General features: G+C 33.6%; 2 protein-coding genes across 2 annotated transcripts; one reads left to right on the forward strand and one right to left on the reverse strand.

The window, feature by feature from the left end:
• The first annotated feature begins 1,242 nt into the window (after window positions 1-1,242).
• On the forward strand, window positions 1,243-14,201 carry LEO1 (Paf1 complex component). Its single transcript, XM_051209592.1, has 10 exons — window positions 1,243-1,337; window positions 1,377-1,472; window positions 1,513-1,562; window positions 1,602-5,612; window positions 7,363-7,495; window positions 8,284-8,513; window positions 9,616-9,691; window positions 10,834-11,098; window positions 11,498-11,541; window positions 12,399-14,201. The coding sequence occupies exons 4-10, from the start codon at window positions 5,485-5,487 to the stop codon at window positions 12,462-12,464; spliced, it is 942 nt and encodes a 313-aa protein (XP_051075051.1). The 5' UTR covers window positions 1,243-1,337; window positions 1,377-1,472; window positions 1,513-1,562; window positions 1,602-5,484; the 3' UTR covers window positions 12,465-14,201.
• YTHDC2 (3'-5' RNA helicase ythdc2) lies at window positions 14,199-57,785 on the reverse strand (the record flags this gene model as incomplete). Its single annotated transcript, XM_035732853.2, has 25 exons — window positions 14,199-14,594; window positions 15,970-16,467; window positions 17,669-18,306; window positions 19,305-19,490; window positions 21,809-21,854; window positions 22,410-22,605; window positions 23,829-23,923; window positions 23,977-24,083; window positions 25,047-25,212; window positions 26,016-26,132; window positions 28,341-28,502; window positions 32,417-32,507; window positions 33,305-33,398; window positions 34,251-34,555; window positions 34,804-35,080; window positions 36,704-36,812; window positions 37,555-37,749; window positions 39,781-39,941; window positions 42,344-42,451; window positions 43,691-43,928; window positions 45,848-46,271; window positions 47,588-47,745; window positions 48,478-48,710; window positions 50,017-50,210; window positions 57,502-57,785. The coding sequence occupies 25 exons, from the start codon at window positions 57,783-57,785 to the stop codon at window positions 14,199-14,201; spliced, it is 5,478 nt and encodes a 1,825-aa protein (XP_035585718.2).
• Between the last annotated feature and the right edge of the window lie 461 nt (window positions 57,786-58,246).

Consider the following 58,246-nt stretch of genomic DNA (forward strand, 5'->3'; position numbering starts at 1 on the left):
TGCGGTGGACAGATGGACAAGCATCCTCGATCACAAGGGGAAGGTTGGTATCATTTACCTACATTTCTCAAAAGCTTTTGATAGGGTTAACCATACAAGTCTTATCAACAAGCTCAAACGATTGGATATCAGACCACCTCTAAATGATTGTCTAATTTCATATCTGAAAAAATCGACATTTTAAGGTCAGGGTTAACTTCACTTTATCTCAGGTTATTGAATGTTCTAGTGGGGTCCCCCAGGGCTCAGTACTAGGACCTCTTCTCTTCTCGATTTACATAAATGGTCTTGCACAACAGGAATCGTCAGACTTATTGCTGTTTGCTGATGACGTGAAACTTTGGAGAGAGATAAGCAACCAAAGGTATACACAGGCACTTCAGGAGGATCTGACTCGACTTCATAGTTCGGCAGACGATTAGGGACTTACCTTTAACACTTCAAAGTGTAAAGTAGTCCATCTGCGACATGTCGCAGACTACAGTTACAACTTAAGAAACTCCTCTTTAGTGGTATTTCAAGTCGGAAAAGATTTAGGAGTCCTGGTGCCCCATGATTTTAAGTCTTATGCTAACTGTGACAAAAATGCCTTTCGAGCAAACTTTGCACTGGTAACATTGAAGTGCATTTTTGGTCAGTTTGACGGAAGAACTTTCCAGTTAATCTTCAACAGTTTTATCCGTCCCCATTTAGAGTATGGAAACAGTATTTTCTCCCTCACTCCAAAAGGATAAGAAAACCCTGGAGCGTATCCAACGGTGAGCCACGAAATCAGTCCATGGACTCAAATTCAAACCATATGAAGAGCGCCTCTAATCACTTAACTTTTACTCATTAGAGGTGACCTTATGGCTCACAGTATCCTCAAGACTTCTGGACATCCTCTTAAACACCTACCTAAGCTTAGTCCCAATACTAACCTAAGGGGTAATACCCAGAAATTGGAGACACAACATAGCAGAACGGACTGTAGACACAACTTCTACTCCTTAAAAGTTGTAAAATGCATGAATTCGCTGCCGGACGAGTTAGTCCAAGCGACTTCCCGGGAGTCCCTTAAGGGGCAACTTTATCTATTCTTAAGGTCTAAGGATAGTTTCATACTATGATTTACCAATTTCTTTTTCCTCTTTCATCGTTAACATACTTAGGTTCCGGCCTGGAGTTATTCGTGATCTTCTGCTACTAGACACGGAAGCCTGTTAAGCAGAAGCTCCTTCTATTCCGACCACAACCATTTGAACCGTTTGAAGGCGGCTGTTCCAGATTTAGGCGTTACGTTAGAAATATGGTGTTAGACTATGATTCAGATGTATCTGACGGCAGTGCTCCAATTGGTAAGCTGTATTTCTTTCGAAGAGTAAAATAACAAACAGGAGAAGAAAGGGATGAATCTTCAGACCTCAACTCGTCTAGTGATGGTGAGGAACGAAATCGTGTAACACAGAGGAATATTTTTGGAGATGATACTGGTTAGATAATCTTGTTATATATCTCCATTTAATTGTAAAGATAGTGATAAAGAAATACAACCAAGGCATAAACAACCACGTTTTAAAGAAGTGAGACTCATTATGTGTATATCAATCTATCCATTGTAGCTCATATTTTTTTTCCATATAGATGAATTAATGTTTAGGGAGACGTCAAGAGATTTGACTAAGCATTTATGACGGAATTTATAGCGATCGATCTATGCTTATTTCTTGGATCTGTCGAAGGATACACCACTGTCAACATCTTTCCACTCATTATTTTGTTTCTGCGAAACATTCGCACTAATTTCAACATCTTAAGACACATCTAGGACATTCTAATTCCTGTAAACGTACATTGAAGTCTTCCAGTATTAGTTCGTATTGATTGCATCAATCTTCCCACTGATGTTGGGGAGTACGATTGATCAGTATTTAATCAGTTAGGAAGATTAAAAAAAGAACGAAAATGAAGTTGTGGGATCAGTGATCAGAATGAATATGCTTAATATGGGTCGAGGAGGATAATGTGATTACGATCCCTGCACCCAGCGGAATACAAATGAATAATCCTTCTTAGTGTCGAAATGATTAGTATTCGGTGTTAATTAGAATCTGTTTATAGATCAATTAAAATTACGAGGCCAGTAATACAAATAAATACATATAACATTGAGTGAGAGTAGATTCAATGTTTACTTAAATATTGCGCAGTGAATCATTTAATATGGATTAAGTAAGAAATGGTAAAGTGGATCGAGTGTTAATTAAATTCCCCACTTGTTCACAAGATTAATAATAATAAAAATAAGGAAAGATGTGTGAATGGTAGTATTAATCATAAATGAATCAGGCAAACGCAAGTTATAAAACTATGAAGGGGGGAGTTCTTCATTAGTCCACTCGAGAATCATACCTCCTTCAGGAATTAGTTTTAAAAGGTGTGCAATTTTAAAAACCATCTCTTCACCATCTAAACTGTATTACCAATCATTCAAACTACAAGCAGGCTTACTACGTTTTGAAGACTACGCTTGTAACTAAAACATATTTAATTGACATTCACACTAACCTCAGCATCTTAAGGTACACTTAGGACATTATAATTCCTCTAAACGTGCATTTAAAGTCCTCCAGTTTTAAAATTGCTATATTTCAGTGATGCGCGTTTCATTACTGCTGTAAAAAATGCATGACTAGTATTGTTTAATTCCTATCCAAATAACCATTCGTGGACGTGTGGGATGTACTAGACAGCAAAATTAATAAACACTGTATCATTCCTTATGTAGCTAGCGCCCTGGTCCTGACAGGTTTACCCCTGAGATTTTTAAGAATGGCGGTCCAGTTTTAGCAGCGAGGTTGACTGAGGTCTTAGGTAGAATTTGGGAACTGGACGTAATCCCATCTGACTGGTCTCAATCACTGATTGTGCCAGTCTATAAGAAAGGACAAAAGTCCTCTTGTGACAGTCACGGAGTAATCAGTTTGACTAATATAGTGTCTAAAATATTAGCTTCAATAATACTTCGACGCTTAACTAAAGCTCGTAAAGAGCAGACTAGAGAAAACCAGGTCGGTTTTCGACCTGGACCTGGTTGTATAGACCAGATATTCACACTACGTCAAGTTCTAGAACACAGACACACATTCAGACGCCCCACAATGGTAGTATTTCTCGACCTCAAGGCGGCATTCGACTCTGTTGATCATGAGGTTCTATGGCAGTGTTTGTCACTGAAAGAGGAGTACCAAAGAAGTACATTAACCTTGTGAAGGCTCTCTACTCGAACACAACTGGTCGAGTGAGAGCTTATGGCGAACTGTCACCAGAATTGATTACCTCAAGTGGTGTTCGTCAGGGCTGCCCACTCTCTCCATTCTTGTTCAACTTTGTGGTCGACGTACTTTTAGAGATAACACTTTCCTCGTCTAGATTTCCAGGGGTTGAACTTCTACCGGGAGGTTCACTTGTTGACTTAGAAAATGCTGATGACATAGTTTTATTTGGTGAAGACTCTGACAAAGTGTAGAGTCTTCTGACCACTCTAAGCAACAATGCAAGCATGTTCGGGATGCGATTCTCTCCCTCGAAATGCAAAATGTTGCGTCAGGATTGGGTTGCATCGACACCCGAACTAATGATAGGGAGTGAAGTAATTGAGCGTGTCGATAGCTTCACTCATCTTGGAAGTCTCATCAGCCCTTGTGGTCTGGTGTGTGACGAAATCTTAGCCCGGATACAGAAGGCTGGACTAGCTTTTGCCAACTTCCGTCATTTATGGCGTAGACGAGATATCCGTCTATCACCCAAAGGACGGGTTTACTGCGCAGCAGTTCGTTCCGTCCTATTTTATGTCAGTGAAACATGGCTGGTAAGAGTAGAGGATATTCGTAGGTTACTAGTATTTGATCATAGGTGTCTTCGAAACATTGTTCGTATATCCTGGGACCATCGAGTAAGTAACACAGTCGTTAGGAAACGGGTACTAGGTAAGGATGGCAAATCGATCGATGAAGTAGTGAAACATCATCAGTTGAGATGGCTGGGACACGTGTTACGTATACCCAACGACCGACTGCCTCGACATGCGATGTTCAGTGGTATAGGAGTAGATTGGAAGAAAGCTAGAGGCGGCCAGACCAAAACATGGCACAAGTCCATGAAGTCACTGACAAGTGGACTGAACCATGTTGATAGGTGTAGACTACCTGGTTGGGGACCGCGAGATGATGGCATCCGGTGGTTAGAGACCCTGAATGACATGGCTCAAAATCGTTTGCGATGGCGCAGGTGCATACACTCTTTGTGTTCTCGCAAATTTTGATCTCTTTATTCTTCCTTGTCTCTTTTTCTTCTCTTCCCAAATTTATTTCACTGTATTATACTCTTTGAATAACATCTCCAAACACTAATTTTCCCGATTACTGCTTATACTCTTATTACCTCTACCACCACGGGATTTGAATCGACCACTGCATCTCTGTGCTAATGTGGTGTGGCAACTCGAACTGATGTACGTACGTACCAAGTTCTACGTTTTTACTGACTGAACTAGCGCCTTTACATTTACTAAATTATTAACGCTACATATAATTCCAACACTACTTGATAGGTCAGCTTCTTTTATACGTATCTGTATCATAAAATAACACCTATTTGTCACTGAGCTTATTTTATATTTGTTTGATACAGAGGGGCATTATCCCAGTTATTGAAGTATTCCTTAAGCTACATGTTCGAACGCCATTCCATCGACTTGGGTTTGAGCACTAATCTCTATGAAAGTTTATATTAATAATTGGTAATTGAATAATGGTAGTTACTGTCAGCCTTAATCCTTAAAACTAAACATGAATATACTACAGGGGTATAGCTACTGATCTCTTCAAAGTATAGCTTGGTTTCGATAAGACCAACCATAAGCGTAAAACCGTAAGTTAGTTTATAGGTATTCTAATGTACATGTAATTTTACAACCCATATATTACACATTTTTAGCTAAGGTTTCCGTTAGTAATATGCAAAACTTTAAGTGCAGTCAGCCTAAAACCAGCATTTACGTCTCTCTTAGTTTGAGCCTCATACGGTAGGGTAGAATTGCTAAACAGTCTTATAAACATCTGAACCGCACGTCATATACTACCCAAATACGTGGATATTTTCTGTCTACACTGACTTGGCAATATAAACATGTGTATGACTGGTAGGATATTTTTGTTTCCAATTCAAAAATCTATGTAGCCTGTATTGGACAGCTAAATGTTTAAGAATTTACATTTTTGATTGTTACAGGATAGTTCCGAAGAATCAGACCACGAAAATCAACTTAATGACAACGCTTCGGAACAACAGGAAACAGAAAACGATTCAGATAACTCACCTAGCCAAAATTCTTTGAAAAGAAGACTTCAAGATATCCGATCCTCTTCTAGTAGTCCTAATAATAATGGTTCTCGGCAAGATGATGGTAGTGAGACGGGTGACAATAGGTCACAATTAGATGATATGGCCAATTCTAATGATAATGAAGGCCATAGAAGTAATACTGACGATGTAGAGGATGATTTGGCGCATGAACCGGACGAAACAAGAATATCTGTTGATTTTCCACTGATTCGTGCGGATTTAGGCAGGTACAGACTTTTTGGCATTAAAAAGTAATTAAATATAATGTAGCTGTAGTAGAGTACTTCCTGAGAATAAACGGATTTGTCACTTCTGGGGTTTTCGTTGTATAGTGATGGACATTAATTATTTTTTCAGCTGATTTTAATCGTAATGACCTTAGCTGGATTTTCGAATAAACATATACATGAATTATCCAAAGCTACTAATTTTCAAAGCCATATAGTGTAAGCTTACACATGTCATTCAGTCTAAAACCATCTTAAAGATATTTCAATCGTCCATACGGTGTGTTCTTAACCACTCGCTCAACTGTGCTAATTATAACCACACGATAAAGATTTAAAACTAGGTAGCGTGACTCCAAATCGGTTGAAGTGGTGCAGATCCATCTTTAATTCTCAGCTTCAATATTATGTCGTGTTCTTTGTTCCTTAGATCCTTTTTAAGCAATTTTAGACCGCATTTTGTTTACTCCTTTTTGCAATTATAGTGAAGACAACTATTACTCCTTTGGCGTTTATCTTGCTAATTTAATCTCTGTACTAGCGTGATGTATCAACCAATACACATTTTCTTCAGGCCTTACTTTATGGCTAACTGACTATGTTTCATACTTCAAAATCATTCACAGTGACCCATTTGCATTCACTCTTCATCTTCCTCTAAATCCTAAGTTTATTATGGTTCCACTCATGGTTTTCCTTGATTTTATCGAATCCTTTTGGGTTGTACTTGTGTGTCCAACTAGTGACTCGACACTGCAAAATTGAAAGCTTAGAACGATCTGTATGTAATCGGTCTTAAATACCTGTAACTTGGGTTTTATAGTGAGGTTACCAGGTTGGTAAAACCACCATTATTAACGTAGTTTTTTCTTCTGGTCCATCAGGAAGTAGTATGCTTTTCACGCAATAGAAGTTGTGACCGGATATTAAAAGTAGTTGACTTAGAACCATTAATGTAAAAACTGAAACTTCATTGAGTCTAATTCGGTTTGGCTTTTCAGGTAGGATTACTAGTCTCCGCAAAATTAGACTGAAGCGAGTCTGTGTAATTTATGAATTCCAGACATAAAATAACAGGGAAATATAGGCTTTCTGGATGTCTTCTACAGAACTCAAATTCTTCCAGCTCATCGTCGGCCTTCTTCGTTTTGTAGATTTTCCGAAAAGAATCAGTCAGATTCAAGTCTAGTCATAGATGAATTGACCCATTTTATAAGAACGGATCGAAATTCTTTTGATAAATCAGCTCAGACGCAATAACTTTTAAGACCTTGATCTCTATAATCATTTTATGTTTAACTGGAGCTTGAGAACACCAGGCCAGAGAAAATCAGGTAGATATGAGATGGGACCGCAAATGAATCGATGGAGTAATAACTCTGTAACAAAAGCATATTTTCTGACGTGAAGCTGTAACTGAATCCTTTGACCTAAAGCCATCATCTATTTCGGTAAATAAATGTGACTTACCTTTAGATATGAGTTTTTAGTTAGCAGTTTGTAATTTTAGTCGTAATTTAGGGATTTATTATCTCAAAAAAAATCCTTGTCTTAATAGCAGAGAGACCAGTCACATGCAAAAATATTTCGGAAGAATGTTAAGTGAAAAATAATTATTTTTTACACATTCTGAATTTCTTTATATTATCTGACTTTATTTTTAATGATCCTTGTGAATAAAAAGTAAAAACCTCATCCAACGAGCAGATCTTGCTTACCTCAAAACTAATTGTATTTGTTTTTCGATTAGGGAGGTACATCTGGTAAAAATGCCTAATTTTTTGTCGGTTGAAACTCGTCCGTTCGACCCTAACTTTTACGAAGATGAACTGGATGAAGATGAAATTTTAGATGAAGAAGGACGAACACGTTTGAAACTAAAAGTATGATTCCTTTTGTTAACTCTATAAATCATTATTTTGATAAATTTCCTCCTCAACTTCGCATATGTAAATAAGACTCATTTAACAGTATCTCACTTATTTTTTCAGACAGCGGTGTACTAAAATCAGTATGATTTGTACCATCTAAGTAGAACAGCTCATAATGTGCGATATGTAAGGTCTAAGTTTGGAGTAGGGAAAATATGATATACTCAGTAATTAGGTCTTGGTGGTTTTTAGTAAATACGAATGTTAATAGCTATATCACAAAATTTCAGTGAATCGTCCTTTGGGAGAGTTACCAAATAGCATACTAAAAGACGCAACGGACCAATAGCATTTAAGATATTTCCCAGTGGGAAATACGACATGAAGGTGACAAAGAAATTCAAATTTTCTAAATAAAATTACAAAATTAGGTCCTTTCTCAAGTCAGTTCTGCGGATCTAACGTCTCCAACACTTCGAATCAACACCTAATCGTAAAACTGATAAATCCCTCCCTAGTGTTAAGTCTTGAAATTTTTATCTAACATTCTCGAATAAGTAAAGTATAATCTCTGCTTACAAAGTACAATTTGTTACTATGTTTTCATCTCATTATATAAAGTGTAAGTCAACAACAAAAGCTCTCATATTAGCTCATTTATGTGTTCCTTTTTATACTGAAACAAATCTTATTAATTTATTACTTTACTGCATTCGGAAATTTGATAGGACTTCTATCCAAGCATATTTATGTCTGCAACTACATGAGTGCGTTTTCATAGAGATCTTTTAATAATTTAGGTCGAAAATACTATACGTTGGAGGATTGGTAAGACACCTGATGGTGAAATGATTCACGAATCAAATGCTCGTATTGTTCGTTGGTCGGATGGTTCTCTGTCGCTACATCTTGGGGACGAAATTTTCGACATACACAAAGTAGATATTCAGTCAGACTATAATTATCTGTTCATACGAGAAGGTAGTGGTTTACAAGGACAGTCAAGTTTAAAAACCAAATTAACATTCAGGTTTGTGTGTAATCGTATAATTCGTTCTTTTACTTTGAATTAATCTTATTTTTGGACACCGACAAAAAGGATCCTTATTGGTTTGATCTTTTCAAAATTTGACTTAAGAATTTATGACGCGTTTAATATCGGTCAGTGCAAATGACTGTTGCCTTGATAAGAAGGCTGAAGTTGCTCATCTATGGTGGAAGCCCTTTTCTATCTAAATGATCTCAACTCACTGACTGCCAGATTGAATGCTACTACCGACTACGAATTCTGAACCAGCCTTTCTAAAACCACGTATGCCATTCAAACTGGCTTTCTTCGACGTCAACACACTAATTCAGGTCGGACAACAGATAGGGTTGGCCTTGTCCTTAGAAAGTCCCAATATAGATGTCTATTGTTGTATTGTATATTGTGTCGTGCATATATATTCTGGTGCCTCATTGTACTAATGCTTAGGTTTTCAAATAAATAAATAAATAAAAAGAATTTAATGCTTCAATATATTAAAGAACACTTTTGCTCAGATCAACGCATTTTAAAACTGTCGAGTTATATAAGCTGAATAGTTTTATTTCCAAAGCTTTCACTGTCGTTCTGCACAAATAGAAGTAACCACTGATGTTGTGCACTTAAGCTTCTGACTATTCTATAGATAAGCTGTTTTTTTGATAATTCATCCCATTGATAGTCTAACTTATCAGACACTAAACATATAGAATTTATTCGTTATAACAACAGTGTACCTTCTTACTCGTAGCTTGTTCTTTAACTTTCTAACCGTAATATAAAAAAATCCCAATTGGTTGAGTCTACATGAAGTGATCTCTTCCTTTATACAATAACAAGGTATACAAATATGTAATATTTTTTTGGTAAGCCAACTAATGTGTTGACCCAAAAATTTTTTTAGAACAATTACCTGATGTTTAGTTTATTTGTCTTATCCGGCTAATGACATTTAATAAAAATAGGCAATAATTTAATCATAACAGAGATGAATTTTAAATTAGATACATTATTGTACAACTTGAACTAAAATTTTCTTATTTATTAACTTTATTTTATGATTGAAATAAACTTGTTAATGTATTTATATTTTTACAACATATAGGCCACATTCAACAGATTCATTTACGCATCGTAAAATCACATTATCACTAGCAGATAAGACAAATAAACTACAAAAGGTTAGTTCACTTATAATTTATAAAATTATTGCCTATTTATGAAAATCTGTTAGTTTCGTATGGATATACCATTTATTATGGATCCTTTTTATCTTTGCTTGCATATTTTAAGTTTAAAATTCATGATTTATAATCCAATATTCTTAGTTGAAATTCTTTTTGATGTTATTCGAAGTTGGATGGCAATAACACACAAGAGCCAAGTTTTGTAACATTTAGGCTTCTCGAATTGTGTGGATTTGCATCTAGAATTTTCGTGTTCCCACTGAAGCCTATATGCAACACCCGTTGATTGAAACCCGATGGTTATCTTACAGGTTATTTAATTACTCTGGCCAACTGATATGCGAATTGTATTGGATTTCGATAACTTGATGCATCCTGTTATCAATCTACTAGACAAAATTGGTTAGCCACTATTTTCACAGAGCATTTTTTACGACCCTTAATTTCTTATGAGATTACATATTAGTACCAGGATTCAGGTTGCTTCGTCCTTAACAATTCTAAATAAAATAAGATTTGATATCTAGATTTTATTGTTAGCAATTACCAGACAGTATCTTAATTTTGTTCTCAACGATTTTCATATATCAATACAAAGAATGTTGTTGAGTTATGTGGTAACTTAACCTGATGCAAAATGTGCCTTTTTAACCAGTGAAACCTCGGGTTCGAAAACTATTGCACTTCGGTTTGGACAACCGAGTAGTATCACTAGCCTTGACAATAAAAGTTTGATTTAAAGCTGTGAATATGAATTTGTATTGGGTAAATCATTTATATTATTATACGTACTCGTACTTAACATATCTTAATATGTATCCCAACTTAGAACAAAAGTCTCAAGGCAGTATGGAGAAGCAATCGGTGGTTGGAAACAGATTGAAATCGACTCATGTTCACGAACTACTGAAATGTATAGACGAATCTGTGATATACACTTGTTAATTGAGTGTTGTTTCGGTCACTTATCCGTTTGAACTGTGATCGATGAAGCTATGACGAAAATTCGAAATCTACGGTTAAACTGACAGTGTTTCTTTTTCTCGAGTTTAATATCTTATCTACTACACACTTCGTTTTTTCTGTTACTTATTGTACTTCCAAAGTTTCTTACTCTATATATTATCTCAACTTAGGTCAAAATTCTTCCTGTTACGGGTGCTGATCCAGAATCAAATCGTAATGTGCTTGTGAGGAAAGAGGAGGAGAAATTGCGTGCTACACTCAGGCGCGAAAGTCAGTTACGGCGTATGCGTGAAAAGCAGGCCATGTCAAGAAGTAGTTTTGGTAGTGAACGTAGGCGAAGTTACGGAGAGGATGATGATGAGGATGATGGTAATACAACATCTCTAAATGCATTAAAAAGAAATGCGAAAAACTCATTGTTGGCTGCACGTAAAGGTAAATTAAATTTTAGGATTACTTTGTTGGCATTCCTCATAAAAATATGTCAGCCCATCTATTCGGAGATTTACTTTACTGAGAACACAGGTAAAAATTTCAGAGTGCCTATAAAATGGTGCGTAATCTACCTAATAGCTCATATATATGATAATGTTTATTAATGATCGATTACAAGACTAAGATCACGTTAGGTAAACACACGTCATTGCTGTTCCTGTGATCTCGTTCTATTAAATATTCCACTCGCGTAATCTGTATCCTCATTCTCATATCAACAAACAGGCTATATTTCTCATAATGACTGTTTAATATTCCATGCTCTTAATTTTTGGAAGTTTTTCTACTTTTTCTGTCGTATTAAGTAATACTTTTTGTATTGTTTTTCAATCACTTCAGATGTTGCTGCAATTTATTCATCTGATGAGGAATCTCTAAGTGATGTAAGTTGTAATAACTGAAGTAATACACTATGATAATATCTACATATCTTTCATCCGATTGGTTTAACTATGAAATATCACATGCAAATGTATGTAGAACTTGGTTGTTATTAGTGAAGGTAATTCAACATGTAAATAAAATATGATTTTAAACAGATCGAGAAATGGATAGGTGAATTAAAATATTCTCAGTATAGTAATATTAAACTGACTTGGAATAAATTTATAGGCTGGATATACTAGATTTAGTTACAGAAAAATTAATTGTTTTCTCGTTGGAATTTTCACTTCAAATTGTTACTACTTCTTAGAATTAATGTAACTTTAATCCCACGAGAATCTGTACATTAGTGCTTCAAACAATTTATCTCCACCTATTTGGTCATTGATTCGAATCTTAGTTCTGATTACCTCATTGTAAAACGTTTCATATTATCTCTAAGCTTCATGTAGTTCGCTTAGCATGTTTATTTATTTATTTGAACTCATAGATATTGGTATAAGAGTGCGCCAAATATATATGCGCCACACAAAACAATGAGAATTTAAAGAGAAGGAAAAAAAGGTATGGAGCGCAAAAACAGAACAATAACGAAGAGATTGGTGTAAGGTAGTGTAATAATAATAATAGTAATAACGGGGGAACGGAAAGGTACAATCAGAAGAAATCTTTCAGTTAAGGAAGATACAACCACTTTTTACGAAGAAACTACTTTTCTTGCTTCGCTAAGCATGTGTATAATTTCAAATCTTAGTTAAGAAGACGGAAGGAATATTTGGGAATAAAGTGTATGTATTTTTTGTTCTTAACAAACATTCTGCATTCCAACGAGGGTGTCTTATTTTTCTTTTTACAGATATCAGAACCTCGACCACGTAAGAAAGTAAGAGCGAAAATAAGTGATGAAGAGGAAAGCGACTAAAATAAAATACTTTTCCACTGTTTTCATACGATAAATTGTACATAATTTATTTATTAAAAAAATAAACAATTTTCCTTTATCATAAATTTTCTTTAGATTCCAAATGGAATATAGTAAAACATAACATATTATTTACCTTATTAGTTAGCTTCTCCAATTAGGTGTATCAACACGACTTAACCTTGTGCAATATACTTGAAAACATCACTGTTACATACAATAGTTATGGTTTAGAACAACTTTACCAGCATTATAGAAAAAATAATTTCATAAAGTTATAAAATAAGCAATGCATAAAGGTTGTTAGAATTTTTTAATGAGCCATGTTTTTGACTACTTCCAACTAAATGACGGAAGCAAATTATCCGATGAGGTTGGAATACAGCCTATCTCGCTGTTGTTTGTAGAGTGATGGGTGTAGTTATTTTAGACAATGCTCATCGTAAATTCAACTTTCACAGCTGTTTTTACTTCTCATTTCAAAAGGTGGAATTCCTCCTTTCATCATTTTATTATCCACTCATGTTTCCTTCCAACTTCTGTTTTTATCGATATGTTTAAAATCACTCAGATTCCAGCTAATACATCTTAAGCGTCCCTCTCCTATTATTTTCATTTTAGTCTTCGGTTTGCTTTCAGATAAGCTTAATAACTCGGACGAACAGATACTACAATGACTTTGTATTCACTAACCACGTTAATTACGAAATTGTATTTATAAACTTAAGTGTAATTCTTTGTCAGTTAGTAGTTTAGTCTTTTAATGAAGGAAATGAGATATTTTCACACTAGTTGTAAACAAGACAGAATTCTGATTTCGCTTAACGATCGTACGATAAGTTATAATGGATGATTAAAGTATACAATTACATGTTTGGAAATGCATTGAACAGTCAGGATTCCCGCTGGTAAACTCCGAAGTTAATAGTCAGTATATTCATAAAGAGAAGGTAAAAAGAAAAGGTATTTTCATTTTCTTTTTAATATCACTTTTTATTGACTGTCGAATGTTAACAGTTGATTCGTATAAAGCATAACTCAAATAGTCTTATCATGACGCTTTTCATATTTAGGTAGCCATGTTTTTTATTTTCACATTTTACAATGACGTCAAGAATAATATGTGACACTGCTACAAAGCTTGTCAGTCTACAAAGAAATACAATTATAGCCAGATGTCAGAAAGTATTCCTGTGTTCTAAAACCTGATGAAGTGAGTATTTGATCGATTCATTCATGATCAAGTCTGAAATGATACTGGTTTTCATAAGTTTACCATTCACAAGCTTCATATATGTGCATAAGTCAGTAGTTAAAAAAATGAGCTCATTAGCAATAATCGTTGATAATAATGGTGAACTTGTTTTTATCATCTTTCAGTTAAATTTTACGTGATGAACAGAATTTGTATTACTAGTGATGTGATAAGACAAATCAACTAACATATGTTGTCATTCTATATCAGAGCTGACTAGTGGTGTTAATGAAATACTTTAAAGTTGTACTTTTTATCAGTCACTTGATTATTAACCCTTCCCCTTTCAGTTAGTAAACTAAGAGATGAGAGAATAAAGTTAAAAATGCAACTGAACAAATGACAAAAGCAACCAAAAATACACTTCAACAAGTTAAAATATAAACAAACGGAAGTTGTGTAGATGAACGCAGTCAATAACAAATGATGAACTAGTATATGATCTTGCTTGAATCACACGGTCGAACAATGAAAGAAACTCAGTTATAATTTTTGTTTGTATCATCATTTAATAATGCATAGATTATATCATTGATGTCACGAAAAACAATATCATTTCCTATTGTTATGTTATTATGATTAGCAGTTGGATAGGTAACATCAAAATGATTAGTTACAGTATTTAGAGGATGAGGACCATACAGAGTACCTGGACTGTTTTTACCTTCAGATGTGGTCGGAAGATGACGTATTTTACTTCTTAGAATTTCGTATTCACTGCTTTGGTGTTTTTTATTTTCCATTACATCCAATCGTTTTAAATTAGGTAACGAATCCCATTTAAAGTTTTGAATGTTAATATGCGTTTCTGAAAAATCTTTAATCATATCACTGATTGTTAAATTGTCCTTGCCTTTTGATAATGAAATATTAACCTGAAATAGAAACAATGTGAAATCGTTGAGGTTCATTCTTATTTTAAGACATTGTAATTACTTATGAAGCGAAATTAACTAGTAGTGAATAGTATGCTGTGGATAATCTTTTGAATGGCATCCAGACATTATAACAATGATTATTATATTCAGAAGTCTAAAAAAAAGAAAGGGAGTGAATAGTTGAGCTACAAACAGATAAAAGTGCGCAACTCACTATGCACATTAACGTAATCTTTTGTAATAACATGATGATTGTTTACTAAATGACTAAAACAGTCAGCGTTGGATTAGAATGGAAGGTCATCTCTCATTCTATCAGAACATTTATATCTATACTCCCATTTCCGTCACTTTTTTCGAATGAAATATTTCAAATTAATTAGATAAGGTTACTCTTTGTATAGATTGCTGGTAGATAACTTGAGTAGCTCTGATAATTCTGGGTAAATATGTTCTGACTACAACATTTTGTGGCATATCGGGAAGTTGTTTACAGTTGTAAATATTTAATAACATTGTATGTAATGAAGTTTGTCTCTACAGTTATCAAATAATCTACCATACGTCATCTAAGAGGGAATTCTCAATGAAGTATACCAGTCATACTGTGGTGTGTTCTGCTTATATCGACATAAGTATAATATAACACTAGTCAGGAATAGAATGTCTGGTAGCAGATGGTTGAGAAGATCGAGGAGGAAAGAACGGCAACAGAAAGTAATTGGTATGGAAATGCTGGCACAATGAAGTCTGAGACAATTAATGGACATTTTGCGAATGAAGTATTGGAGTATGGTTTTTCTAGTTTACAAGTAACTATAATTTTTTGCCTAATATAATTGGTTGTCCTCACCTATGTTCGCCTTCACTACATTACTTTTAAATCGTTCCAAATTTCGTTTCTAGTATACACAGCGGTAACATTTTGGATATATTTCATTTCCAGTTCTACTGCTATACCATATAAATGCACTGCATACTTTTTTCTACCTATCTATCATATAAATATCTAATATAATTTTTTATTGGCACAAACGTGTAGGAACTTCCATTCGCTTGCCATTGACTGTGATAAAATAATTCCAATATTAATATAGTTCATTCACCAGGTATAAGTTTATTTAATTGTCTTTTTATCACACAGTTTGTGTGAGGACTAGTGATGTTTATCCGAATGGAAGTAGGTACAGTGGAGTTCGGTCCTACGATTTCGTAGCTGTAAACTGAGTATTTTAATCATTAGACTACCGTCCTATATCACTTTTGTTAATAAATAAACGTGTTACGAAATGTCTTGGACATTATAAAAAGCAATCAAAAACGGTAACTGGATTTTGACTGCTGAATTACGAACAACTTGGGGCTAACTCACTTTACACGGTTGGTAGACTGACATGGAATCAATGTCGTCAGTTGTATTTGAAGGGAGATGATATTTCCATATTTCTGTGCTTGAACTGTTTATTTGTTTGATTGGATTGTACACACTTGTATTGTTATCGTCTTTGTAAGCTTGAAACGAATACTGTTCGCGGGGTTTGTTGAAATTATTGGTACTTAAAACTTGTGTTAGTTTTGGATTTGTGATTGAGGAATAATTATATCTAAAATTGTTTTGTTGTACCGAGCTCGTGTTTGATAAAAATATAGGAATAGTGATGTTATTTTCTGCAGTGGTAAAAACAATCGATCCATATCTATTACTCACAGGCTGTTCACTAATTACTTTCATATCTTTAGGATCGTCATCAACCCGATTATAAAGTTCTACTGTCATAGGACGAGGACGTGCCCCAACACCGAATGGTTGACGTAATCCTAGTGCCTTTTCTTCATTGGTCAAAACATTGACCAAACACTTTAAAACTGCCTACGTTAGATAAAGTAATAATGTATAAATATAATAACGCAAAAAGTTTATCATCAGTTAAGCAACTTGTAACTTCAGAGGTATTTTTTGAGAACTTACGGTCTTAATATACTGTCTCATTTATGGTTTATGAATTTTTAGACCAAACGCAAGGCGATTTCTTTCCAACAACTTTCTCCCTTCTTGATGAAAACATTTCTAAATTCAGACTAGATAATAATCAGACCTCGGCATGAGACTGTGTAGCAAACATCTCTTTAAATTAGCAGTCTCTCAACAGATCTAAAGACGACAATTCATTTTTTGAGGCGTTTCAGCTAACCACTTTACTCAAATACATGACACGATATCCTTTTACATAAAGTTTTAGATCTGTAACTAATATAAGCTCATAAAAATAATTAAACTTATAGAATTTCTTTAAACACGTTAGGGCAGGTTAGCAGTATAAACTGCAATAAAATAATCTCAATAACTGTAATAACTCATAAGTAAGATTATTTGTTTTCCTATGTCAATCACACTATGAGTCTGTAAAGCAAAACTTATACCATGTAATTCTGTGGAAACTAAAAAGTTCAATTAATGCAGCAATTTAGAGAAGAAATAGTCTGAGTAAGAAAGTTATGATTCAATCCCTATAACTTCAAAGTATTTTTCGAAATAGTTTTCTACTGGGTAACCTAAACATGACAAACAAGGATGTGAAACGAACAACTGAATTGATTCGATAGCCATCGTGATTGGAAACTGTAGTAGGTTGCTGATTACCTTGCAGAGAATAAGTAGATTAGTAGCACAGATAAAAAACAAAAAATACTAATAATATTTGACAGTTGGGTGAAGATTACTGTAGGATCATCCCCAATCTTTTGGACAAAAAAGTAGTCTGTCTGTTGTATTTCACATAACTGATTAGGGATTACTGAATCTTGTGAGTTAGTTGAAGTTAGGTACACCATAGGATTATCGCTCAGTAGCCAAGTGTTTGCATGCGAGACAAAAGGTCCTGAGTCTGATCCCCAGTAAGGTTGTGAACACACTATTGAGGATTACCATATTAGGACGAAACAGCTATCCAGTCTTTCATAGTTCTAACTAGATGTTTAGCTTAGGTCGTTCAATGATATCAATAGTACTTGGAAATCACAACCATCTACACCGATAATCAACTAATTGATGTTAAACAGTTTTACATTACCTCATCTTGTTGTGAACGTTGTTTCCCTGGATTTTTCAAACGACGCAGAAACAAAGCATGCCATTTTTGTCTTAATTCTGTCACCATTAATGCTTCATTTGAATTTACGGTGAATCGAAGAAATTTATATGGATCTAAATGAAATGATACGACATTATTTTTCTGGTCTATTGTTGATAATGAAGACTCTATATTCGGTTGTTCTACTGACGGATGACTAAGTTTAGTCTGTTTTTGTGAAGACAGTGATTTTACATTATCGGAACAGTCTGAGTTATGCAAAGAATTAAAATGTTTTAACATTTTTAGAGCAGAATCATCTAGTTCCGAGCTTTTAAAACTAGAACTTCTTGTCGTATCCGAGTCAGACAACATACTGCATGGATTTTGCTTGATTGTTTTTTGTTGGATGTATAGCGATTGTCCATTGTTTTCCAAAAGCGATGTGGCAATCATATTGATTTCTGAAACAGAATTAGAGTTTAAATCATTTTCCAATCTGTCTTTTGGATTCATGCAAGCTTTGCCGGCATTATCTTCATTTTTGTTACCTATACCACTACAGACTTCTTGTTTGTGAACTGAGTTTTTGCACTCCTGCCTTTGTAGTTCTTCCAAAGATGTTTTAAGATTCAGGTCTGGAATCATTAAAAAGTCATAAATAAAAAGGAATGAATTTGTTCAATAAAAGTAGTACGCATTGAAAATTTATCTAAGAACTTGTTTCGTTTAAGTCATCTTTCAGTTTGCATCTGATTTTAACTATTTTCAGAAAACGGATAAATAAATAAAATGAATACAGTGTTTATAATGAGATATGTATTCGGAAACAAGAATACTTTTCTTCAATAAGGAAGCTGTTTAAACGTTTTAACTCAAGATCGAGTCATCAAGAATATTGCTATGTAATATGGATTCACACTGTTCAACACTGTCAATGCAGATCAGTCCCCGAACAACCCAATGAGTTTCAAGAACATATTCTGAAGATTTTCATATTTTTTCAAGTTGTTTTTAAAATTTAATCTTTTCAACGTATCCAGAGGAAAGTATTACGTCTTATAAAGAATCTAAAGTTTTTTTTATAGAAGAGATTAACTACCCAAATATTGGTTACTGAATTAGTTATCTCCAACACAGTATATATGGCAAATTTGGAATTAGATAACGAAAATCATCCACAGGAAAGACCGTTCTTTGTACTCAATATAATTTTTACCATAACTCAGACCATCATGCTAGCAAACGATCTCATTTTTATGGATAAATGCACTAAATATTTAGATCTATAAATTCAAATACAGCTATCAGGTAAGGAAGTAAAGTTAATTGCCAATAGGTATGTAATTTTACATCCAAAATGAAATGTCCTTCACCATAATATTAGATAAATTCGGCTAATTACTTCGTATTCAACCCAACTAAAAGGTGTTTAAGTGACTGAGTTTCGAATAACTTTTATAGTAGTGTAAGATGAGTGACTAGTGTAAATTTGTACCCATAGACACTAAACTCCTGTCCGTTTTAGAAACATTTCCCCCATATCACTAAAGCATTAATTGATATTTGTTCTGAGCCACATTGTTACTATTACGTAGAAAATAATGTATTTTACCGATTTATTAAACTTGCTTACCATTTGCAATCGAATGGGTTTCTTTTTCTATCTGTGGACATACTCTAATCGATCCGCCCATTAGCGCTACAGTAATTGGTGAAACGATACTTACACATCGTATGACCTTTAGTTTCTTTAACGCCATGTGATCTGCATTGCTAGATTCCGGAGAGGCGTGTAACTTTGGATCAGTTAAAGTAAGCACTTCATTAAAAAAAAGCCAATCACAAGGTAAATTGTTTACGTTCATTTCTTCTCCATTGGAATTTGTGGCAATCACAGATTGGGGATCAAGCACAACCTGAAAAAGAAGTTGGATTAGTGTTGGTCTTAACGACCTTGGAGCGTGACCGCAGAGCCCTAGGGACAACTGCTTGAGGCCGGTCTCACACGGCCTTTTCGTGGAAGGTTTTTAATGTGTTAGCTTCGTTCTTCAAAGGGCCTTACCGCCGGAGACGGAAATCCGTGAGGTAAGGTGAGGTGTGACATTTTTAGGGTCGACCTTTTCTAACCCCATTCCTCCTTGTGGGAAGGCAGCATCGCTGAAGATGCTGGTTTTTCGGGGGAAACACCTTACTGCTGTCACACCCCTCTACAGTCAGCAGTACGACTTCGCCCTCAGACCTTGAGTTGGTGCTTTTAGTCTTACTGTTCTCCAATCGACCTGCCTGGCATGGTAGAACCTACAGGAACATATGTTCCAGCCAATATAGCTCGGTTGGGTCATCACGATAGGCAAACCCGACCACCATCTGACTGGTTTCAATCACTGATTGTGCCAGTCTATAAGAAAGGACAAAAGTCCTCTTGTGACAGTCACGGAGTAATCAGTTTGACTAATATAGTGTCTAAAATATTAGCCTCAATAATACTTCGACGCCTAATCAAAGCTCGTGAAGAGCAGATTAGAGAAAACCAGGCCGGTTTTCGACCTGGACGTGGTTGTATAGATCAGATATTTACACTACGTCAAGTTCTAGAACACAGACACACATTCAGACGCCCCACAATAGTAGTATTTCTCGACCTTAAGGCGGTATTAGACTCTGTTGATCGTGAGGTTCTATGGCAGTGTTTGTCACTGAAAGGAGTACCAAAGAAGTACATTAACCTTGTGAAGGCTCTCTACTCGAACACAACTGGTCGAGTGAGAGCTTATGGCGAACTGTCATCAGAATTGATTACCTCAAGTGGTGTTCGTCAGGGCTGCCCACTCTCTCCATTCTTGTTCAACTTTGTGGTCGACGTACTTTTAGAGATAACACTTTCCTCGTCTAGATTTCCAGGGGTTGAACTTCTACCGGGAGGTTCACTTGTTGACTTAGAAAATGCTGATGACATAGTTTTATTTGGTGAAGACTCTGACAAAGTGTAGAGTCTTCTGACCACTCTAAGCAACAATGCAAGCATGTTCGGGATGCGATTCTCTCCCTCGAAATGCAAAATGTTGCGTCAGGATTGGGTTGCATCGACACCCGAACTAATGATAGGGAGTGAAGTAATTGAGCGTGTCGATAGCTTCACTCATCTTGGAAGTCTCATCAGCCCTTGTGGTCTGGTGTGTGACGAAATCTTAGCCCGGATACAGAAGGCTGGACTAGCTTTTGCCAACTTCCGTCATTTATGGCGTAGACGAGATATCCGTCTATCACCCAAAGGACGGGTTTACTGCGCAGCAGTTCGTTCCGTCCTATTTTATGTCAGTGAAACATGGCTGGTAAGAGTAGAGGATATTCGTAGGTTACTAGTATTTGATCATAGGTGTCTTCGAAACATTGTTCGTATATCCTGGGACCATCGAGTAAGTAACACAGTCGTTAGGAAACGGGTACTAGGTAAGGGTAGCAAATCGATCGATGAAGTAGTGAAACATCATCAGTTGAGATGGCTGGGACACGTGTTACGTATACCCAACGACCGACTGCCTCGACATGCGATGTTCAGTGGTATAGGAGTAGATTGGAAGAAAGCTAGAGGCGGCCAGACCAAAACATGGCACAAGTCCATGAAGTCACTGACAAGTGGACTGAACCATGTTGATAGGTGTAGACTACCTGGTTGGGGACCGCGAGATGATGGCATCCGGTGGTTAGAGACCCTGAATGACATGGCTCAAAATCGTTTGCGATGGCGCAGGTGCATACACTCTTTGTGTTCTCGCAAATTTTGATCTCTTTATTCTTCCTTGTCTCTTTTTCTTCTCTTCCCAAATTTATTTCACTGTATTATACTCTTTGAATAACATCTCCAAACACTAATTTTCCCGATTACTGCTTATACTCTTATTACCTCTACCACCACGGGATTTGAATCGACCACTGCATCTCTGTGCTAATGTGGTGTGGCAACTCGAACTGATGTACGTACGTACCAAGTTCTACGTTTTTACTGACTGACTGACTGAAAACAATTTTAAGGGCGAAACAGTCGAGTAGATAACAATAATCACTCTTGTCATAGGAAAAGTTTAAAAGAAGTGACATACAAAGCTTTATTTGTTGCTATCCTTGTTTAGGACGTACCGTTTTCAGATCTTTCTAGATCTGCCTTCGTTTTTATGAAACACATCTATTATGGTAGGCAAGTTAAACAAGTTCAAACAACCTAATTTTTTTATCAGCCTATGAATCTTTCAAGACAATCAGAAGTTTGGGTACTAATCAGTTGACAAACTGCTCGTATGTTCTAGTTATAATGTGCACATATAGGAGCTTGTTATATTATTTAAGCAAACAAAATTACATGATATTAACTGGGTTAGTGTTTTCGTTGGTTTCGGTTATTCTGTTTAGCGATTTATTGCAAACATTATCCCTCATCATTTTACGGGACACATGTCCATTAACATTCTGATCCGACGGTAATTTTGGTACATGTTTGTAATGACCTTTGGTTTTATTTTTGTTGTAGCATAGAACAATAAGGTGCGAAGTTCAATCTTGGATTACCTTTGTGGAACAACGTAATATGAGGGATGGAGCTTGAATTATAAAGATCCACCAAAACAAAGTTATTCATTCACTGCAAAACATGCAACCATTTTTATGGTCCATTACTGATTATATAAGGACTGCAGTTACATGTTGTTGACATCCTATACAAAAAATTAATTGTAAAACTTACTGGCGATGAATTTCCATTTACTATTCTCAAACACGAATTCTTCCTATCTACTTGAGCTAAATTTCCATACATACCAGCTACAATTGCAGCTTTGACAACAGCCCAATTTTCCGAATTGCTGTTAAGGTCTCGAATATCTCCACTTCCTTTCGTTTTTACGAAGCCAGAAGCTCTAATTTGCCCAAGTAGTTGAGTTCTAAACAGACAGTTTGTAAAAGTCATGTTAATGAGGTAATTTTTTCAGTAATGCCTTTCAGTTACTGAATCAAAATTCTACTAAAGATTTCCTAAGGGCGTTTCAAGCTTAAGACGTAAAAATAAACCAATGAAATCCTTACCAGAATTTTCGTTTATTAAAAAGATTATGAAATTCACAGTGATTATAGAAGCCAGTAAGACGTTGTGGAGACTATTGAATTTCATTGAAATCATGAGTCGATCTAAGTTAATTTACCAGTAAAATTCGACAATCTCTACAACGCCTTACTGACAGTGATCATTTGCTAACCAGTGACTAGCTTTGAGAGGAAATTTCTGGAGTTCTAATGAGAAGCCGTCTCAAGTGGAGCTAATCCGTGAAAGTTGTGAGGAAGTTGCCCACCAGAAACAACTGAAGGTCGCACAATGTCACGGATTGTGTGAGGTTAGACATTAGCGTCGTTAGAAACAGAACTGGTGTTTTAGGAATTCAGAGTTCGCTCGCGAGACTAGAGGTTCTAGGTCCGATTCCCACGTGCAGGTTGTTGATACTCACTTCTTAGGAGTCCCGTACTAGCCCGTAACAGCCGTCCAGTGCCTTCAGGTTTTCATTGTTGGTCTAACTTTGGTCATGATTTCAATGAGTTTATAAAAGTATTTGAATATGTTAAAGAAATTAAGAAGCATCTAAACACGAAATCTTCCAGTTTTAAAGAAAAATATTCATGAATACAATCCTAGGTGTTATTTAATTAGAGATTTTATTTCACCATACCAATTTCTGTCTTTTAGACACTTCATACAGTTTATAATGATTGTTGTTTCTCATCCCCACAATTTACTGTGATGAAAAGTTATTGTTAATTTGTGATATTCAACTGGAAAAAAGACATTTAAATTGAGCTGATGATTGATAATATAATATAACTTGTTTGTAAGATTTGAGTGATAGTTCTATTCATCAGTTTGATATTCCAAATTTGACTCAGACTTATAATGGACTATGACATTTGTGTACTTTTTGTGTGTCTATCATGAAACTAAACAACAAGGCATGGTAATGTTATTAACACTTGACTGATTGCGTTCTCATTTCATTATCACTACCATTCGTAGTCAGAATAAAAAAGCACTATGACCGTCATAATTTTTAGTCAGTAAATCATGTGCAAAATTCATTCGCGTAAATTCCTTATACTAAAATATAAGAGATAAACCCACCGAATAGCGATAATAATTTCAAAAGTTGCTGTAGATATAAAATGTTCTTGACAAAACGCCTTCTCCCATCCTTCTGAGCGAGATTTTTGCCAAAACTGAACGGACAAATTTTTTTTAGTACTATGTTTAAAAATGATAACACATATACCTGGAAAGCTCTTAATAATACCATATGGTCACTATAACTGTTTGATGATAAACCTCTTCGAACATTCATCAAATCTCGTCGTTCAGCCGCATTTCTAGGTAGTGTAACTTCAAAAACCAATTGAATAAAAATATGAAGAATTAATTGTCCGTGGTAATTTAGATGGAAGAAAAAATTAGTACCAACTTTATAACCAAATTAGAAAACAAATGATATGTCAACAAGTTGTCAGAAATCAACTACATAGTTTACAGTAAATAATTTACAGAAGTAGGATCAAATGAAATGTAGGAGATACCTAATCATCATAATTATCTGTGAATGTGAAGATGATAAACGTAATTGTTGAAATGACAGCGTGTAATATCAATGTAATAAACCATTTGAATAAGAAACATCTTTTGTGATAATAATATAACGAAATCATTAAAAATGGAAATACTTCTGTAAGCGTGAAAGTAAAATATGATGAAACTTAGGGCATCCAAACAGCTTTTGTATGCAAAACTGAGGTTCCGAGTTGCAGATGATTAAATCATCTCCAATATCAAGTAGGTTTAGACGTGGACTTCTCTAAATCTTTGCCTGCATCATGTAAATGATATAAAATGCTGAGCTTACACTAAATATGTTTTAGATGAACGTGTTCCAAAATACTTGATATTTGTATTTGTACACCTGAATATTCCAATATGCTAAAATTTACAAGTAATCAGATGTTTTCTTATGATTTGGTGTACAAATGGTATCAAAACTTCCTAATAAATGTCGAAAATTGTAATGAATATATATATATATATATATATATATATATATATATATATATAGCGAGAGAGAGAAATTTAACTAAAACTAACATGCAATTCACTTGGTCTTGTTTTTACTTGAATCTTCCCATTGATGTTTAGGACTGGTATTGATCAGTCTCTTATTGGCATATGTGCATACTGTGCGTATTGCCTCGATATTGCCTTAATTTATAAGCATTCCACTGCTAGCCACTAGCCATCTTTACTTATAAAACTAACAAGTGATAAAACATGATCAGTAATTCTAAAATTTTAACTTACATGGCTCCGTGTACGACAGTATGCATGCAATTGTAAGAATTGGATCAAGGCATTTTAATACAACGCTGAATAGAACCATTTTAGCATAACGAGGTGGTATAGGCATGTCACAAATATGATAACCCAATTCAGTTAATTCTTCAAAAGTGTCCAATATATCCATTTCCTAATGTTAAGCGACAAAGCGAATATACGTGATTTGCATATTACTTACAAAAATGTTTTAGGATTCTAACATTAAAACTAATGTGTGATTTTATTCAGATTTCAATTTAGAAATTTTTATATGCATAGTTGTAAATGATATCGTGATATGGTAATATCAGCAATAACTCAAAGCGACATCTTTGATTTGGCTAGTAGATGACAAAAAAATTCAAGTCGTTTGAAAAGTAAACATTTTTTCCTTAGTGGGTACCAACATTCACTACACCTAGGTCTAGAACATTTGGTTTTCACCTAATGAGATTTCAAATATTCAAGAACAAAAATGCACCTCAAATAATTAATAATCAGGAGTATATATTTAGGGCAATCTAACCTAAACTAATAAAACCTAACGTCCATCTCTTCAACTATTTAAAAGTAATCTAAATGTAAATCCAAGTAACTTATTTTTGACGTTTGTCGACTCTTTTTTTACTTTAAATCGCTTACTTTTTTCATTGGTCATTTGATAAATCTTGAGGGGTGGTTTCGAAAGTCCTTAATCTTGAGCCAATTTAAATAGCTTTGTGGGAACAGGAAAAGACCGAGGAGGATTCTCATATATATACATATATGTTTTATGTGGCCAATTTATTTAACGTTTATAACGAAAACTATGCTTTCCTAAAAACATTTTCTTTCTTTGTGCATTGTTGGAAACTTCATAATACATAATCAACTTTTCAAAATCTTTAAAAGTATTTTCAGATAAAGAGAAAAATAAATTTTCTGTATCAAGAGATCTTAAAGAAATGTGGTTACTTTTAGAGTTTCAATGGCCTTTTCAGAAGATTTAAGTGAAGGTGGTTTCGGCAATGCACTCAGTACTGTTTGTAAGGAAATGTTTGATGATGCAAGTAGTCGGGCTTGAATACACATCTAAAAATGAAAACAAACAAGCATTACAAAGTAGCAATTTAATGTTTACGAAAAATCATAATATAATTAAAGTCTTCAATGTAAGCTCTTAGTAAGGAAAGAGAAAATTTAATCAAAAACCTATAGTCAGCTGTAATGATTAGTTTTTTTACCCGTGAAAATCATTGTCTCTCCACTATTGTTTTATTGTTCGAAAGTAGAAATTAAAGTAGGTAAATTAACCATTTTCATACACATAATTTTTTAACACAGAACTGATTCAGATAATAAATAATAATCACCTTTTAATTATTTATTAATTAAGTTCTAAGTTTTGCTGTTACAGAGTTTGTTTTTATTAAATTTTATCACTTCAAAAGATTTAGTACAAAAGACAGTATTTCACAAAGCAGCATAACGATAATTCTTTTTCTTTTATTTGCAATTGATAAAATTAGGCCATAAGTGTAGTTACTTCTTATCATTTCATTTTTGATTATTTTTCACTTTAGCTGAAAATAATCTTAAAGATTTTGAAAAGTTGATTGTGTATAATGAAGTTACTTTTTGATGAAGTTTTTTTCTGAGCTGGATGGTTTGATCGTGGAGCTTTCATCGTTCTTCTAAACGACATCAGCACAAACTTCAGATAGAAGTGAACTGTTCGAATTTCTCCACATATGGTTCACAGCTTGTCCTGTAGACCTCGATGTTGATTGGTTCTTGTTGACCTCAGACCTGTCATTGTTTACTTATTTGGTTTGGTTGTATCTCCCATTGGTTTGATTTTTGTTTCTAGGTTTGTGCAGAATTTCCCTGATTGGTTGATAAATTGGATCGATTTCAATGTGCTTGTTGATTGCTGATTGACCTGAATGCCAAGCTTCTAAAAATTCTCTGATGATTTTGGAATTCCCTCTGTCCAAGAGTTCCACATTTTTCCAGTCAAATGAGTGTCCTTAGTTGTCCACGTGCACTGATATAAGTGGTTGAAACTATCCATTTGGGTTTTCACTCAGTCAATAAAATAACTGAACTTCAAAGAAAAATTAAATGTTTGTTTATAGTTGAGCATTAAGCAGTTACTTCTGTTATAGCAATCGTTTACTTATAAGCTGACTTTTGTTGCAAAGAAAATATTTTCACTTATTAATTTTCCTTAAAAAGTTTCGTTGGATCATTACTATTCCATTGTTTGCATACACCCTATTTATGAAACAAAGAAGAAAATTCAATTATTTTTGTTAAAAAAATTGTCAATCGAACCTTTGCTTCACAAGACGTTTACTCAGTTCTGAACCAAACAATTTGGCAACAATATTACAATTAATTACGATAAATTATCTATTAACATCTGTTTAGTGTTCTTCCAACCTCTTGATGTCATTTTTCAACTAACTCAAAATGATTAAAATCCCTTAACTAAGAAGACAACTGGTAGAGCCTATGAAAGCATGCAGATAAAATTTTACGTTGTAAATAGCACATTTAGAGACTTTAGTTAAAAATGTAATTGAAATTTAGAAGCATACTTTTACGGGAACAGAGAATGAAATAACTAATAATTTTACACTGATTTAAAGTAACCACTGATGTTGTGAATAATAATAATAATAATGAGAGCTTTATGGTTAAACCATTCAGTTTATTTAATACATGATTTCTAAATGCATTTAGTTGAGCTCAAAGCTTTCAGCATTGAATGAGATTGACTATTTCCAAAGTCTTATATATTCATTCCAAGGAAAATTTGAATTTATTTAGAATTGAGTGGTAAATGTAGGTTGTAAATAATGACATTTGCTAAAATGCTGAATGTACAATTTAAAATGATTATTAAATGATATTCTGTCTGTCATTACGTAGATAAATAGCTACCAAAATATATGTCGGGATTATTCAGATAATTATGGGTAAATTGCAGTTAAATTTTATTGAATCATCTTGATATCTATTTACCATGACAAAACACACGCTGACCCGTTGATATGAGCATTACAGTAGCCTTAACGGAAGATCAACTAAATCGTTTGTTGGCAGTAACTTTTTATCGACTATTAGACACTGCTTTACCTATCTGTGCCTCAGAAAATAGACTTACAGATGTCTTTATGGTGATATGAGATGCATAAGATTAGCTAAGACGTAGAAGTGAACCACCACCGGAAGAAATATTTTCAATGAGTATTCTATGAGATTCAAATGGACTAAACTTTGAAATTAACTTACTTCAACAACATGTCCACTTAGACTTCCATGTCTTTGTTCAGAAAGAAAACTGTAGCGTAAACTACTGTACAAACGAAAACACACTCCGTTTGTGTTTTTTCCAACTCTGTTTGTAGGATAAAAGGCATTTATTAAAGAGTTAAGACAGTCTGTGCATCGTGGCTTAATTACAATTGATTTATCACAGTTTATTATACTGAGAAAATTCGGAATATGTGCAATAGCTTATATTTCTGAAATTTCATAAAGGTTTCAGTGATCAGTACTGTCAATCTATAAACAGAATAAAAATGCAGCATGTTTAAAGAACAAAATATTTCTCACCTAACGATAGTTCCTATCACAACGCGACTCATGTTACTTTATTTCTTTACGTTTGCTTATGTTATTATCTGCTTATAAAGATTGTTTATTGATCGTCCTAATACATGGTTAACCACTTGTTTTAAAATGATATAACTACTACTTCAAGTAGATTATATCTTTACATAAGTTCAATAAAAGTCTAATATAAGTACTAGTGACTGAAGATAAAAGTAGTCAATAGAGATAAGTGTCAGTTTAATCATACAACATGATATTCCAGGAAATTTCATTTAGATACAAACCCAAAAATGAAAATAGTACTTAATTTAGATGTATAGTTATCTCTGAATACACTCAGTCAATCATTTTATGATTTGAATAGTACAAAGGCATCAGTTTTGCATTTTAAGACTGGTGTATAAATAGATGAAATTTCTAAGTATTTCGACTTAGCAAATATTATGAGTTGGAAAAACATTATTTGAGCATCTTTCACTGTTTCCCACTAAAACTTTAGAATTTCACTTTTGCTTAAAATATGAAGTATATAAGTAAGTTGTTGAACCATTCCGTCTAACACTTTAATGTACCTAGCATATAATCAAAGTAGTTTTGGGGGATACCCTTTGCCCCCAATACAATAACGCTTTCCTTCGGTAAATATTTTTACGGCTAAAACTTTGGTTGTTGACTAAACTGAGTGTTAGGTTCCTTAAAACTCGCTGACATTCTTTGTTTAGAATCTACAACACCTCTCAAATAAATTTACATCCATCATCGTCCATATGCGTTACTATGAACGAAAAGGGTAGTTAATATATTTAGTGTGGTGTTTCTCGGATTCGTGGCACATACTTTGTATCAAACATAAATAAAACATTTTCTAACACTTTTGACTGGGATTATCAATTATAATACAGACATTAACTTGTGTATAAAGCGTTTAGGTTTATGTTGAAAGTACCTCGACGTTCTTTGAATTGCGTTTGACTTTAAAATCCATTGGTTTCTTAGAGATGTGGTCTGAGTCCAATCAAGGAACTCCTCCTTTTGAATGAAAACAAAAATGATGTTTATATTTTAAAGTATATTTTGGATAAAATGGTTTAACGTATACGTAGAGTACTGGCAACTGTTAACTGAAACGTAAATATCAAAATGTTTTATTAGCGTATGGTCAGTTTTTCCGTAATAACAATCTGATAACAGTAGTAATAATAAATTTCATTTATTCTCGTTGACTAAGAAAGATGGAAACTGTGTCACTAACCTAGCAATCTCATCAAACTAATTAAAGAGACAGTACGTCGGTCAATGGTTTTGATTTATGGAAGACGCAATACAAACTTCATAGAAGTAAGAAACTATCTTTTCAAAATTTAACTCCAAAACGTATTTATTTATAAATACTAAATAAGAGAGAATATTGTAGAGATTACTCTTACTTAAAAAAGTAATTATGGAGAGAAGAAAAATAGCATATTTTTCAGTTTTATCTGAAATATAAAAATGCTAAATGAACAACAACTTTCATTTATATATAAATGTTCATACTGCCGCTAAAATGTTAGGATAAAATAACATAAATTGAAAGTAAAAGAGATGAAAATCAGTGATAAATCCTAGACTATTTTCTAAATGAAAATCTATTAGGAAGGGAGTACATCTGTTAGATGAAAGGACACAACTATGCTTTTTGATATAACAGTGAGAAGACGAAGTCGATCTGAAAAATGTGATGTATTTGCGCCATACATTTCAAGCAATCTGATTATACATACATTTCTCAAGCCATTTTGTATGAAAATTAATAAAAGTAAGTTCAAACACATCACATTTTTCAGATCAACTCCGTCTTCTCATTGTTCTATCAAAATTTTATAAAATGGGCTTTTTACTTTAAACTCAATCTTTGTTACAATGGTCTGAAATTTAATCATGAATCTCAAAAAACTTTAAGTAGCAAACAAGCTTAATCGAAGATCGAAGTCCCACGAATAATAAATATCATGCCCAATGAATAAATTAGTTACTGTTTTAACTCGATACTTTAGTAAATAACGCGTCACTATGTTGAGAAGATAAATTAAAGCATCAACACTGGGATGTGGACACACCCAGCTCAAGAGTCCCGAACAGAACAAAATTTGTATCTTGAATTCCACTGCTAGCCAAGATCCAAAAACATTATAAGGTTTGTAACTAAAGTCAATATGAGGGCATCCGCCCAGGGTACACATGGACCTTTAGAGAATTATGAAATCTAGCCTTTAATGTTATCTACGGAAAAAGAACAAACAAATTAAATCAATGTTATACTTAATTTTTCGTAAAATTGATTACATGAATAAAACTAGCAAGTAACAATATGTAACAATTTACTTTTTGTAGCAGATATCTTAGAAAACGGTGTTTTTTATGAAGCTTAAGAACATCACTTTATGGTACTTAAACTCGTTTTTCCTCTTTGTCTCTGACAGAAATTATTTGTTAGAAGAATCATGTGAAATTCCTCTTTATGACAATATAATAAAGCCAAAACAACTTCATGTCAATATATTAATTATCATATAACATACCACACAGTTCAATCCACAGTCAATAATATAAACGACATCATCAAACGTCATGGATGTCTCTGCGATACTTGACGAAAGTATCTAGAAAAGAAATGTATACTTTGTTTGGAAGATATTATTCCCATAAAATATCTAATAATAAAATTATGCTCCTTAAATCTACTTGCTGAAGTTAATGTTTTATTAGGAAAAACGTTTTCTTGATAGTATAGGGGTTTGTCGAGACTGATTAGTCTATAATTTGCCTTGTGGATTGACTTCAACTGGACAACTACTTAAAACTGCACGATATTTTACAGATGGATCATGATAGTATAGCGCTACTCAATAGTGTGAACCCACGACATTACTAAGTATCCAACTTAGGAATTTCATGTTGCATCACCAAATCTTCAGTTACAGTAATGTCAACCCGCCACCAAACAATGTTTATTTATCTACAGACTATTTTTAGAACATCAGATTTATCATCAGAACCATGCTAATATACTCTTATAAAAAATGGCCTAGTGATTTTACACTGATAAATTAAAATTGTCGACAGTCGTAGCGACAATATATAAAAACGGAGATGCATGCACAAATAATTTTCTGCTCAATAAACTCTTACCAGGTTCTACATTCTTACATTCATAGAATAATTATTAATTCAAATGTGCAACAGTAGAAACCATTAAGAATTCATTAAAAGAATATTCTTCATTTATATATCTGTGCTTCAGTACGATAGTAGATTTTAGATAACAAATTAAATTGAGTAAAAGCCATATGGAGAAAAGTAAAACTCAGTTACTTGAAATTTGAGTACAATAAATACTCGATAATTTAATCTTTTGTTTTTATCTACTCAAAGACTGATTAATAACTATGCTATAGAATATATAAGTTTGATTGATGAATAAAACAACACATAATATCAGATTTTTTAAAACTTGATATTTAGATTGACGACAAATAAACCACTAACTGTAATAATCAATGCCATTTTATCAATGCAATGATACATCTAAGTGATGGAAACCTTAATGCTGGTAACACAAGTTTTAGGTCTTTATGGAGAACTTTATCTATTTTGGTAAACTTGTAGCTTACAATTTTTCGCAAATTATCTTTATGATATTTTTGAAAGAATAGTGAAAACATAACAGACAATACTGTTACATACATTTCACTTTAATACAATTGACTTACTAATTTACGGTGCGAACGTGAAGACTGAGCATATATAATTTTCAAATCAGCAACAAGCATTCGAGGGTGAATAATAAATATTAAGGGATTTCTGGAAAAATGGGAAATGAATATAATTACTGAAGGATGTGCGCATTGGAAAGAACGTAAAAAGGAGCATATTCTCGAAAATATAAACACACATATATCAGATTTTAAATTAGTTGTATTTGTGATTCAAATTATTATTCACACGTTATTAAGATAATGAATACTATAATTTTTAAGTTACGATTCGGTTGTAATCGACATATTCAGTGTTGTGATAAGGATTTTAATATTTGTATAGTAAACATAATAACAAATAGTTGAGTTTTTCATAGTTATGAGCCTTACTAAAACTTAGGCACACTTCACTACATGCCATAGCTTTAGATATTTGATTCACTGACTATCATATTCAATCAAATAAGTAGCAAACAGTGAATTACTTTCAGAATAAATTCAATGTCCAAAAAAACAAAAAATAACTACTTAACATTACATACGAAGTGAAAATAAAATTCAATAAATGTGGTAAATAAAGAAATGATAAACAAAACAATATTTAAAGGTAGAAAGTTCCCATATTCCAAAGGATTTTCCTTCATTAAAAGAATTTTTAAAGAATAAACATCTATTGAGAGATACTGAATACTTATACAAATTATCCAATGTTGACTACGTAAGCCATTGTAAATCTGCTTAAATGTACCCTTCGTTCAAAACAAGAGACATCAAACCGTGCATTAAATAACTTTTGAAATTGTACATACTATGATTTTCAGAAATCAGCCACTTATTCTAACACAGTCTATATGACATGTGATGGGGTTTACGTAAAAACAAAAAGGTGCATTGTTCACATACTCTGACGATTTCCATGGAGAAGTGTCAGGATCCAGTAATCGTCCTCGTAGTGTTATAATCTCTTCATATGATGGTAGAAATATTAATATTACACCTGAAGAAGAAAATTATAGGCTTATTTAGACGAACAATATGAAAAAGATGATTATCCACATTTTTTAAAGTGTATTTGTTCTCTAATATATTTTGGCGGTCGCTGTACGTGGAATGCTTTTCTATTAAATAATATCAGGTGAGTAAGAAAATCTTCTATAAACACCATGATTATTTGAATAAATTTTAGGACTTAAATGTTATGGTGGAGTAAATATCATCTTTAGCAATAATAACAGTAAAGGAAACTTTTTAAAGAAAAGACAGATTTCAGTTATATGTATTTGAAACAACATGGAAAGGTGTGAAAATAAACCATAGTATTCAAAGAACGCAACACTATTAAAAGGATCTACTTGAGCTACAAGTGCTTCCCGCTATTTCATAATGATAATGAAGAAAAATAATATTGGAAATAATATTGTGGAAAAATTACCGAGTACCTCAGGATAAGCGCTCAATGTTATTATAGAAATCTTTAAACGAGATGTTTTTTATTACAAATATTGATAAACATATGTGCATTAAGAGACATAGTTTCTTTGAGCATTTCTTGATTGGCAGTAGCACAACATTATTTCTAGGTTTAAAGCATCCTCATAAACTGATGAATAAACGAAAGCGTTAATCTTGCACAAATGTGAGTCATTCAGGGCTCACAAAAGTTCTAAGGATAATTAAATGAGATTTAACTAACCCTCGTATGATTTTAAATAATAATAATATGTTTATTGTGTAAAACTAAACCAGACTGTGGATGACCAAGTAGAGTGACTATTGAAATATGACTATCAGAACAAGTTTTAAATTTAGAGATGTTTAATCTAACTGATTTAAAAATACTACTTCTCACCTCTTGGTAACGAACTGTCGATTTTCACAATTAATGCCGTTAGAAGATCATAATCCACTACCGTTTCTGGCTCCATATTGTTTCTAGCTGATTGATAGGATGAAAGTAATTTGTAACGGAAATTCAGGGAATTCGTTAATACTTTTGTTTCTCCAAAACTATCTAAATCAGTTGCGAATGGTTGGTGATCGTTGAAAGTACAATTATCAAATTGTGATCTGCCTATCGGACTTTGAAACCAAGATCCAAATCTTAGAAGTATAGCCTCCCAATTTTCAGGCTCGTATCGAAGGCTTGAATTAATCCTAAAAAATATGGAATGTGAGTGGATAACGGCTTAGATCTTATTAGGTTTCATAATGGAGGAAGGCCCAAATATGAACATTCTGTAATAATCTATAGTTTATGAACCCTCAAGAATAATAGAAGCGACCATTTGTGTAGTTATTTCACATACACTATGAGTGTTCAAAAATCATTATTTTAACATAAAACTAGTGATACACTTAAAAAATAATCACAGCCTATTGAGAAAAACAATTACAAATCTTACATATATGTTTTCAGTAAGTTTGCAACTTCGTTGTTATCGAATATACAAGCTAAATCATAAGCTGTAACTCCTACGGTAGTGTAATTTTCATCTTTGATTGAGATTTTTCGATTCTTTGGACCAAAAAGTTTAAAATCTTCACATTGCTTACGAGCTAGTCCAATTAAAGGTTCGTAAGGCATAGCCACACGCAGAAATGGATCAGCTCCATGATTCAATAGACATTTAACAGCCTCTAGGAGACCACCAGCAGAACACACCATCATTGGAGTCAATCCTTTTGGAAAATAGGAAAAGAAAGTTTGTTCATCCATTCACTTGCTGTCATGAGTATATTTTAACGGGCTTTCATTATCGTAGTAGAAATATTAAAATAAAAATGAAATGAAAACGGTATCTTTACATCTGGATGATTTAAATCATATTTTGAAAAGAAGCATTATTTGAAACAATCTTATAAGATTGGTATCATGAATGGAACAGTGTTAGGCCACCATTGGAAACCAGAAAGCATTGGATGGTCTTTACGTCTCCATATGAGACTCCTCAACAGCACGCATCCAAGATCCCGCAAACACGACTCGAACCCAGGACCGTTGGTCTCGCGTACGAACGCTTAACCTCAAGACTACTAACTCGGCATCCAACGGTATTGATTTCTAACTTCAACCAATCCATGATATTTCGTGGCCGTTCACAATTGTTTTCAGTCAGTAACTGCTTCACAACAGACACGGTTGAACTCCACTGGTTACGGCTCCTCACTAAAACTCCAGGAAATCCATCGTGGCGCCAGTCACATATTTTCCTAGCTCTATTTGCAATACATTTAACTAGATTTCTTTTATAACGAATGAGTATAAGGCTCAATAAATGTGTGTACTGGCTTGCTGAAGAACCTTCCCTATACTCACTTCTACTGACAGAACTATTTTCATATCTATTTTAACAAAACGTAAAGGAAATGTACTTTATTATCAAGTTCCTCTTCACACGTAAATTTGAGTGCTGAATGTTTATTGTCAGATAGTTTCAATGGTTCCTCTTTTCCAATGTCCTGATTGATGACAATGAAAGTATCATCAAAGTAACAACAATAAAAGTCAAGCTTATTCATAACCTCTTTGATAATTATTATGTGCTCACTAGTGACTGGCTTCAAGAGGTATTTCCTGGAGTTTTAGTGAGGAGCCGTAACCAGTGGAGTTCAACCGTGTCTGTTGTGAAGCAGTTACTGACTGAAAACAATTGTGAACGGCCACGAAATATCATGGATTGGTTGAAGTTAGAAATCAATACCGTTGGATGCCGAGTTAGTAGTCTTGAGGTTAAGCGTTCGTACGCGAGACCAACGGTCCTGGGTTCGAGTCGTGTTTGCGGGATCTTGGATGCGTGCTGTTGAGGAGTCTCATATGGAGACGTAAAGACCATCCAATGCTTTCTGGTTTCCAATGGTGGTCTAACATTGATTCATTCATGATGTCAATCTAAACTCAACAATCTTCACAACTATATACTGAGAACTCTGTAAGATTTTAGAACTTTTATAACCTACAGTTTTTCGGACACAGCCAGTTGAAATTCCCCATTACAGAAATGCTTTAAAATCTTGTTTAAATCAATACATGACTGCACCGCACTCAACGTGAACTGTCTGAAGAATGATCTGTTGAGTACAAATGACTGTTAAGTAATAACACAATGTGGAACAACCACCCTAAATGAAAACATTAATTTGATTCTTCCTAAATTTTAAAACAAATATTTTAAATAAGCTCGATTATGTCAACAGGTTCCAAAAATGATTGAATGTTGATACAAATTAGAAAGTATAAAAAGTAATACAAAATTAGAAATAAAAATAAGCTTTCATGTAAATATAGGATGAAAAAATACATACCAGAATTCGAGTGTTCGTAATCAACAGAAATCCAGCCAGCTAGAATACACTGAAGTAAATTTGTCAGACATGAATTTTTCACCTCAGTGAATTCCATTTCATTTATTTTCTACAAATTCAAATGTTCATGCAAAAGGCAACAAAACTAAAGTTTACAAAGTGTAAAGTAAATAGTAATGTCAAACGTAAGATGTAGTTATGATAAGGCGTGCAGAGGTTATTTTACAATGGAAACATAAAATATCAAATGACAATAGACTTTTATGATTCTATATTTTCTACAGTTTTTATCACCTTACGCTATTTCATAGGGGAAATTTATGCTTTATCAAACTAATACATCCTAGTATAAGGACAGTTAAAGGTTGAGAAGTCTGAAACACTATGAAGAAACCTTGGATAAATCATTAAGATACGTCATATCCTAATATTATTTGTTGACTTGAAACATTTGTCATCAGTATCAGATATCATTTAAATTATTTATCACTCATATATGAAAATGATGATAGATCATTTTATCATTAGTTACAATAATGTTTAAGAATTCCGATTATTCAGCATAGCACTTTAGACACTACTTTCAGCCAGTCTAAAAATGTCCTTGCATTCTTAAGTAAACAAAAACCATTCGCTGAAACATGGAAATAGGAGTTTATTTCGTTCCAATGATCTGTTATCGATGATTTTATTTTCAGGGGTGTAGTGATCACTTCCAAATGCCCTGGTACGGTCGAAGGTGGGGAGAAACAGCTCTCCCTCTCGAAACACTCTCACATGGCCACGTGCATGCAAAATATTGAAAATTTGTCACTTTAGGAAATTAACCCGAAACAAGTAACTCGTCTAACCTTCATATGTTGTTTATTTAATTCGTTTCTATTGAGGTCAAGAACTGTATGAAGCCAAATACTCCATAGTAAGTTATTTGCGTGTTTGTTTGCAAAATCTGTTGAATAAACCTCTGCACAGTCGTCTGTTTGATTCAATATTTGATCATATTTCAAATATGATACAGCATGAACTTCAGGAAGCACTGGAGGTTTCTGGAATATATATGAACAAAAATGCATTTGACTAAACTCAACGCTATCCATAATCTCAATCAATTTATTATTACTTGAGTTCACAATACGTACTACCCATCTTCATTATCATCATCTTAATTTTGTCGTGAGATAAATATGTTGCATGACTTACGTTTGTATTATGCGTGACGTTAATAACACAGTATTATAATATATCAGTCCTTGATATTCCTTTTTTACTACTAACAATTTTTTTATTCATTACCATATATTTAGGGCATTAGAGCATTTTCAGAATGAAATGTTTCCACAAGTTACTTTTATTCTTCATTAAAGAGAATGATTGACTGCTAAACATTTTTAGCTCAAAAGATTCTTGATTAATTCTGCTTTTTTAAGGAGATTAAAATGAGAATTTCTTTCACGCATTAGTCTCATAAATTCCTCAGACATGTTTTATCAAGTCAGTCATTCGTCGTCAGATTCCGCTGCACCTACTGAAATATACAGGAAAATAAAACTTAACGGTCTATTCACATAGCAACTGAATATCGTTACGAACTAAGTAGCTGTTATAACGGTTGGTTTTCCACGTTCACACATATGGAAAGTTAATTTACGTTAGACGAATATCTACACTAGATTCCCTCCTAGTGTCTATTCTACAGTACTTCAACACAACTCAGATCAAGAACACTTGATTAATCTGACTAGAACATAAATATATTCCCACACCAAATACCCGACACAATCCAACAACAATGAACAATCAATAATAATTACTATGAGGATAGGGGAATACATAACTCATCTGACACCTGTCAGACTATCTACATGTCCGACTAAGCGGACAACCAATCATTATCATTCTCGCCCACATATCAGTAACATTCATAGACCTTAATTTATTTCGAATAATCTCTCCACAGGTATACTATTAAGTAAAATTTCTAATCAAAATGTAGAATCTTATTACTCGAATACCCTGGACTAGGGCTGCCATAAACAAATAACAGCTTCAAAGTTCAAATTCTGTTCAATAAACGTATGGGATTTTCGCAAAATCAAGATCTTTGTATCAAGCAATAAGTCAGTTACAAATAACTCTAAAACGATATCTAATCTCTTCATTAATAAGTTTATAACTAATGACAAGCATTGACCTTTCATGATTTTAATGAAACTCAACAATCTCTACGACCCTATACTGATAATAAACTGTTATCCAACAATGGATGGGAACCTAACTCGTAAATAGCAAATATAAGCAACCTGTTCATCTTAATAATTAAAGCCTTGAGCGACATTAAAGATCCAAAAAGTCATGAAAATACTAGAGCGAATAAATTTCATAAAAACTGACACTTTCTCAATAAATTCATTAATCCTAACCTCTAAAAACCATAAATATAATACTTTTTAAATTGGGATATGAAACCAAAATACACAATTCTAGACCTATCTATCTCGAGATTCATAATTTCTTTTATTTTCGCTTATAAGAGAGCTAGCAAATATCCCAAACTTTTCTATTATCTTTTGACTATTCTTTCATAATGTACTATTTTTAAAAAATGAGGCCGATTACAATCCGCTGAACATTTATTATTATATCATATTTTATGGTACATACAAAAATTGGTTCTTATTTTGGCTGGTAAACGTCTAATAATGACTTTCGTTTGAGATTTTACGAACAAAACAAAAACTGTTATATTTTGTATAACACAACCAGCTTGTAGTGAACTGAATACTCATTGGTCTATGGTTGGCTTCTGCAGACCGAAACAATTGGAATACTACCAATCGTTCTAGTAACTAGTTTTGGATGAAAGTAGATTTGAGTTATGAAAGCGGCAAAGAAAGTAGTAACTATTTATTATTTATGTAGTCACGAGGTCAAAATCTACGTAATATAAGTGAATATTCGGCGATATTAGTAATTTGACCTTTGAGTCTAGAGGATGTATAGTCAAAAGAAAATTACGCTTGACTTCAAGTTGTCACTCCTACTATAAAACCACAATAAATTTGTGATAAACATAATACCTTTGGTACGGCATTAGACACGGATGTATTGAATGTTTTATCTTCAACCATACTGACTGTATTTGCATCGTCAGTTGTAATAATGTGATACTCACATGGAATATATTTATCAAATTCCTTAGTTGTAAGCCAAAAATACATATTACGACAGCGTACAACATCTAAATGGAAAATTTATTTTTCGAAAAGAAGAATAGATAAACAGAGCAATAAACGTCAAGGAAAAGCTTATTTTATATATCACAATACAAACTATGCATATTAAAAAGGCGTCTGACTATTTTATATAACTTTAGCTAATTTCCTGTTTCTAATATATCACTGAGCTACCATATTCACGTTAAACCACTCCTAGACATTAGTATTTTAATGATTGATGAGAACAGACTACTTAAATTATAATTACACCTTTTCCATAGAATATTACGCGAATGGGAATCAGATGAGCTGAAGATTTCTCTAAACAATAAACTGCGTGCGAATCATATCAGTGCATAATATGACATCATTGTGTTATGTTTCGAATGAAAAATCTATTTCAGAATTATAATCACAAAACATTCTTAGATAACTCACTCCATCATGTTTACGATACTTTTGAATAGTAGTAATTATTAATTTTAAATAACACATCATATCACATTTCATTTATTAATTCTAACCTAAACAGATATAACCAACATAAATGCAGCATACACTATTTTCCAAAAAGAAAACATTAAAAATAAAGATCCGAATTACAGAATCCTAGATAAAATGTACATATACAAGCAACATTTCATTCTTGAATTATCACTGACAGATACCATATAGATTTCTTCATTCGAATCTTTTTAATTACATAGTTACTAATCAAACAATATTTATTTCTAGATCTGCTTGATTACAAATAGAATATTCACCATTAACAAGTAGATGATACAAATTCAATTAAACATAGGAATTCGTTTCATTAGTATGGTCATTTTAAAAAATAAATATTTGGTTTAGATTAAGTCAGTTTGTTTTATGGCAACTACGGTTGATTATTTATGACACTGATTATCAATTGTGACGAGACGAGATCTGGTTGAAATCTTATTACACAACTAGTTGCACCTTAACTTTTATCTTGTTGAACTTTGTAACATTTTTTTTATAAGAATGTACCTATCTTACTCGAGGATATGTAAACTGGACAACTTATGAATAATTGGGAATTTCTGTCCATCCATTCTTCCGAGTTAGTATATATAATTTAATCATTTTATTATGGATATTTAAGTAAAGATGTCAGTGTCTTAAATCACAAATACCTTGCATCTCAAATTTTTTATTCATCTTATAATCCTTTATACAGACAACCTAAGCAATAAACCTTGATAATTTTGTTTATTAAAATTCAAAAGTCTTGATCATGTTGCATTACACTGTCTTTTAAGAATATCATTAAGCTCACGGCAGTTTTTGTATTTTTTTATTCAATCTTTTCACCCCATTTAAAAAAACATTTTCATCTCATTTTTCAATTTTTTAAATTTCGTTTCGTCCAATTAAATGGCTAGTTCTAAATTTGTTATAATCGGTTGTTTCTTAAAATTGATATAAAATGTAGGTGTTTGTCGACTGAGCATCATATTCTTGAATACATTATATCTGGCTGTGATCTGAAATTATGCAACTATTCTCCCGCCTGATGTTCACTCGAAATGTGGAAAGGTAAATAAAATTCTTTATGCATGACAGTCTTTTGTAGTTTCCAAAGTTATCTTTCATTTATTGAAGCATTGAACGGGACTTTCTACCGATATGTGTGAGATCATTTGTTATTTAAGAAGCAAAAGTAGTAAAATGCTTTTAGACCCTCTGCGAATCTTTTTGAACAAAGCAAGACAAATTTTTCTATTTAAACGGATTGTCTTGTCGTCACGTTTTCGCCTACTGTACATACACCAAAGCTATCTCACCAGCATTGCGATTGACAATTACTTCCCTGTCCAAGTATGCTAACTAATCATAAAAAAGTATTATATTCATTAGTAAGACGTATATCTGAAGATCAATGTAGTGTTGTCTATAACTCCGCGCATCAAGTGGTTTACGGAGATGGAATTTTTTCCATAAACTCAGAAGAATTCAATGACCGAGACAGCGACAATGCAATGTTTCATTTGTTTTGTGCTTATTCCATAGATTCCACTGTCCCATGTGCAGCGCCATTGTGCTGGTGATTTATAAAGACATATAACTCCCTAAAGAAATCAATGTTCACATCCTATCCAAACAGAACTTAAAAGACCGAATCACCATTCAACTAACTACATGTACTAAACAATTTAGATAGTCTTTTGCGTACAATATATTCAACCAATACCGCATGACTAATCAGATAACTGATGATAAATTATGAGTTGGAAATAGTTGTAAAAATTTAATGGCCATTTAATACTACTTACTGTGACGTATTAAGACATGAGATGCAGTAGATTATTTTTAAAAGTGCACTCTGAAGCATTTCTACCAAATCGTTAACAAAAATACAAAAGTTTCACTCATTTGAAACATGCTTTCTTTTCAGAATTACCTTGGTCCATACACGCTAATGCTTCATTCATTCGTGACGTTGAATAATCAGTCCATTCTAAAATATCTTCTAGATGATAAACTCTTACTTGTTTTGCACGGTACGGTACTTTAAATTATTTAGAATGAAAATTAAAAAAGAAGGATTACAGTCCGAATTATTTAGCGATTTGAGAGGAATCTAAAACCTAACGTTGCTGGACCCGAACTAATGTAAAAGAAGCTGAGATATGCATTTATGTTTCCTAGACTTCTAAGTTAGACTGATGAACTACTGTTACTCCGCTTAAAGTATGACAAGCTGACAATTATTGACATTGCTATAACCAGGGTCTAATGACACCTAACACAATCAAAACAAAGGGTTTCAGATAAAATCTGGAAACTTGATATAGATGAATCTCTCACTGACATCAACAGTATCATGGATCTGATGTACGACCAGTGGACCAAAAAAGTGACAACAGTTAGACGGAGTAAAATACATTTCATGTAAATAGTAACTCAGCTAACTGTATCCTCTAATCACAGGGAAGGTGATCATGATAAACTGCTTATAAAGAATTTCCAATAGCTCATTTCTTTTAAAGCTAATGTTAATTACGAAATTTTAGAAATTGACAAGTGGATGCGTTCGAATATCTAACTTTTCTCTTAGGAATTTTTAATTTTTGAAAGTCAGGCACTTCTGTGATTTCTTAGATAGTAACGGGAACATTTAAAATTACACCTTCAAATAAGTTATCCTTATTTTACCGGTAACGTCAGTCTCTTACTGATGACTATGGAAAGCATAAATCTGTTAGAGAGAATATTGAGTCGAATAATTTCTAGAACTTGACCCCTATTTTATGAAGCTATCACAGGTTAAGAATTGCTATTAGATCTTGCAAATGAGAAGTCCTATTTTGTTACTCATATTGGTTCATAGAATATACCATAACTATTAACACATTATAAAACACATCCGCACTACGAAACGTTTAAACACAAACTTTGTTGTTATTCCTAGGTCCATGCATTGGTTTTATAAGAGTTCAAAGAGTATTTGACTGTCTTCTGTATGTACTTGACAGCTTTACATACAGTTATGAATTACGTATTATGTTCACTAGACACCAGAATCACAGCATAATAATTTCACCGGATCTAAGTTCTGTCTCGGAAGTTGTTTGATTTATAGACGATAATATTGGTGATAGTCTTAAGTATAATATGTCTTTTTACCGATATTCATTCGAAAATTGTTATTAAATATCAACTACTCAAATGTCATAATATTATGTAGAAATAAGATCCATTCACAAAAACTTACTACTAATTATTGGAGCTCCATTATAGTACTTACTAAAACCCTGTAATGGTTTATAGACTACATTTTCAGATGATATATTATTCTGTATTTTTGCGATCGGTGGTCTATCCTTTTCTGTAAAATCAGGAGAAGGGTTATTATCTATTGAATGTGATGAAACTGAAGTGAGTTTGTCGAAGCCATTATCAATTAAATTGAACTTCTGTCGTGCTTGACCTTTAAAATTTATAGATGAAATCTCATATTTGTGTTGTGCAGTAGTATTCTGAATCTACATGTTAAATAAAACAAATTCATTGGCAGTAGATGAATATTCGTTCATCATTCCAAACCTTATTTTCTTTAGTTATAACACGTCGTTCTATTCTAATTGAATAGATGTCGATGGGTTATTATTTCATAGAAAATATTTCCACATCCAAAATAAATTAACAACCAGTTAATGTGGAGATCTAATATCTATCATGACAAACTTAACATACCGACACCGAATAAATTTATTTAAACGTCTTAAAAAGTGTATACTATGATATATATGATACTTCAGGAATTTTAAATGGTAACTAATCATGAAAATGAGCATGTGTTTATTATTATTATCATTATTATTAATGGCTTTATTCAATATTATATTTTGGTACAATATAGAATTCTCAGCACAGAGTATTGATCTTGTGAATTAGATATACATGGAATTGATATTATAAAGGAGACTAACCAATTCAGCATGCCAGAATAAAAGGTTCTTGTTTTTGTAAACTAGTACTAATCTGTTATTCATCTCATCGAGGTACTTTGCAGTCCAACCTCATCTACAAACATCTTTTATTCTTCTGTCATGTTTTAGCTGTTCTATTAGAATGAAATAAAATCCAACTAAAGGGTACTTCTTTCCTTGGTATGGCTTAAATTCCATAGTTACATCTAAATACCACATTGTTTTGGTAACGAAATATCTCGATTTATAAATTATTACGAATATAGAAAAGTTTTGAAAAAAGCTAAATTAGTGGAATCGGCAGAGTGATAAAGGCGATATTTATTATTAGTAAACGGATTTGAACTTAATAACCTTTTTGACACAATCTGTTCATTTTATTTTCGAATATAAACCTATTTTCGCGACTGATAAAAATCTGTGATGATTTGGACAGACTTGTGTACTTAACAAGCCAACACCTTTTCAGGTTTTGTTACTATACTTATATATCAGTATACTTATTAAAGTATGTTTGTATGGAGATTATGCTTATATTCAAGGTAATTTTCATTTCAACCATCTAGGGAGTGACAACTGTCTTATCTTATTTCTAAACCCAGCTGTGTAAACTCACTACCTCATTCGGTCCTTAAGGTCTAACTATTAGACAACAGTATAACTCACAAGAACGTCCAAAAAAATCCATTAGAAAAGGAGGTTGGTAAAATTTTTGAGTGTGAAATGTGTTTTTGAATATTATCTAAACAAATGGTGTAAAATTCAATTGGCATATAAGATACAGTGCCTTCAGTCGGTAATATGAGGAGGTAAACATAAAATAAAAATATGGTCAAAGTATGGTTTCAGAAACAACGTAGATTGTTATTATAAATAGTAGATTGGTGATGAGTTAGAGGAAATTTCAGCGGTAAGGTATTATAACGACAAAACATTTGTAGCCACTTGTTATGACTGAGACTTGTTACTTGGCATAAATGTATGAGACTGAAACAACTGGATGTACGGAAGATGACTATCTTATTATATCTCAACAAAAACAGAAGTGAGTCAGGAACTATAACTAAATTACACTGAACTACATATCATTTGCTTATATGGTCACTGGCCACTGACAGTAAACAATCAATAGCTTTATTAATGTATAAAATTCACAGCATCAAAAGAATAAACTGCTTTCAATATTAGATCCATCCTAACAAAATGGCTAAGATATTTTGAGCTGTCTTAAAATCACTATCGTTTTTCAATGAATTCGTCATTTACGATTTATTAGTCAGAAAAGTCTATCTTATCGTGATGTCGTAACCTGATAGTCAGTTAACAAATAAGAACTTTAATGTATAAAAACAAAAGTGTTCAATATAACAAAAAATCTAACTGGACGTATTTTAGTATTTTAGATGCTCATTTAACCGCAGAATAATAAAAGTACCTCATAAAAGTAGAAAAGAAGCAAAGTTTACACTTACTTCACAGTGGGTTATCGGAACAGAGTTTGGAGCGTTTATCAAATTCATTGGATTTCTGATCTCACTAAGTATGTTTTTGTGACAAAAATCGTGCGTATACATGCGAGAATTAACAACGAGAATCACTTTTAAATGCTGGTACTGAGTCAAAAGAGAAGGTATAATTGCCAACAAAATCCCATAGCCTACATCTGGATTATCAGCACGCCATGATTTATCTGTTTCACCATTACTGTCTGTAGACATCATTAGTTTAGCGTCAGTGTTTTGCAGTTTTGTTAAATGTAAGTTTTCCGGTATTTCGTTATCTTCTATTTCATCTACTATGATATGTGTGGTACCAGCCATAATTCTTGAATCTGCACATATTGTCCTCAGTAGCACTCCATGTGTACAAAACGTCAACAAAGTTTTAGGAGAAACCCTATATCAAAACATCGTTAATAAAAATAGAGATTACAATCATATGATTTTTATATGGGTTCCCACTTCAAAGTTTAATCAGGTCCGAATTATTATAAAACGATGACGTCGTGCATCCCACATTAATCAATTTCATGTTCACTGAAAGTGTTAGGCATGATATCATGCTAATATTACCTGCTACACCTGTCGCCTTATCATCAATTGACACTTTCTACATATCGTGATTAGTTGTGTAATTATTTTTCATTGCTACCATTGACTGTGCGATTGTAACGAGGAAACTCTGAAAATTGGGTAAACAAAGTCACATTCAGCAACTTAACAACCATTGAGTTGTAGCCGATGCCTAATGATTAAGTTTATTTTTCACCGAAAGACTAACGGATTTTTAAAATGAATTTAATTTGAAGGTTGTTAGTGAATTTTGTATCAAAGTGGAAATTTATTTTAGCATTTAACTTTTAAATACTGTAAACCTGTATTTACTGATAAATAATAATAAATGATAATATTCAGCATCCACCCCTATCTACTATATCTGACCTAATTCATATGATTCTATATATTGAGTAATTTCTAATTTGAATTCCATTATTCTCTCTCTCACCCCATGTTGACCATATTTATTTTGATCATTAATTTCACAATTTCAGTGAGCTTATAAACTGATTCAAGTTACACATCATATTAGCCAGCCCCAACATTAACGATTTGATTTGATTTTTACATAACAAACAACAAATCTTGATTCGCATATTACAATTTTGGATGATATACTCTGCCTTATATCTGACCAATTTTATGGATTATTGATTTAGATATGAGATAAATGTAGAACCTGATGAGAAATTCATTGAAAAGAATATTCTTTGTTCATATAATTGTATTTTAATATAATGGGAATTTTTCAGCAATTAAAATCTTGGTATTCGTTTGCTGTTAAACAATCTTTTAATCAGTCATTTGGTATAGTTATTTTTTTAAATACATTCATCTTCCCAAAAATAAAGTTTGTTGTACCATGTAAAAAAAATTCCTGGGTTGTTTGAAACGTAAATGATCTATCTCGTCAGTAATTAAATTTAAATATATGTGGATATTCAAATTTGTGTTATTATGAAAATAAACGGAACAAGTCCTAGATCATTGGTAAATATTATTGGCTTGTATAGTAAAACCATTGTTTACTAAATTCGTTAATCATTCCTCATGATGAACAAATTTAGTTGACTGTTTTTCAGCAATTTTGAACAATGGTGAAATAATTATTACTTTTAATAAAAAGTAAAATGATGTAATACTTAATACACCTACTTAGATTCCAGTCGAATTTGATACCCGACTGTTTGACCAGTTGTTTCTCCTCGTATTTGTGCTAAACGATCAGCATTAATATGGGCATACAGACGATATGGTTGGGAGCATATTATACGACAACGATGACTTTGCATGTAGCACTCATCTACTAAAATCTAAAAAATAAAGTTATCAAGACATTGCTAGATTTATTCCCAAAAGATTCTATCACCATCTTATCAAATATTTTAGTCGATGATAGATGGTACAAAATAAAACCAACCACTCATTTTTAGTAAAATAAATCCTCCAGTGATATCTGCACACAAACGTTTGCCCATCAGTTGGCGATATAGTTGCATACATTGTGATATGATAACTCATCATTTTTTCGGAATAATATACACTTTTTCACTCTGTTAGACGAAAAACTGCCGAGACCCAGATTGTTAAACCTAAGTGACCTGATAACAAAATTTCACAGGATATGCCACACAAAATAGGACGTATTCTCGAAAAAAGCATGAGTTTCCAGAAAACTTTCGATATATTTTATTTATACGTATAAGAAACAAGAAAGCTAAATCGCCGTGATTAGTTGCAGCACAATAAAATTCAATTCAATGATTATTCGTTCTAATCGACGGCCCATTATCAGCCAGCCAATAATATTCATTGGAGATAAAGGACGACATTCTATGACATTTACTAATAACATTTCGATGTATTATTTTGTATCAGTTTAAAAAATGTAGAGACAAATTATCTCCATTAATCTGGAATAGTACATTTTGTCAATTAATTAAACGCAATTACTATATTAAGCAAATAAACTCAGCTAACAACTATATTTGGAATCGTTTCACTAAGACTTTTAAATATCTGCTCGAAAGAAAATTATAAAATACCTGAGGCAAATAAGTAGTTTTTCCAATTCCAGGAGGTCCTGAGATTATTGTTATTGGATTAGAGTTTATGCAATTGATAATTTGTTCACGGCAATCCTCAATTACGTTTTCTTCTGAAGTATATTTTTCTTTAGTCCAGTGTAAATTCTTCTGTATAGACGATGGTGGCGGAATCTGAGGCACTGTCCCCATAAGTCGTCCCGTGGTACCCCTATATCGTTCTTTTCTGATTTCTGAAACATTATTATCGAAGAGATATTGAACTAATTAGTGTACATTGCTCCTGAAGAATCTTAAGAATTGAACAACTAAATGCGGTGAGACTCTAATTTATAGACGACCTTTGAACGAATCTTTAGCGACCTTGAGAAACATTAGCCAATCAGCAAACAGTCAGTATAGAGTAAAAATATGTTATACAAAACCAAGGAAATAAAGTGGATACGCTTCTTTTATATGGTTCAAAAACTTTTCAAGGTTAGAAAGAGGTTCAGAGGTTCTAAAATCGTAACGCATACGGTAGAGGAAATCATCCATACGACTACAGAATAGTCGGCCTCTGGAGCTATGATAAAGTCTCAAAAACTCTTTCAGCCTCTACAACATAGCTTCAATATTGTTTATGTGCACTTCGGTTGTTGAGTGCACAAAATGCTACTTGTGGATAACGACACGATGCACATAACCAATCCTATGTAGGAGTCTATACGCTCTCCAAACACCCGTATATATTGTAGTACCTGGCTGTAGCCAGTGTTACTGGTGCTTTTATTACCCAGTTCGCAATAATTGTCGTAATTCGCCTTGGTTAGGAATTATATATGGGGTTTTCATCACAAACTGACATCAGCTATAATGCCAGAAATTTATTTAGCCAAATGGACGAAAGGCTTTCGTGTTAAAATCCGAGATCTATTATCTTATACCTGATTGATTCGTCCACAAATTATATTCTCGCCGTTTTATTTGTTATAGCCGCTCAATTATCACGTTTTGTACAAAATTCCCCGTGAACCGATCGTACGTTAGCATTAAGCACTGAAGTTGGCGCCGTAACCTTGAAATCTCTAAAACGCCTCTGATTGACCCGTCCATAAATTAGTCTCGCCCTAAATGCTAAACAGTAGCGAATTCGAAATATATCTGGATTCGTTTTTTGACAGAAGTATATATCTTCACCCATTTTTATAAACACCTCGGCGTTCTCAATATAAACTAGGCTAATTCGCCGTAGGTATAAACATACTAAATTCAACCTCAAGCTGCCAACTTTGGGGAAATTTTGAGGAATTTCGGGGAAACTTCCCCAACGTTTGGGGAAATTTTGGAGTTTAGGTCTCATTTCCCCAAAATGAGCCAAATTTTCCCCAAAATCGGCAGCTTGGGGGCTCTTTTATTACTTTAAGTTATTTTTAATCTATAATGAAATATATCATAAACCGTTGCCTTTGAACCTTTGATAGCCCAGAAAAATAAACTGTCTGAAGTATCCCAAGGAAGATTTTCACTAAAGAAAGCAGAAGCCTAACACTTACCTACCTATATCAACCCGTGAAATTCCATCAACTGGAGGATAAAGTTCGAGTTTTTCTTTTGGTGTCACAGGATTATTTTCCAAAAGCTGAATTATCAAACTCTTGCTATCCCATGTTAATGAGAACTTTGTTTCAGAAAGTGTAGATGCGGAAAAAATTGGCGAACATTTTTCACTATCATTCAAGGTTCTTGTGTCACTGAAATTAAAAGTAAACAGGGATAACTGTATAATTTACTCATAAAAATCATAGAAAACGTTTTAATTTGAAAGACTAGGCTATTAGCCGCTCATGTAAATTTGGGTCCAATCGTATAACAAAAAAATGTTTTCCACAGTTTATTGTGAAGTATTCTACGAATACACTTAAATCTGAATACAATGACCCATATATCCTGGACTATTTTAATAAAATAAAGTGAAGTTAAACACTAGTGTTTTAACAGTATATTTGAGGCATAACTGTCATATAATATTTACGTATTGTATTGAAAAATGTTAGTTTTGTTCGGAATTTCATCAAATTTAGGAAACGACAAAATTAGAATACGTGACCATAAGACACCGGCTACAAGACTAAAAAAGTGACGCTTATACTGGGGAATCTACTGTGAACGTGAAGAATCTGAACAAAATGGAACTTTTTTGCCTACAGTTTCTAAGCATTTCTTTTATGTATTTTCATGTTGTGACGAAAATTAATTTCAAAACATGGTTGTAAAAACTTACACCAAATATTGTAGAATTATAAAATATTTGTTTAATACTTTTGAAAATGATTATCAGCTTATCATAATACTAAAATTGAATATTAAAAGTAAGAAAATACCAAATAATTGTCATATACAGTATGACAGTTTGTATCTTGGAATGTATATCTTTCTTAGTATGAACAGTGAATTGCAATAAGTGAAGTATTATGCATGTTTCGTCACCAGAAACCCCCAAAGGGATTCCAGAACTTTGTTCTTAACCTGTCTTCTTGATATGGAGACACGCTAAATTGCAGTTAAAATAAGTTTGATTTTAGTCTACTCTAGAACACAAAAAGCTAAGATGTAAAAACAAAACGATACGTTTCCCTAAAAAACCCTAAATTTAAATTCAGAAACTTAGTAACATGAATCATCATTTCAAACCGCAATAGGCATACGAAAAAATAAAGATTCTAACAAAATGCATTCCTTTAAATTTGTTGAATTTAAGTGTTTCAATTAGAATTTAAAAAATGTTTGTCATAGAAAATACAAATATTTAAGCCAGAGGTATATCTGTATGCATTATGATATTTCACTTTCTGTGGTATTTGTACGAACTAATGATTCCTTTGCATTTCATTCCTCGCTGATTATGAATTTCATATACAATATGTTCATTTGCCCTCACGTGGTTCTACATGCTGTGAATTGCAATATTTCAAGAATTTGAATACTTTTAATTATCATATTGATATCTTGATAGAGCCTGTGATTGAAAAGTTGGATATACATTCGAATTCTGAAGCTTTTGAAGGTTGCATATCGATAAACGCTTGATTAAATGGAGATGACTTCCTACACTACATGTCACTTCATTTTCCTTTGCTTCCTTCTCTGCGTTTCCATAATTTTCCGCTCAGATTAATGGTTGTATAAAAAATACATAGTCGAAATTCATTTTCTTATTTCATTCATTTGATCTCGTTATTCATAAACGCGAGGTAAGTCGATGACTATATACGCGAATTGGTGGCATGTATGTTTCGATAACAATCAGCAAGCAATCTATCTAAAGTCACATACCGAGCCACTACAAAAGAAGGTACATATGAGTCACTAAAAGGTTAACATAACCAGCATATTGATCAAATACGATTTCAAGTACCCGGTGAGTCTGTTCCAATTTTTAATACTAATTAAGAATGCCTTTCGAACTAAAAAAAACCCTGCTCAGACATTACAACGATTGATGGACGAGGTCACAAGGGGTTTAGATTCCGTATCCACCGATATTGATGACGTTTTAATGGCTAGCCCACCCATAGAAGAGCACGTACAATATTTACAGATTCTCTTTGACCGTTGCAAAAAGCGTGTCGTCGTCATTAACCCTTCTAAGTGCATATGCGGCGTCCCAGCTTTGAAGTTTCTAGGACATTACATAGACTCACAAGGAATTAAACCACTACAGGAAAAAGTAGGAGCTATCACCAACTGCCCTGAGCCAAATTGAGTAAAATCATTACGTCGATTCCTTGGAATGTGCAATTTTGATCGACGTTTCCTACTCGATTGCACAGATACATTACAACCCTTAACAGATTTACCAAAGCTAGATAAAAAAGAAACGAAGCGAAAAAAAGAACGACCTTTTCAAGTTACCTCCTGATGCCAAAACGGCTTTTGAGAAAGTAAAATCTATGATAACCAACGCTACCATGTTACAACACTTAAACACTGACCCCATGACTCATCTTATTCTCTGCACTGATGCATCTCAGAAAGCTTTAGGGGCAGTACTGCAACAACGAGTCAACGACATTATTACACCCGTATCATTTTTCTCCAAACGACTGTCACCTGCACAGAACGTTATAGTACTTCCAGATGGGAACTACTAGCTATTTATTTAGAAGTAAAACACTTCAACGTTCTATTACGAGGACGCGGGTTCACTATAATGACCGACCACAAACCTTTATGCTATTCGCTTGACACGTCTTATGACCGACATTCATCACGCGAAGCAAGAGAACTGGATTACATCTCACAATTCACTACAGATATGCAGTTTGTCAAAGGACATTCCAAGATTGTTACAGACGCATTATCAAGAAAGTACATTAACATGCTGGTACAAAACATGACATTAGTCTCGAAACTATAGCGAAATTAAAAGTAGACGATACTGATCTAAAAACCTGCAAAGAAAAGTCTAACTTGATTCTCGAGCCTGTACTCATTCCTTTGTCAGGTTCATCTATCATTTGCGATGTTTCAACTAGCAATAACCTCTCTTTTATACCAAAAGCTTGTCGAAGACAGGTATTCCGACAGTTGCACGAACTTTCACATCCGAGAATTCGAGCCACCACAAAACTCATTACGGAACGTTTCGTCTGACCCTAAATTAACTTGGATATAAAGCGATGGACAAGAAGCTGCATACGGTGCCAACGCAGCAAGGTAAAAAGACACAAAGTCAGTCCTATTGGGAAATTTCCACTACCTGATAAACGCTTACAGCATTTTTATTTAGATATAGTTGGTTCCCTGCCACCATCAAACTCATCTACGCATATTCTCACCGCGGTGGACAGGTTCACAAGATGGAAGACAGCATGCCCTGTCACAGATACATCCGCAGAAACACTAGCAGCCATATTCCTTGATCGATGGATATCAAATTACGGAGTACCCTCAATCATCACTACAGACCGTGGTCCCCAGTTTCAATCCATCCTATTTCAGGAATTTATCAAACTTATGAGAGTAAACCACATCAAAACCACAGCTTATCATCCGGTAGCTAATGGTCTGGTCGAAAGATTTCACAGACAATTGAAAAGCTCACTGATGGCGCAAGCTGACATATTAAAGTAGAACGATGCACTACCACTCGTACTCCCTGGAACTCGTTCAACCATCAAGGAAGATATAGGTTTCAAATCAGCTGAACTAACTTATGGCAAAACTCTTACATTACCAGGTCAATTAGTAGACCCAGACACACCAATATCAATTGATCCAAGTCGCTTTGTGAGTCGTCTACTACAAATGATGAAAAGTATCAATGCAATACCGCCGCGTGAACATAATAATCGGATACAACTTGACAAACGCATAGAAACGTGTAAATTTGTCTTTGTTCGTGTCAAAGCAGCTAGAAAGCCATTGAAATAATCTTACGAAGGACCGTACCAAGTGATTAAAAGAACAAACAAACACTTCATCATCAGCAAGTTTCGAAAGGAGACTATCTCTATAGATAGAATAAAGTCAGCCTTCTACGAAGTTTAACAAGACAAATAAGACAGCACAGCAGATAAACAACCCCACCCAGTAATCACTACGAGATCAGAAGAGGATGTAAAACCGAGCATTAAGCCTACTTTTTCAACACGTTCAGGCAGAACTGTAAAAAAACCCAAGCGTTATGTACATTTTGCTGAATATAAAAATCAAAACAATCATTGATATATATCATACCGTTAAATTCACTCAATTTTCCAGTAAAAACTACTGTTTTTTACACGTGTATATAACTACTCACATTTTTCCACAGTTACTCGTTTTGTCACATTTCTTTTACAAAAAAATTTGTCACAATAATAAACGAGTGAATTCTGGTTAAATATTTATTAATTGTACATAAAAATAGAAAATTCAATTTTTTTGTGAGTTTATTAATGGTTGTGCACGTTATTATTATTGTTGCCAAACTAAGACACGGAATCGTATTTCCATTCATTATTGTCGTGCTATACTATGTCTATGTCACTACACTCTTACATATTGTATAATTCTAGTGTGCATGTCATACCCATCTTCACGTTCTTTCGTTATTATTGTAAATCGTATTTTGCATACATGCATATACTATATTCTTACAATTTTTTTGTTACAACCAGTGTAACCTCCAGACACTCTGGGGGGAACTATGTAGAAATAGGCATGACAAACTTATTTTGTAAATAGTTTTTGATGTTATTTGTATTTATTTTGTTAATTTTTAGTTTGTATATTTACTACAAAATGATTGTACATGTTGTTTGAGTACATGACATTGAACTCACTTACTTCCGTTGCGTTACACGCATAGCATGACACACGCTGTTAACTGCTAGCAAATACAATACTATACACAGACCTCTCGTACTCTATTGCTTGTGATTGTGATAAGTGAACTCTAAATCATCTACGTTTACAGACTGAAGCCACATTTACACTATATTCTACGTTTGGCTATATTACTGTAAGTACAACAATCTTATTGGAATTATCAATCATCTCTAATTGTGGACACTGGTACCAAACTGTGGTTTTGAATGAACTAATGGTTCCCTTGTACTTGTCAAGTGCTTGATTTCGAATTATAAATACAATACATTTGTTTGTGCTTATTTAGCACTTATTTATCCGATTACGTTATTTCTGAGATTCTTAGTTCATACTATAATTCACATACTCCTAATCATCATATTGGCGTCGCGATTGAGCCTGTGATGGAACGGTTGGACATACATTCAGATTTCGATGCTTTTGAGGATTACTTTGAAAGGTTCGAAATCCGGGCTATGACCAAGGAAGATGATGAGGATGTTAATATTGTAGCATATTTCCTCACATTCATAGGAAAAGAAGCATATAGCTTATTAAAAACTCTGACTTTACCATTTCGCTTTCTCATACAACTCTCAAGGAACTACTGCTAGACTATGTTAAGTATACAAATTTCGAATGTGGTAAAGGGGGAAGATTTCTTAAAATGATTCATGAGGATATAAAAAATTCAACTGCATTACGTCATCCCAACCCAGTGCATACTGAAGGTTATGCAGATAATTCATTGAGGAGGTGCGATGCAGTTCACGGAGATGGGCATACGTTTGGTCAATGTTTGTCCAATGGCAGGTTCCACTCTTTTGGTTCATGTAAATTTTGTAATTCTAAGTACTTTAAATGTGGTGATATTGGACATATTCGGTCAGTCTGTAATACCAATGTTCATCTTATTGCAACTAATATTAAGTCTTTTAATTCTGATTTTACTAAGTTGAGTATTTATAATGATCATTTATCTTTATCAACGATTTCAAAAGACAGTGTAGAGTCATAAAGCAGTTCAGAGTTAAATGAAACTCAGAATTCTTGCGAGACAATAGTTTCTAATCAATCAACTTATCAGATTTCTCATGTTATTGTACCAGATATGATTTTTCCTAGTGATTCACTATTTTCTGACAAAATTCCTTGCAAATCTGAGGAAAATATGTTGAATGAACCTAGTCATGATCAAAAACCTGATGTAGTTTTGAAAGATGCTGATTTTTCTAATGATCCTTTACTCTGCAATGACATTCTTAATAAATTTGAGGAAACTATTTCAGAAGAATCAAATCTTGGTGTCATATCAAATATTTGTTTCTTGTGGGAAACTTGTTCAACCCGAAGCACAAGTACTAAATGAGCTCGATTCTGATTTCATATCAACTGATGTTAATCCTTATCACGAAGTCACTTCTAATGTTTACTCTAGTCAACGTAAGAAATATATTTTAAATGACGCCACATCATTCATAACTTGGGGATATAAAGATCCAACATTATTTCGTGGGGGAGGATAGTGTTGGGAAATTTGTGCTTTAAATTCTAGATAGTGATTTGGTACACAATCGACACGGCGATTGTATACAATCCCAGGAACCAAGTGAGTCTGTTCCGATTTCGGTTGTTAATTCCAATACTAATGGGTACATTCTAGATAATACAGAGTTTTTATCCAATACATTGTCGGACAGACATAGGATGAACTTAAGAAGACGTACAATCGATTACAGACACTTAGACTCTAATTTAAACTGTGACGGATGTGGTGTTTGAATAAACTAATGATTCCCTTGTACTTGTTGAATGCTTGATTTTGAATTCCAAATACAATACATTCGTTTGTGCCTATTTAGTACTTCTTGATTCAATTATGTTATATCTGGGATTCTTAGTTCATACCATAATTCAAATACTCTTAATCATCATACAAACGCAATCTGAACACGCCTAAGCCAGCTAATCCAAGTAGCGTACCCGAATTTTTGTGTGCTTATAACGTATAACTGATATATTATAACAGTATTGTTTGTACGCAATAACTTTTTTACTATTTTTGAGTTCATATATTGTTTGTTCCACCACAGTCTACATCCAATACACAGTCGGACATACGCACTATGAACCTAAGGAGAAAAACATAATCGATCACAGAACTTTGGATTCCCATTTAGGCGGTGGAGGTTGTAAGTTTTGTACGAACTAATGATTCCTCTGTACTTGATTCCACACTGATTATAAATTTCAAAGAAAGTACGTTCATTTGTGCTCACCTAGTTCCACATGCTGTAAAGTGTACTATTTCGGAAATTCTTGGTTAGCACACTGATTTGGATACTTTTAATCGTCATGCTTATTCAAATGCAAATCATGTGCTACGTTAAAATTTTGCGGAGACCGTTATGATGATTATCTGATTTAAAACGCATATGTGATGATTTTTCACCATTTCATTAACGAAATACGCCTTCACAAACTGGCAACAACCATAAGTGTGAGGTGAGTATATAAAATTCCACAATTTAGTATCACCTGTATTTTCCTTACAAGGGCAATAAATAATTGCATATGAATGCTGGCAATTTCGTTTCTCTTAAAAAGCCAGTGTGCGGGAAAAAATAACAGTACCTGTCTAGTTGGGAACACATTCTAGTTAAGCAAGCTTCAATATAAGCCAGCGCTTACCTTTTAGAGGCAAAAGAAGTTTGGGGATTAAGGGATGCCCATTTACTCATCAATAAATTCCCCATAGCGACAATGATTTCATGTCGAAATTCCTTGGATAGTTCGCTAAACTGTTTGTTATTAACAATGGATAGTATCATGTTCCCAATGTCGTACTGAAGAGTCCCTTCATTGTTTGAATGATGCTTCGAGTTTGCTTTGCTTTGCATCATCGTTACGGACGATATCTCATTGATCATCTGAAAAGGTGCCAATCTGTTCAATAAAAGCAAGAATATAAGCATTCACTAGGGTTTGTGGTAACTTGCACCAAATTCAACTTTTAATGACAATCCCAATGACTTTTAACAAATGATACGCGATAATGCCTGAGGCTTTTAGGTAGACGTTCATTTGGAGTATGCGTTACAAGTGCCCACAAGTGTTTTCTTGAATTTTAGGTTTGTCTTGGTGTTGTTCATAATTGTAATAATTAGGCAGTAACGTTGTATTACTCACCAAAACGCTACCTATTCAGTCAAACGGATTGTTAAAAGCTTTTCTATAGTTTTTGTAAGCAACGATGGATAGTGGCTAGCAGTGGAATCCAGGACGCGTGTTTAGTCCTATTTGGGATTCGTCAGCTGGATTGACCTGCATCTCAGAGTTGATGTTCGCTCTGGGACTCGAACCTAGTACCATCCGCTTCAAACGCCATCGCGTTATCCACTCAGCTATTGAGTCCTGATAGCCAATTGCTTATGTA

The sequence above is a fragment of the Schistosoma haematobium genome, chromosome 1, assembly GCF_000699445.3.
Source record: "Schistosoma haematobium chromosome 1, whole genome shotgun sequence".
NCBI classification, from domain to species: Eukaryota; Metazoa; Platyhelminthes; class Trematoda; order Strigeidida; family Schistosomatidae; genus Schistosoma; species Schistosoma haematobium.

Coding starts and splice junctions, on each gene's coding strand:
- LEO1 (XM_051209592.1), top strand. CDS start 5,485: ATGGCCAATTCTAATGATAATGAAGGCCATAGAAGTAATACTGACGAT. Junction 8,514..9,615: donor AAAACCAAATTAACATTCAG/GTTTGTGTGTAA, acceptor TACAACATATAG/GCCACATTCAACAGATTCAT. Junction 11,099..11,497: donor ATTGTTGGCTGCACGTAAAG/GTAAATTAAATT, acceptor CAATCACTTCAG/ATGTTGCTGCAATTTATTCA.